Consider the following 70,735-nt stretch of genomic DNA (forward strand, 5'->3'; position numbering starts at 1 on the left):
GAGACGGCTGAGGGTGGCTGTCGCTAACAGCCAGGACCCGTGCCTCTCCTCACCTTCAGCCATTGCGGCGGCGGGTGAAAACCATCAGCCGCGAGCTTCTAAAAGCTGGGCGGACATGATGGAGGAGGAGTACCCGTCCATGCCTCCCCTGTTTGAGGGCCTCACGGACAGCGGGAAACTCGACGAAACGGAGGGTGACGCTAACTACGACCTCCTCGAACTAGAGGACATGGAGGAGGAGGAGGATGACTCGACCTTCCCGGGTCAACACTCCAGGCCACCGAGCGGGGCAGAAGTCACCTCCCCGGGGGACAGTGACCTGTACGATGTGTGCAGGCGGGCGGCTTTAAAGCTGAACATCCCCTGGCCGGCAGCTCAGGATGCAGGAGGAGCAGAACGGGACCTGTATGACGGTAAAAGGCTTCCACCTGCTGTACCATCAGCAAAGCAGCTTTTACCAGCCGTTCCTGCTTGCATCAGAGAAATGAGCCATTTCTGGTCCAGCCCTTTTAAGAGCAAGCTTCCCACCAAGGGCTTCTCTAAGCTGGAGATACAGGGTATGGGTGAACTGGGGCTGGCCGAACCCCCAGCAGTGGAGCCTTCAGTGGCTTACCACCTCCACCCTAATCGCAGATCGGTTTCAGCATCTTCTAACATCTCGCTCCCAGGTAAAATGGATCACCTCACTGCCTCCATTTACCAGAGGATGTATAAGTATGCTGGTCAGTCAGTGTGCTCGCTTAACGCGGTTACACTGCTGTCTGCATACCAAGGCGAAATCCTGGAGGAGATGGGGCGTCAACTGGACTCGGGGACACCTAACCCCAGTCTGTGGGATGAGATTTGTGTTGTGAACGATCTCATTTTACGCTCTTCTAGAGGTGCAGTCCAAGGTTGCGGCCGTGTCATGGGTCTGGCTGTCTCAGGGGAAAGAGGCCTATGGTTAAACCTATCAGGCCTGAGTGATTCCCAGAAGGCTGAGATCATGGACGCAACTTATGACCCGACAAAAGGTCTATTTGGCCCCTCCTTGGAGAAAATGAGGGAGACAAGTACCCTCAGAAAACAGGAGGGAGAGGCTTTTAACCTTTGTTTGCCTCGCAAGCCCAGCCAAACTCCCCCACAGGGCCCCAGACCTGGTTTTGCTGCTGCTGCTGCAGTGAGAGGGCGGCAAAGTGTAGCCAGGACTTCAAGGAGACCTTCTACACAACCTGCCCAGCAGAGCAAATTGGAGAACCCAAGACCATGGGGGAAGCACTCTTTTGCAGCGGCTGCTGCAAAAAATCGTCCATCCCACCCCGGGGACAGCAAGAAGAAGCGGGCCACCTAACCCCTCTGTCGACAACCTCCCCTCTGAAGAGAAGGTTTCCAGGCACTGCCCAGGGTTTAGATGCTCCTGTAGTTCCCAGTTCACCAGGAGTCATGTTAAGTTCTCCTTCTCATGTTCAGGGAGAAGACATTTTGGGGCAGATGACACAGTGTCACCAAGCACTTCAGCAGTGTCATCCAACATTCCACAGCGTTTTATCAGTGTCACCAAGCACTCAGCTGTGCCCCGTTGCACAATGTTTTGTTCCGGGGGAATCAGAGAAAATAAACAAAGCTTTTCTGCAGCCAGGCATGTCGCCGAGGGCAGAAAGCCCCCCACAAAAAAAGAGAAAATTTCAAATAACTCTCTGCCACTCTCCTCTGCGCCCTGCAGAGGGAGCTTGCGCTCTTCACAAGAGAGCCGAGCTCAGCAGTGCAGAGGGGATTACGTCACTCAGCAGCGACGCCGTCCCTCTCTCTGCTCGGGCAGATCAATGGCGCGCATGCGCAGTCTCTCCATGGGTTTTGAATACAATTTCCAAGGGGTACAGACTACAGTTTGCCGTGAGACCTCCGAGGTTCAACGGAGTGCTCTCTTCGGTTGCCACCGGGGATTCGGCTCACGTCCTGAAGGACAAAATCGCCTCCCTGTTAGACAAAAAAGCGATAAGATTAGTACGGGACGAGGAGGTTCGTCAGGGCTTCTACTCGCGCTATTTTCTCATTCCAAAGAAAGACGGCGTATCACTACGCCCCATACTGGACCTGCGTGTGTTAAACAGACATTTTCGCAGGTATACATTCAGGAATGCTAACGCACAAAGCACTGTGCCGCTCCATCCGTCCAGAGGATTGGTTTGTAACCATCGACCTGGCGGACGCATATTTTCACATTTCCATTTACCCCCCACACCGAAAGTTTCTCAGGTTTGCTTATCAAGGCACAGCCTACGAGTTTCAAACCATCCCGTTCGGGCTGTCATTAGCCCCGAGGGTGTTCAGCAAGTGTGTGGAGGCGGCGCTGTCCCCGCTGAGGACGCGCGGGATCAGAATATTTTCGTACATAGACGATTATCTCATTTGCTCTCGATCAAGCGAGCAGGCAGTGAGCGACTCTCGGGTGGTGATGAACCACATCATCAACCTCGGGTTCAGAATAAACCGAGTGAAAAGCCGCCTGATTCCCGTGCAATGCACGGAGTATTTGGGTCTCTCTTATCGTGTCACACTATCAGAGGGGAGGATCCTGTCATTCACTCAGTGCATGACGCGTTTTCAGTTGGGAAACGTCGTTTCGTTCAGACTGTGCCTGCGGCTCCTCGGTCTTATGGCGTCCGTGATTTCGGTTGTCCATCTGGGGCTTCTGATGATGAGGGACTTTCAACGGTGGGTCGCGTCTCTGCGACTCTGTCCCCGCCGTCATCTGTGCCGCAGGGTGGAAGTAACACAGGCGTGTGTGGCGGCTCTTCAGCCGTGGAGAGACCCGGCGGCTCTCGCGTCGGGCATGCCGCTGGGGACGGTAGCGTCCAGGGTTACCATGACAACCGATGCGTCCATGACCGGTTGGAGTGCAACTATGATGGGCCGAACGGTGAATGGCGTATGGTCGCCGAAAATGGCACGGCTTCACATCAACATGCTGGAACTGCACGCAGTGTTCCTCGCGTTGAAACATTTCATGCCCTATGTGATGGGTCGCCACGTCTTGGTAAAGACCGACAACTCCACTGTGGTGGCTTATATCAACCGTCAGGGCGGGACCAGGTCCCTGCAGTTACACAGACTGGCCAGGGACATAATTATGTGGAGCAGCACCAGAGTTCTGTCGGTCCGTGCGACGCACGTACCGGGGATTTTGAACAGAGGGGCCGATCTTTTATCCAGAGGGAACCCTCTGTATGGAGAATGGAAGCTGCATCCTCAAGTGGTGGAGCAGATCTGGCGGAGATACGGACGGGCTGCCGTAGATCTCTTCGCCTCATGGGAAAACGCTCATTGCCCGCTGTTTTTCTCCCTGTCAGACCCAGACGCTCCACTGGGCGTGGACGCGCTGGCTCACCCATGGCCAGACGTGTTGCTTTATGCTTTCCCTCCTCTCAGCCTGATATCCTCAACTCTAGTCAGAGTGAGGGAACAGGGCCTGTCTTTGATTCTGGTGGCCCCATGGTGGCCATCGAAGCCCTGGGTGGCAGAGATAATCCAAGTTCTGTCAGCCGAACCATGGCCCCTCCCCATTCGCAGGGACCTGCTGTCTCAGGCGCGAGGGGAGATTTATCATCCACACCCAGATCACCTAACTCTCTGGGCTTGGCCCGTGAAAGGTGGAATTTAAATGCAACAGGCCTCCCCCCGGAGGTCATCGACACCATACAGAATGCTAGGGCTTCTTCTACTCGCTCTCTTTACAGTAGTAAATGGCGGGTTTTTGAGGAATGGTGTGAGAAGAAACAGGCCATTCCTTTTCAGTGTTCAGTGGTGGATGTGCTCTGCTTTCTGCAGAGCTTGTTGGAAAAGGGCAAGGCTTTTTCAACAATTAAGGTTTATTTAGCTGCAATTTCTGCTTGTCACGTGGGGTTTGGTAATAAACCTGTCGGGCAGCACCCCTGTGTCGTTTCATGAGAGGGGCACGACGTAAGTTGCCAGTTTCTAAGCCTTTGGTGCCATTATGGGATCTCACTCTTGTGCTGGATGCCCTTTGTCATCATCCCTTTGAACCTTTGGAGGGTGTTGGCCTAAAGTTCCTTTCATTGAAAACTGCTCTGCTCTTAGCGTTGGCCACGGCTAAGAGGGTGAGTGAGTTGCATGCACTTTCAGTCATTCCGGCCTGTTTACAGTGGGCACCCGGGCTGTCTAAGGTGTGCTTGAGACCCAACCCTGCATTTGTGCCAAAGGTGTTGGAGTCGTCATACAGGTGTTCGATGGTGGAACTGATGGCATTCTATCCACCCCCATTCTCTTCAGCAGAAGCTTCATTGCTTATGTCCAGTGAGAGCTTTAAGAGCTTATGTGGACAGGACAGCCTGTTTTAGAAGAGCTGACCATCTGTTTGTGTCCTGGGCTACCGCTCATAAGGGCAAACCTGTTTCCCGCCAAAGGTTAGCACACTGGATTGTGGATGCTATATCTCTGGCATATAGATGCGCAGGATCAGAGCCACCTAAAGGAGTGAAGGCCCATTCTACCAGGAGCATGGCCACCTCTTGGGCTTTGTTCCGTGGTGTGTCGGTTCAGGACATCTGTGCTGCGGCCAGTTGGGCTACACCGCACACGTTTGTAAGGTTTTACAGGATGGATGTGGCCCAGCCATCGCTAGCGCACTCAGTGCTTGGAGTAGGGACGTCAGAGTCCACCTGAGGCCTGGAATGTGATTCCTATCATGTTTGGCTTCGGGGTCAGCATGCAATCCGGGAGTGGGCCATATCTCCCATAGTGAAACACCGAGCGAAGTTAGAAAAAGAACGTCGGGTTACTTAACGTAATCCCTGGTTCTTTGATAACAGAGTGAGGTGTTTCACCAACACGTCCCTTCTTGCATGGTCACGGAAAGAAACCTGCCTAGAATGAGTTGAGGCGGGTAGGTTGGCCGTGATATAGTTGGTGGGTGGAGCCACGGTCACGGCTCAACCTGTCTGTCACAGACAGACGTGATGTCATTGGAGCTTCCGTAGTTGGTCACGCCAAGGCGATTCCCATAGTGAAACACCTCACTCTGTTATCAAAGAACCAGGGATTACGTTAAGTAACCCGACGTTTGATGGTCTATTTTTGAAATGCTGTTTTAGCTTTACACCAGATGGAACAGAACCAAATCCCTTTATAAAGACCCGCTTTTGTCTCATAAGTCCACAGGTTATTTTCCAAAAAGTCCAATGAATCCTCGTCTTTTTTTGGTCAGAAGTGGTTATTTTCTTGGAACTCTTCAAGGGAGAACTTGAAGAGAACTATAAAATATTCCTGATTTTGCCCAGTTTCTCTCTTTCTTATTTTTAAATCATGAGCTCTGGAGTTAACTGAGCCAGTGAGGCTAAGAGTTTTAAATTGACAATAGAATTTCAAATTCTCCTTCTCACATTTACAGTCCTCAATAATCAAGCTCCATCATATATCAGAGCTCTGATTACCCCATGTGTTCCTAACAGAGCACTTCACTTTCATACTGCAGGTCTGCTGATGGTTTCTAGAGTCTCTACAAGTAGAATGAGAGGCAGATCCTTTAGTCATCAGGCTCCTCTCCTGTGGAACCAACTCCCAAGTTTGGTGAGGCAGACACCGTGTCTTTTTTCAAAACCAGGCTTAAAACTTTATTCTTTGACAAAGCTTATAGTTAGAGTGGCTCACGTTACCCTGAGCTATCTCTATAGTTATGCTGCTATAGGCTTGGGCTGCTGGAGGACATAAAGATCCATTTCACTCACTCTGCTGTGTTCTCCTACTGTTGTCCAGTTCTGTGTTATTTGTTGTTATTTCAACTCTTAACTTTAAGTTCTGTCTTTTATTTCTCGTCATAGTAGGTACACCTGGTCTGGCGTTGTTAGTTGTGACATCATCCAGGGGGGCAGATCATCTGCCATTACCCTTCTAACATAAAATAGATTCCCGGAACACTGTTTGCTTCTACAACCTTTTTTGTGTCTGTTCTGTCTTCTCCAACTCCCAGTTGGTCGAGGCAGATGGTCATTCACACTGAGCCTGGTTCTGCCGGAGGTTTTTCCTCCCTGTTAAAGGGTAGTTTTCCTCTCCACTGTCACTTCATGCTTGCTCAGTATAAGGCATTTCTGCAAAGCCATGGACAATGCAGACGACTGTCACCTGTGGCTCTACGCTCTTTCAGGTGGAGTGAATGCTGCTTGCAAAGACTCAATGCAATCTGCTGGGTTTCCTTAGATAGGAAACCTTTTGACCAATCTGTTTGGATGATTTGACTGATTTGACTTTGTAAAGTGCCTTGAGATGACGTGTTGTGAATTGGTGATATATAAATAAAATCTAACTGAGTAGACGTTCTGTGTTCTTCTTGCACCTGACACGGGGCATTTGTTTTGGGGGGTGGTGGCCTAGTGGTTAGACCAGCGCGCTTGCACTCCAAGAAAGTTGCAAGTACCCAGTTCAATCCTCACAGACTGTTACTGTTGATCTCTGAGCAAGACCCCAGATTGCTCCCCGGCACTGCGATAGCTGCCCACTGTTCCCTAAGGAATGGCTTAAATGAAGAAGACAAATTTCATTGCAATGTACAATTGCAATGACATATATTTCTTCTTCCTGGACACATTGATGAGCTCCTTGAGTAATTTTGATAGGCCCGGCAACCCTTGGAATGTTCACCAATGGTACATGCCTGTATTCTTTCGTAGTTTGTAGATCACGTATCTCAGTCTGGTTCCTTGGAGTCCCGAAGCCTTTAAAGATATAATGACTTTGTTCCTCATCGGTTCCTGCATTTCGTTACATTGGGGCATGGTGTATTTCCTGTTGTTAGAAAGTTCGTCTTGAAGTGATTTCTTCATTATACAGATGTGAGATGTGTAATCAGAGCAGTCACACAGGACCTAGAGAGTCAGCTTTTAACTTTAAAGCTAGGTTTGGTAATTTTTCCAGAGGTTTCCGCAGGTTTCTTTTTGAATAACTGCGCATGTGCAAGACTATCTTACCTGCTCTTCCGCTCCTTTTTCTTTCACATAAGATTCAAATACAATATATTTATCTTTGTGGTTGTAATGTGACAAAATGTGGAAAAGTTTAAGGGGTGCTAATACACTGGTGAAGATTCTCAGTCATCCAGGTCATGGTCATTCCAAAAAAGTAAAAAACAAAACAACTGGAATTGTTTTCCGAAGTTTGAAGACGTTTCGCTTCCTATCCAGGAAGCTTTCTCAATTCAAAAAGTCTGGAGTAATGTGGAGTATCAAGTTTTATACTACTGCCCAACAAAGTTCTTGTAATGGCTTAGATAACATGCAAATTCAACAGAAACAGGTCCACCCCTTATTAATGGGAAGTCCTGAAAGTCATTAAGCCAGCAGATTGAACCGAAACTGGTCCAGTGGCAGACTTCAAAAAGTCTGGCACTGGAAACAACAAGTCCTGTTGTTTTGTTTTTTACTTTGTTGTGGTGCTAATACACTGTATGTGATTAAATGGTCCACGGTTTTTAAAATTGGTGCATTTAAAAATCAACAGATCATTGATCAATCAAAAGCATTTTCACTTAAGCAGCCATTTTTCTTCTATTGCAATTTATGTATATTCTTTGGCAAAGAAAAAAACAACTTTGCTTCCACTTTCACAATGTTTAGTCGTTTTTTAAAGATTAGAAAGCGGAGAAGTAGACTTCACGCCTCCATACAGATTCTTCCTCAAAAAGACCAAGAGTTTCCTCCAGGCATCCTCCTGAGCCCGAGAGTGTTCCAGGGTCTGTCCTCCCCACAAAGCCATCACTGCAAACAAAAATTGCAGCCATTAGTACACTGGCAGGGTCACTTTGAATAGAGTTGGAGAATAAGCGTTGAAGCCTGAAGGCAAACCTACACATCTGACGTGACTTCACATCTCTAAAAAGACTCGATCGTGCATGTGGCGTATACGGCGGTTCGATCAGGTGACCTGCGTTTGGGTACGACAGCAGAGTCAGTAGATGGCTGTTCCCTGCTCGCTCCATCATCTCCTTTATCTGGAAAACAGAACATTTGAAGCTGTTCAAAATGCTTTATGCCAAGGCAATGTATGTTTCATAGTTTGATATATTTACATCAGTTAGTTGCAAATTGTGACGATGTTTCCAAAACATTATGTTATAACAATGTTATAGATAGAACTGTTTGAAAGTGTATTTATATTCTTCGAACTTTAATCCAAAACAAGATTTAAAAAAAAAAAACAATCGGACCTCTGTTCTGAAGCTGAAGATGATTCGCTTGCCATCCAGGTAGCTTTCTCAATTCAAAATGTATGGAATAGTGTAGAGTTCCAAACTTTATAGACCTGCCGGAAATGCCTAGTTAGAGCTTGGATTTGCATGTAGATTTACCTGGAACTGATCTCCCCAACAATGGAGAGCTGTCAGGCTCATCGTTTGCCTGGTTCACAGGAGAAATGTTGTGGTCACATACATGGAGGTGTGAATTGGGGTGAAACTTGCCAGGAATCAAACCCATCGCTGTGTTTTAAGTTTTTGAAAGTTGAAACCTGAGCCCTCCTCCTCTGTTCAAAGTTGTATTTTCTCGCTTTACATAAATGGCTTCCTTCACCTCTCTCTCAATCTCTATCTATTCTCTGTCCAAAATGTAAACATTTTAGTCCTCAAAAGAGTGTTTTTTATCCTTAAGGTGCAGGTGGACGGCTGAGTCTTGTCCTGAGGAGGAAGTTCTCCTGAGTCATGCGTCTGTGGAGAGGTTGTTTTGTTTCTCCAATATAAAGATCAGAACATTCCTCATTGCTCTGAACTGCATACACCATCTAAGGTTTGGGGATTTTATCCTTAGGATGGACCAGCCTCTGTCTGAGGATTCTGTTGGGTTTGAAATGTACTGGGATGTTGTGAAAAAACCCTCCTGAGCTTTTCAGAGACCCCAGCAACATATGCGGTGACAATGTTATTGCGCTTGTCCTTCTCTCCGTTCTGTTTTGCAGCATGTCTTTTGGATTTCCTTGCTAATTTAACAAGAGCCCAGTTAGGGTATCCAAAGGTTTGGAGAGCATCTTTGACGTGTAACTCTTTGAACTTTTCCAAATTTGACCATGTTGTACAACTGTCCTCCCCTAAATCTTTTTAAATCCATCAAATTTGCCAGCTACACCCCCAAAGTGTTTCTATCAGTGAAAATCTAACATGGTCAGTGAACACCTCTAGCCCTGAGGAGTATGCTCAGCAGATAAAAACAACTCTTTTTCCTCACAGGCTCAAACTGCCATTTCAGCTCGTCAGTAACTTTGATCGAAGCACTACAGTATAGAGAGTTCTATTCTCTGTCATTGCAGTACAGCGGAGTATGGGAACGCTACACAGGAAAAACAGGAGGGACCACGCAAAGGGTAACAACGCCACACACCACTGTATGCTGACCGGCTGCAGCAGAGCATGAGGGCTATCAGCGCTGATATAACTCACCCCAGGCATCCACAGTTTGTAACCCTGTCATCTGAGAGGATATACCACACTTTAAAAACACGTACTACATGGCTCAAGAACAGATGATTTCCCAGACCCGTATCCACCCACACTCACGCACACCCTTGTTTAAAGTACACAGTGAAGACAGTGCCTTGACCTCCATAGACTTCCATTCCTTTTCAAGCCTTTCTATGGCCACACCCTAACCCATACCAGCATACACCTAAACCCACCATAAACCTAACTGACACCATAGTGCTACACCTAACCGCTAGCCCAGAAAAAAGTGAGGACCAAGAAAAGGTCCTCACTTTACTAGTAAGATATTCAAAGTCCTCACTTTACTAGTAATATGAGCAAAAAATGTTCTTGCTCAGTTGCAAGTACAAGAACACACACATTACCAGCTAATGTCTGATTAGTGCACTATGGTAATACCTGGTTACTGTGAAAGAATGCTATGCTGCTGAAACAGTATATTTATTTACTGTTAACTGTTTTTATTGTCGGATTTTATCTAAGGTCTTTGAGGAAGCTGGAAATAGTTCTTGTGTGTGACAGCAAAAACATAGCATTCTTCTATGATCACATGCTCATAAATGATAAGGAATCAAAACACTACCTTTGACTACACCTAACAAATAAATGCCAAAGATTGCTTATCAGTTAATTTCTAAAGTCTTAGGGTTTTATTTGGTTTAAATATGAACTTTGTTTCTTTGAAAGCGATTTCAATTATTAATATGACATCTAAAGCTCTGTTATTTTGTTTTCCTATAAAGCAGGTGGAATTACCTTGTGTTTAAATAATGTTAAGAAAATTAATTGCCCTTTGTTGTTTGCTTACAAATGTACTTTAAATCCAACTTTTCATATTTTCATTTGTGAAGATTTGTATCAAATGTAAAGGTCAATGAGTATTAATTTAACAAATTTGGATCAATTTCCTCTTACTGTTATAAAAGTTCTGTTCTGAAACTGCTCTAAAAGTCAAGGTAAATTATCATCTATCTTTTGAAGGCCATCACAAAGTATACTGTGAGGTTTTTAGTTGTTATGTCATAAAACATGGGAAAGTTCATGAGGTATAAATACTTCACTGCATTCAGATAAGGAGCTTTAAGGTTTGGAAACTGACATCCATTGCAGATTCATAGGCGCACCAGTTCTGGTCATCCTCGCCAACAATCAGCATCAGTGGACACTGGAGTTTTCCCACCTGTTCACAAAAAAACCGAGTGGGGAACAACGCCCCCCTGGGGTTAGTCAGATGTACTAAAGGTATAAGCAATGGACTGTACCAAGGCAAGGCAAGGCAAATTTATTTATATAGCACACTTCAGTACAGAGACAATGCAAAGTGCTTTACATTATTAAAACATAGGAAAATAAAACAGAATAAAAGCAAGCAGGAGTAAAATGCAGAAACAAAATAGAACATGGGAGAATAGAAATTAAAAGCAAACAAGTAAAAACAGTTAGACTATAAAGTGAACTAATGATGTTTCAGTTATACAGTTTAATTATAACAGTCGAAGGCAATCCTAAACAAATGTGTTTTTAATCTTGATTTAAAGGAACTTTCCGCACTTTTATAGTTTTCTGGAAGTTTGTTCCAGATAAGTGGAGCATAGGAACTAAATGCTGCTTCTCCGTGTTTGGTTCTGGTTCTAGGTATAAAGAGTAGGCTGGAGCCAGAAGACCTTAGTGTTCTGGAGGGTTGATACACTGATAACAAGTCTGTGATGTATTTAGCTGCTAAGCCATTCAGGGATTTACAGACTAACAGAAGTATTTTAAAGTCTATTCTCTGAGATACAGGGAGCCAGTGGAAGGACTTTAGAACTGGGGTGATGTGCTCTACTTTCTCAGTCTTAGTGAGGACGCGCTACATCCTGTTCCGAAGATTCAGCGTCTAGGATCGGGGGGATTGCTCCATATGAGCAGGATAACTCGAAAAAGGATTTACATGACCTGCTGCCCACTGCCATTCTCGGAAGCTGAGCTTGCTTGCTAGCACATCAATAGCGTTAGTTTTGATACTGGCGAAGAATTCAGAAATGTGCATAGACAAAGCAACTTTGAGTAGGTCCAGGATCTCTGAAAGGAGGAGCAGTTTCATGGCCGGAATATCTGTAAGAGATACAAAATCTGGAGCAGACATGTCCTCTCTCTCTATTTAACCCACAGCTGGTCACATCAAGGAGGAAAGGCAGGTGAAGGTCATGATTTCCTGGTCGAGTAAAAGACTAGATGTTTGAAGAAACGTTGGGTACAAAATACAGTAAGTGCGGCCTACTTTTTGTGTATCCAGCGAGTGTCTTTGGTCGAAATAAGACTAGCCGCTTGAACCTGGATAGTCCTTAGCTTCTGCAGGAAAGAATCTGAAGAATCAAGAAGAGTAAGTGTTCCCAATTATGTTGACATTGTGTTTTCCCGCCCAATGCCCTGCTGAGATCAACCAGTCTAGTCTGGTCTAAATAGTTTAGTATTTTGTTGATAAATTCTTGTGTTTTGGAATTGTTCGTGTTTATTCTGTGTACGGTACTTGCCGTTTCAGAATGACAGTTCGCAAATTCACTCCATCTATTGTTCTATGATAGCACACCTCACCAGGCAGGTATTCACAAAACAATAACAGACAAGGACTGAGAACATTTGGCTTTTATTCAGACTTGATGGTTTTGACTAAAATGACCAACTTTGTTGATAACGGTCTTTGGCACTCACTAATCATCATTCATAGCCAAACCAAACCTACTGTTGCACAGCAAACTGATGGAACCATGAATTGTGAGCTCTAGCAGAAACCCCTGTTGGAGAGTGTCTGAACATCTGTGTGTGACCTTTGCCCAAGCTCACTTAGGTAATAGAGAGACACTGATCCAAAGCATACCACGAGTCCATCTCTGAATGGCTAAAAAATTGAGTGGTCTTGTCAAAACTGAAATCTGATCCAGATGCTTTGTCAGGGTTGTTCATGGTGAAAACCGTCCAACGTCACTGCAACAATTCTCCAAAGCAGAGAGGTCAAAATCCCTCCAGTGATGTAAAAGAATCATTACCAATTATCACAAACACTTGATGAACCAGTCATAAAATTTAGGGGGAAAAGTACTTTTCACACAAAGCCAGGTTGGTTTTAATAGATGTTTCCCTTAAATTAAATCATAATTTAAAACTTCTTTTAGTATTTAGAGGTTACCTTTGGTTTTTTTCTCTGTATTTACTGCATTTTAATGTCCCTGTTTTATTTATATTTATTGTTTTACACATTGCAATACTTTACCTTTTCTATAAATGTAAACTGTATTATAAATAAAATGTATTATTATTATTATTATTATTATTATTATTATTATTATTATTATTATCATCATCATCATCATCATTATTGCACTAGTAACTATTAAGTGTTACAAATGAGTAAACAGATATCTATAAGGGGGGAATACTTTTCATGGCATTTGGGAACATTTAATTTCAGAAGCACCAAAGCTGCCGTGCTGATTTGTGGTTGTACTTATGTCATTATCATTATGTCTTGCAACTAAAACCCATTTCCCTTGAGTTTTAGTTGATGCCAAATGGACATTCGGAAAATGCCTCTGTCCACAGGTTGTGATGCAACTGGGCAGATCAGAGATCACTAGAATTTTGGGTTTAATGTTGCTCGGTGCAGTTTGTGCATCAACACAAACTTAATTTGTTAACTAATGGTTATTTTTTTAGAAAAGGGAGAACCAAAACAAATAGTGGACTTAAAACTGAATGTGGGAAAGAACAGATCTGTTGTGGCTTTAGTTACTCACGTCCACTTTGAGGGAGGGGTCTGTGGGGATGGGCAGCAGCAGATTACGCCAGATTGCTTCATTATCTTCAGTAAAGCAAGTTTTCCCACTGTTCCTTTGTTGGACAGAAAAGGTAATAATTAAAAATAAGCTGTTTATTTTTAATAAACAGCTTGGTTGGTTGGGGAAAAAAATAAAAAATAAAAAAAATAATAATAATAAGCTTTGCTAACTAAGAATGCTTATTAAATTATTTCGGATTTCTTTGCTCTCATTAGTTTATGAAAACTAATATCTTTATGTACAAATTGAACCACATACTGGGAAACGATGAACTTACTCGTTGAAGTAGCCCAACGTTTCCTTGAGAAATCCATCCAAGGGTTGCACGTGACTCCCACTGATGGACACTGCACACCTGAGCTGGTGAACACACACACACACACACACACACACACACACACACACACAACTTAAGAGAAACCTAAGTTGCTCAGATACAGAAACAGACAAAAACCTCAGGTCTTTAGAGTGTTGACCAGCTGATACCAGTTTGCTGTGCTAATCTTGCCAACCAGAACCTTTGGAAACTTTCTACCAAGCAACAACAAAAAGACGAAGGTATGCATTCTCAAAATGGCCCATGTTTACTAATGCAAGCAGAAATTCCATTACTGAGTAATTAATAAGACCTAAATCGTAACCTTATGGTAGTGAAATGAGGTGGAAGTGGACCCTGTGTGGAAGTAACTGAACTGAATGGGATGAATGTGGATCAGTTGAATTGCACATTAGAGGATGTGAATTGGACTTGTTTCCAGAGGAGTCTTCTTTGGTGAACCTTTACTAAATCAATCAAATCAAACCTTCATAACTTCAGAATACACAGCTGTTTTCAGGGTGATGCTTGTGCCCAAGGAGAGACCCAACATGGCGATTCTGCTGCTTAGGACCTTGGGATGCTTCTGGAGGAATGTGTAGGCCGCCTGCAAGAGGAAAGCATGTTAGAGCTGATATGAGTTAGGGTGATAATTTAAGAGAAATTTCAAACAATACCAATCAATACTAGGAAAATTGGCCTCAATAACACCATGTGTCCTGGGGCTGTAGTAGGAATGGAAGATAATTCAATAACAATATATAATCGATAAATAGACGCATAACGATGAAAAAAAAGGGTCAATAAAAAGTTCAATAGAATAACAGTTTTCCTTCCTTTTACATTCTAGCCAGGCTAATATTACAGTCAATACATCTTCCCAGCCAATCACAAACACAGACCCAGGAAGGCTCGGTCACCAAGCACCGCCCCTTTCAAAGAGTTCAGAGAGGATGTGTTCTTTTTGTTTTTTTAAACTTGCAGTTTTGGTAAAAAGTTGGTTGAATAAATGGTTGAATTTGAATTCAGTGTTCGTGTGTACTGTATCTATTCATAAGTTGCTAAGCAACAGTATAAAATGGTCAGGGCTGCATATATGTTTTGAATTTGTTGATAATTATCGATATCAGTCAATATGATTTCTATTTTATCAGTATGTTTTTTTCCTATATCGTCCAGACCTACGCTGTACCCTCCAACTTGTGGTGGCTGACGGAAGTAGCAGCTATATTCCACAGATGTTTGTACTTAAAGAAAGTAGCCACTCTGTCTGTCCATCTTTTGTCCTCCAAAAGCGACAGGTCCGGGAGAGTCCCAGGCACCACGCTACCAGTGTCACTCTGCAGTTCATACTAGGGTGTTCCCATTGGGTTCCCATGCCAGAGGGAATACATTAAATTCAGTTTGTCCTCAAGGCGCCAATTTACAAAAAATGTTGACTCAAGGCAGTTTAATTAAAAAAATTCTGACTTATATAGAGCAATATATAGTACAATCCATCAAATCATAAAAGAGTAAATAGACTGAGTAAATAGACAAAACAATGCAGTTGTGTGTTTAACATGTTTTTGAACTATCACGGCATCTAATCCCAGTGGGCTGTGTCCAAAAAAGAAGGCCAGATGCGCCAAGCACCCAAATTAACTATTTTCAAAACAGAGAAGCAGCAGCTCTTCACCCCCATCCTTCAGATGGAGCTCCTCAGCCTTATCTTTCTAACAGATTTGGTTGCACTGTAAGCATGGACATTATTCTCTTGGTTGTCCCACATGCCAATCATTGTGTCACGCTGACGGAACGTCATGATCATTGTTAGTTTCCGCTTTCTGGCTGTGCATGCGCACTTCCAGTGATTATGTATCTGGTTAGCTTCAGTGTTAGCCGTTCATTAGGGGCCTGCCATAGCATTTGCAGGCAATGCAAATGTAATGGCGGCACCTATTGGCGGAACCTATTATTATGTACCTCTAAATGGACTCTTTATTATTAGGGGCCTGCCATAGCATTTGCTTCGCAATGCACTGCCTCCAATGCAAATGCATTGGCGGCACCTATTACTATGCACCTCTAAACACGTCTCTTTATTATTATAGTTTACTTCACGATTAATGCGGCCCGAACCGTAGCGTGTTCCCCACAATACAGGTATCAAAACATCCGGCTCGATCGGGAATGGTGTGCTATTACTTTTGCTGGGGTTTCGAGTTACCATGGCAACATAATTAGCGAAAAACCACCCCAAAACAACCCATAGGAATGAATGGAATTGGGTAGAGAGAAAGCTTTACTGTGTCGTCATACTTTAACCTAAAAACACCATTTAACTTCCAGTTTGTGGATATATTGTTGATCTACTCAGAAGTGAAAACTGGATGTGGATATATTTTATGGCTTTCTTACAGTTACTCCTCAAAGCTCATGTCCAAAAATCAGCCGAATCATCGTTTATAATGGAAGTCTATGGCAGAATTCTCCAACTGTCAGAGTGTGCACTCTAAGAATTTTTAAAGATTTCAAAACTCCAAACAACTTCAGCTTACTCCATCAATTTTCACTCTGCGTAGACAAATTATTCATGAAAACGTAGGTATTTTTGTCTGGATTCAGAAAATATAACCCTCATTGGTGTGGGATTTATAGATTTCTCAAAAATTGCCCCAGAGCTTCAACAAGTCAAAAACCTCCTCGTTCATTTCCTATGGAGCGGTTGTGAAAAATTACATCTAAAAATTCAAAACAACCCATGTTTTCACATCGCCGCTACTCCTAAACCGTTTGACGTACAGGCATGACCCTTTCACACGTTCATGTTCAGAACCTTCTGGCACTTACAAAAAAGGAATTTTGTGGATATCTGTTATGGTTTTGCCACATGAACAATTTGTTCGGGAGTAGTGTTTTAGAAAAATGCTGAAACAGGATCAGACCTCCATTCCCCAAAATTATGCACTTTTTTACATTGTCGACATGCCTACACCGATTTTTGTACAAACATGAAAATAGGCACAGTTGTCCCCCAAAGGCTGCTAATACTCACGGTGAAAGAATTATTTTGATATCTCATATACTTTTATAGCTATAGCGATTTGTTCGGGACAAAACTTCGAGCTTTTTTGCATTTTCGTCAAAATTCCTATAAAATATTTCCTACAAAAACAGATAGTTTGTCTTGTTCCCCTATCCGTTCCGAAATAAACGAAGACAAAATTATGTCTCTAGCCCTTACGGTTGGCGAAATATCAAGTGTTGTTCGGGGCAAAGTTTTGCCATTATATTCCAATTACACAGACTCTGTCTGTCTCTGCACGCAGTAGACAGACAGCAGCAGGTGTCAGCAAGTTTCCATGACAACGGAACCCTGCTGGCTAGACGCTCCTAGGAGGACAGGGACATGCTCCATTGGCTTACCATGGCAACTTTCGACGCCTACTGCAGTGGCTGTGATGAACGTAGGAATCTGAGATTTGCAAAATCACTTCCTGTTAATATTTTTAAATTCATGCGTCTTTTCTGTCACTTTTTGGATTTCACATAGTTTTCCTATTGGGCCTTGGACTCCAACAGGACCTGGCAGGAGGCCCAGACACTACCCACCCGGCCTATACAGCACCACCCACCTGTGGGAAATGGCACTACTCACCATTTTGGTAAAATGTTGAGTTCTGGGCCCAGATTTGTTGAGGCTGTGTTGCTAAAGAAGGGCGATCTGACCCATGATCTTTGCTGACCTTTGGTGACTTTTAGTATTATCTCCCTTTTTGAGACACTTTCCAGTACAGGATTTGAACCAAACTAACAGAGTACCATCACCCTGTGATACTGAACACAACCATGTTAGCGGCTAACGGTTAGCATGTTCAATTCAATTCAATTCAATTTTATTTATATAGCACCAAATCATGAAACATGTCATCTCAAGGCACTTTACAAAATCAAGTTCAATCATATTATACAGATTGGGTCAGATTATACAGATTGGTCTAACCGGAAGTAGCCCTAGGAAGGTCCTACCAACTTCTGCTTGACAGAGCTCTGATTTCCCCATATGTTCTACTGGTGGTTCCAGTAGTGAGTAGTAGAATGGGAGGCAGATCCTTTAGCTATCAGGCTCCTCTTCTGTGGAACCAACTCCCAGTTTTGATCCGTGAGGCAGACACGGATCAAAACTGGAAGTCTTGTCTACTTTTAAGACTAGGCTGAAAACATTCCTTTTTGACAAAGCTTATAGTTAGAGTGGCTTATGTTACCCTGAGCTACCTCTATGGTTATGCATCTATAGGCTTAGGCTGCTGGAGGACATCTGGTCTGTTCTCCAATTTGCATTGCTTTTTATTTCATCTGTTACCTTTTGTTCTCTGTCATTTCTTTTTCTTCATAGTAGGCGCACCTGGTCTGGCGTTCTCTTAGCTGTGACATCATTCAGGGAAGATAGATCATTCACTATTACCATATAATGTAGAAAAGATTCCTGGATCAAATTGTGCTTCTGTGCTTGTTTGTCTCTCTTATTGTGTCTCTGCTCTGTCTTCTCTAACCCCCAGTCGGTCGAGGCAGATAACTGTTCACACTGAGCCTTGTTCTGGTAGAGGTTTTTCAATTTCACACTTATCTGACATTTTCTCCAATAATCAGACTGTCTTCATTGTACCGCTGTATATAAATCACATTGTGGAGCTTGTATCCTTGATCCCTGCAGTCCTACAGCTGCTCATGCAAACTACTTCAACAAACGTCTGTAAAAGACTGGATCCCTCTCAGGACCTCAGTGAATTCCAGCCTGATACCATGACAGAATACTACCAAGTCCAAGAATGACATTTGCTCAGAACTAAATATTCCACAGTCAGCTGTTAGTGGCATTATAACAAAATGGAAGAGATTGGGAATGACAGCAACTCAGCCAAGAATTGGAAGGTCACATAAAATCACGGAGCAGGGTCAGAGGATGCTGAGGCAGAGTGTACAGAGGTCTCCAAGTTTCTGCTGAGTCAACAGTTACAGACCTCCAAACTTCATGTGGTCTTCAGATTTGGTTTAGAGAAAAATATGGTGTGGGACTGATTTTCAAGATTTACTTTGTTCCCTTTGCCCTCTTTGTTGCCCTCTTTGTTCCTGTGAAAGGAACTATTCAAGAAGGGGAGGTTACTCAAGTTTATATTGTATAAGAGAAGGTAAACAAGCCTTGGCAAAAGATATGTAATTTTCTCTTTATACACTACAAAAACCTGATGATAAAGGGTGGGTAAACTTCTAAGGGCGACTAAAAAGGGGAAAAGGAAAGAAAGTCATTTCAAGGAAGGAGGAAGGAAACATGGATGGAACAACTAGTATTGATATTGATACTAAAGAACATTACATTTAGAACTGTGCAATGTCAGCACAAAATCACTGTGTGCAATATCATAATTTCAAAGGACCACTTGGGTGCAATATTTTTTAGGACACATTTTAAATGTCATTTATGCCAACTCCACAAGTGAATAACAAATTTGGACTTTTGGGTGGACTTTCCCTGCCTTTGAAGCAAACACTGGGTGTACATTTTTAGTGGCTGGGATACTTAATTCAAACACAACAATGGCGACACTGCCAAAACAAAATCAAACAAAGAAAATGTGGATTAATCATAATCAGTTTTCTAATGACACAATGCAGCAATGGTATCACAATTACATGTTTTCTGATATTTGGTAACCTAATCTAATTAGCTAAAAGATCTTCTAATGGATTACCAGCAGTTCATTTTTGAATCTTGTCTAGAGCTAAAGCATGTTGGCTGCTGCTACATTAATGTGTAGCAAACAGCTATAAACTCACGCTATAAACCTGAAATGATGCAATCACATTTCCTGACCTTAAAATATTATCAGAAAGGAGAGGGGGTTGCCCTTGATCTTAATCCCTACTTTAAGAGTGTAAACACTTTTTGTCTCAGATGGTTTCACTGACACAATCAGTGAGCTCCTACACATTGAGCGACATCAACTTTTACCACAAGTCACAGAGCCTGGTGGTAAAAGTTGATGTAAGTAAAGGTGATTAACCCTATGGTGTACTTTTAAAGACCTGTACAAGACCTTTATGACAAACTCAAACATAGGACCTTGTTAAGCAATCAGGCGTTTCATGTTGACTACCACCCTGCTGCTCAATCACTATCCTGTCCTCATAGGCCTATCATGTCATCAGAAACTCTACCGATTTTTTTAGAATAACTTAAGCTCATGTAATAAATCTCACATTAATGGGATACTAAGTAAAGTTGCTTTGGTTTATATTTGCAATTTTTCCTGGACTCCCCTTTTGAGTCTTTCGTTTCTTGCAATGAAGCGAAAATTGAGCTGATAGTAATAAAGGAGCCGTTGTGCTGCTCCCTATGAATTTGGGCCTTCACTTTTATCAAACAAATAGCTGTCGAGTTTACTTAGTGACAACAATCAGAGGTGTCAGGTTTCATAAAATGAGGGTGAGACACACACATCTTCCTGACTTCACAGGTACTCACGCCATCAATGACATTTCTCACGCAGAAAAGTAACAAAGCCCATATGGGCTGAGGGTGATTCGTTCACTGCACTTTCCATCCAGGCCTAGTCTAATCAGCTCTGCCTTGTGCGGAGCTGCCTTGGCTTTTTGTTACTGCTCCTGTTGCTCCGACACAGCGCGCCGAAATGTGCCCACCGCGACAACATTGGACGTAGAGCAGTGCCTGGATGAACTCGCCCTGTTGTAAGTCTCATGCCGAACCTTGCATGTAACTTGCCACCTCTGCCACAATGTTCCGACTAAGAAAGACCCTAAAACCCACATAGCCTTATCTTAATACTTTTGCTGACTCCACACATCCAGCTATAGTCTTAATTAATTAACTTTTTTTCCTGCTGAAAATGTTTTTATATGTTGCAGGTAACTAATCCAACTTGTTAATTTTGTGTTCTGAAGTGACTTATTAACTAGACTTGCTATATATTTTAGTTAACTAAAATTTACAGGGAAGCTTGTTCTTCTCGATAAGGTCTTGATGCTCAATTCCATTTTTTTTTTGTTGAAATCAAATTTTTCTGCGGTGGCCATTCATCGTACTGGTAAATGCAGCAGTCGTCAGACTTCTGTCTGAACTGTTCAAGACCGCAAAGTGACCCGCATGCGCAGGGAAGGAGATGTCACACAGCAGTGGACAGTTTACAAAAGTAATGGTTGTTGTTTCTAGAAGTGTTCAATAAAGGTTTGTAAAAAAAAAAAAAAAAATCCCTCGAAAAAAAATAAAAAATGCGCACACTGGCCAGCATCTCTCCTTGTTATTATTAGAAAGTAGCCTCGTGAGACCATCCTGATCTCGCGAGCTTTCAAGGTTTCACTCGCAGATCGGTCTGGCTACTTTCCGTTTATAGAAAATTTGGAGCCGTTCACCAAACGAACGTCCGATCAGCGTTGGCTTTGAGGACAGTTGAGGTGTGACGCAATGAGAAGCGCGACAGTTCAGTCTAAAGAACATGGCGGCTTCAGCCGATGAAACTAGCGTTAGCGTGGCTATCAAGCAAGTTTTATCCGAATTACAGAGTATTTCTTTGCTGAGCTAACGAGCCTTTACCTGCAGCAGCAAGAGTAGCTTGGCTTGTGGTTGTGTTTTCGTTGTCGCTCTGTTACGACTGACGACGAATCTGATTGGTTTATTTGGCCCGTCTATTACCAACATAGGCCAATCAGCTAACCAGTATTTTCGCCCCTTCCCAAAATTACTTCAACGGAAGGTTTCCAGATGGATATGCGGAGCAAATCTATCTGGCGGAGTCAGGTAAATTAGAAAGCTGTTGAGCAATGTGAGTCGACAGTATTAAGGCCACATCATAGCAAGATGAAGGTAAGAAGAAATCAGCACAGCTATTAACAATGGTGTTTTATGGAGCGCTAACTGCTACTACCGTGGATGTGTGCTGAAGACAGGAGAGTGATGTGAAAGATGGATAAAATGTGACATGACCATTCAGACAGCGGACACTTTGAAAAATATTTGATTTGTATCCGAATTAGTACCATGTATGGAAGTGGCACAAATCCGATTTTTTTGAGGGTAAAAAGATTGGAATTGGGCTGTTCACATTGCCCTAAAATAGATTGATATGGGGCGCATATGGGAAAAAAGATTGGATAAGGGCCGCATTTTCCTGCAGTGTTAACGTAGCCTTAAATGACTTAGTTACACCTCGGTGCAATGTATACTGAATGGTGTTTAAACTGCTCTCCCATACACAAACCACTGTCTGGGGATATCTGCCTATCTCAGACAGAGCAGGAACTGCAGCAGCCAACACAGTCTAACTTTTACACTGAACGGCATTGTTCACTCTGCTGTTGAATACCGACTAGAGATAGTCGGACTCACCTCGACGCACCGCTCTGGCTCCGGAACCAGTCTCCTTGAGAGGGGCATGACATTCTTCCACTCTGGAGTTGCCCATGGTGAGAGGCGCCGAGCTGGGGTTGGCATACTTGTTGCCCCCCATCTCGGTGCCTGCACGTTGGGGTTTTCCCCGGTGAACGAGAGGGTGGCCTCCCTCCGCATTCGTGTGGGGGGACGGGTTCTGACTGTTGTTTGCGCTTATGCGCCAAACAGCAGTTCAGATTACCCACCCTTTTTGGAGTCCTTGGAGGGGGTACTGGAGAGTGCCCCTCCTGGGGACTCCCTTGTTTTGCTGGGGGACTTCAACGCTCACGTGGGCAATGACAGTGGGACCTGGAGGGGCGTGGTTGGGAGGAATGGCCCACCTGATCTGAACTCGAGTGGTGTTTTGTTGTTGGACTTCTGTGCTCGTCATGGATTGTCCATCACAAACACCATGTTCAAGCATAAGGGTGTCCATATGTGCTCTTGGCACCAGGACACCCTAGGTCGCAGTTCAATGATCGACTTTGTTGTCGTTTCATCTGATCTGCGGCCGTATGTCTTGGACACTCGGGTGAAGAGAGGGGCGGAGCTCTCCACCGACCACTACCTGGTGGTGAGTTGGCTCTGATGGCGGGGGAGGAAGCTGGTCCGACCGGGCAGGCCCAAACGTACTGTGAGGGTTTGCTGGAAACGTCTGGCGGAGTCCCCTGTGAGGCGGAGCTTTAACTCCCACCTCCGGGAGAACTTTAAACACGTCCCGAGGGAGGCGGGGGACATTGAGTCTGAATGGACCATGTTCCGCGCCTCTATTGTTGAGGCGGCTAGTCGGAGCTGTGGGCGCAAGGTTGTCGGTGCATGTCGCGGCGGCAACCCTCGAACCCGCTGGTGGACACCAGTGGTGAGGGAAGCCGTCAAGCTGAAGAAGGAGTCCTATCGGGCTTTTTTGGCCTGTGGGACTCCGGAAGCAGCTGATGTGTACCAGCAGTCGAAGCGGCAGGCGGCTCGGCTGGTCGCCGAGGCAAAAACTCGGGCGTGGGAAGAGTTCGGAGAGGCCATGGACAAAAGACTTCCGTACGGCTTCGAAGCGATTCTGGTCCACTATCCGGCGTCTCAGGAGGGGGAAGCAGTGCAGTACCAACACTGTTTACAGTGGGGGTGGTGTGCTGCTGACCTCGACTCGGGACGTTGTATTCCGCCCACCGAAACACTTCGAAGACCTCCTTAATCCCAACAACACGTCTTCCATTGCGGAAGCAGAGCCTGAGGACTCTGGGTCAGGTTCTCCCATCTCTGGTGCTGAGGTTGCCGAGGTTGTTAAAAAGCTCCTCGGTGGCAAGGCCCCGGGGGTGGATGAGATTCGCCCGGAGTACCTTAAGGCTCTGGATGTTGTGGGGCTGTGTTGGTTAACGCGGCTCTGCAACATTGCGTGGACATCGGGGGCAGTTCCCCTGGATTGGCAGACTGGGGTGGTGGTCCCCCTATTTAAAAAGGGGGACCGGAGAGTATGTTCCAACTACAGGGGAATCACACTCTTAAGCCTCCCTGGTAAGGTCTATTCAGGGGTTCTGGAAAGGAGGGTCCGTCGGATAGTCGAATCTCGGATTCAGGAAGAGCAGTGTGGTTTTCGTCCTGGCCGTGGAACACTGGACCAGCTCTATACCCTCAGCAGGATTCTGGAGGGGGCATGGGAGTTTGCCCAACCAGTCTACATGTGCTTTGTGGATCTGGAGAAGGCATTTGACCGTGTCTCCCGAGGGATCCTGTGGGGGGTACTCCGGGAGTATGGAGTACCGGGCCCTTTAATAAGGGCTGTCAGGTCTCTGTACGACCGGTGTCAGAGTCTGGTCCGCATTGCCGGCAGTAAGTCGGACTCGTTTCCAGTGAGAGTTGGACTCCGCCAAGGCTGCCCTTTGTCACCGATTCTGTTCATAACTTTTATGGACAGAATTTCTAGGCGCAGCCAAGGTGTTGAGGGGATCCGTTTTGGTGGCCTTAGGATTGCGTCTCTGCTATTCGCAGATGACGTGGTCCTATTGGCTTCATCAGGGCGTGATCTACAGCTCTCACTGGAGCGGTTCACAGCCGAGTGCGAAGCGGCCGGGATGAAAATCAGTGCCTCCAAATCCGAGACCATGGTCTTGAACCGGAAATGGGTAGAGTGCCTTCTCCAGGTTGGGGAGGATGTGCTGCCCCTAGTGGAGGAGTTCAAGTATCTTGGGGTCTTGTTCACGAATGAGGGGAGGATGGAGCGGGAGATCGACAGGCGGATTGGTGCAGCGTCTGCTGTGAAGCGGGCGCTGTACCGATCCGTTGTGGTGAAGAGAGAGCTGAGCCAAAAGGCGAAGCTCTCGATTTACCGGTCGATCTACGTTCCTACCCTCATCTATGGTCACGAGCTTTGGGTCGTGACCGAAAGAACGAGATCCCGGATACAAGCGGCTGAAATGAGTTTTCTCCGTAGTGTGTCTGGGCTCTCCCTTAAAGATAGGGTGAGGAGCCATCATCCGGGGAGGACTCAGAGTAGAGCCGCTGCTCCTCCACGTCGAGAGGAGCCAGTTGAGGTGGCTCGGGCATCTGATCAGGATGCCTCCTGGACGCCTCCCTGGTGAGGTGTTCCGGGCACATCCTACCGGGAGGAGGCCCAGGGGAAGACCCAGGACACGCTGGAGGGACTATGTCTCCCGGCTGGCCTGGGAGCGCCTTGGGATTCCTCCTGAGGAGCTGGCCCAAGTGGCTGGGGAGAGGGACGTCTGGGCCTCCCTACTGAAGCTGCTACCCCCGCGACCCGACCCCGGATAAGCGGAAGAAGACGGACGGATAGACGGCATTGTTATGAGGGAAAAGCTGCCAGGGAAGCTCCAAATCCATTAAAACAAACTAACGTGCATGGCCTATAATGCACCTTACTTCCCTGTTCTACATATAAAACTAGGCAGTGATTTTTAAAAATAGGCTGCACAGCTCACTGGGGATCTCATGCTAAGCATATGAATCTGGAGTCCAGTCAAGAATTCTGATACAAAACATTTGAAAATTCCTTGATAGGGACTTCAAGCTGATTTAGTCATTATTCAAATCTTAAAAACTTCCCTTTCCTGTGATGTAATGTTCAACACTCTGCTGTTGAATACCGGATTCCCAGATGATACTCAGTGTGTGTTGCTGTTAGTGTGAAATCTGCATTTTTCCTTTAGATTTACCTCAAAGTAGTCCTGCTCCACCATCTTCCCTGTTTCCATAGTGTATTTACATGTCAGGTAATCAAGTGCCATTGCAGCAATCCCATGTGAGGCCAGCAAAGCTGCACGGTACTCCACCAACTGTCCTCCGCCACCCCACAGGTCCAGAAGACCAGGAAAAGGTCCAGGTCCTTCAAACAAGTCATATCAGTAAAAACAATTCAGTGGAAATATTTGCTAGTTAGGAACAGAACTGTTTTTCATAAAGAAAACTTTACTGCCAGCTGTTTCAAGGTTTTGCCAGGCAACACTGCCAAATGGGCCTTATTTTACTTCTGTACTATATCGTAGTAGATCAATGAATGATTGCTTGAAACAAGCAGTAAGGGAATGAGAGGGGCTTTAGGAAAAAATTTGTATGAATGATATGTCAATTTTGTTCAAAACATATTCTGTGTTTGTACGTTGTGTGAAAACTGTCTGCTGCTGACTGTTGTGTTAAAAAAATAAATAGAAATGTTTGGTCACTTCCTTACATGGCTTGGAGTGAACAGCAAACAAGAATTCTCAGGGGTTTCTTTTTGTCACTCTTCCATGAAGGTCAGATTTGAGGACCACATGACTAATAGCTGCTATGTCCTCAGACTGTCCAACCTGAGCTGAGGATCAATGCAGCTCCTCCAGAGTTGCTATCTTGGCTACTTCTCTGATAAATAGGTATGGGGTACCGAAACCCGGTATCTAAACGGCCCTGGGGCCCATCGGACAGTCCTCGTCGACCAACACGCTTAAGACTTATCAGTCCTCTTAACGGTATTTTTAAGATCACACTCAGTTTTTGAGGCAGACTCCAACCCACACATCATTGTTTTGCTCTCTCGTGTTCACCTAGCTTACTTTGATCAACACTGACTGTTGCCAACTATTTAGCAACTTTTCAGACCTCTCTCGTGACTTTTTATTTAAAAGTGACAGGCAATGGATGGTCTTGTTTGAGACTTCGGCAACTAATAAAAGCACCAATCATTCTGGGTTTACTGTTTCTTCAGCAAACTGTGAGTGCAGCTTCATGAGACCGACTTGTCTATTTCCCCATTGAAAATGAGTCACGCTTCCACTACATTCCACAGCGGAATGTAAATATATTATAAACATAATTTAATTCATTTCATTTCATTCTTTGGGTAATGGTACCTACTTACTTACTTAAATAGATCCCTCCCTGCAACCAATTCATAGGCAGCCTCTTTCATTTATTCACCTCATTCTCTGTGGAAGCTTCTGCTATCTTTTGGTTAAAATTGAAACACTTATAAATGTAGTTTGGATTCAGGTAAAACATTATTTAATACTTGAAAATTATTTTATAGAGTTCTTTTTTGCTTTGAGCATATTCAGTGTTTTTAATAATTTTCTGTCTTGTCAGTGTTATACCTCTCTCCTACAACACACTTTTTATTCAAGGTAGTGTTTTAGCCTTTTGTTTATACAAAAAGTTATTTATATAATGTTTATATTGCTCTGTTTCTATAAAAAAAATATTTTGTTTGCTTTTGTTCCAATTGTTTAAATAATAATCCAGTCATTATTATTTGTTTTTACCCTTTTGTTTGATTAAAATATAAGTATTGATAATGGTATCGATAAAATACCAGATCGATAAAGAGTATCGTTAAGAGGAGTAGTATTGATAAATTCTTAATGACACTCATCCCTACTGATTAATGCCCTCGTTCAGCCTGTTGGTGTAGGTGGACCTCCATGTGTTGCTTTGTTCCTTAGTCTTCTGAGGCTATTGGTCATCTAATGTTCTCTAACAGACCTCTGAAGCCAGAAGCAGAACAGCTGCAGTTGTACGGAGGCTATTTTACACCGAGCTGGACTATGGATTAGATGACATCTGAAGCCAACTAACAGCACTGGAACGTATTTAGCAGTATGAGAATATACACATATACAGTACAGACGGCATACCGTTAGGGTTAGGGTCCCATTCTATCTTAATGAAGAAATGTTCACGGCTGCATTTATAAAACCTTCAACATGTATGAAAACTTTTTTAACCACTCTGTTGCCTCTAAACCAACTGGACAGGTTTGTCTTACCTGAAGGCAGGAACAGGGTTGCAGTGAGTCCATCCTCTGTGACTGCGATCCTTCGGACACCAGGCGCCATGTACCAGCGCTCCACCTCTGTGCCGGCCAGTGGCACCTGATCCCCAAAACCCTCTGTCAGGTGACCCTTGTAAACAGAGATTGTGATCACCATGGGGGCCTGGACGTTTTTCTTTCTCATCCTGTAGATAAAAGGAGAGGCGCTGTTGTGATACTGGTAGTGAAATCTGGACTGAAAGGCAACAGATGCATAACTGGCTAACCTAAGACCCGGTTTGCTGCCTGGAACTGGTTTGAGGCTCCATAACAAACCCATGGCTTCAACCCCTGAATATGTCCCACCCACACTGCAATCTTCTGAAACTGTAAAGGAGAGGCAAAAAATTGAAGCACTGGCAGCATGTCTCGTTACATGGCTGAGTATTGCTACGTCTGGAGTAAGATCCACAAACCGTTTATAACCCCGCTGGCATCAGAAGTGTAGTGGGCGAACGCATGCCAGCTGTGTCCATCTTCGCACTGGTGGGAGGCGTGGATGGTCAATGGGCAACTAGGGACGGTGTTCTGGACCAGCACAACAAACTTCTCATCCACAAGTCCTCTGGAGGGCTGGACCGACAGCGCCACACAACACGGCTTCTCTTCCATCTTTAACTGCTAACAACAGGATTAAAAACAGAAGCTGTGAATGTGATGTATATGTGAATTCATTTTTATTTTATCTTACTTCCTTTTCTGTTTTGTCTTCCTGTTACCCGTTTTTCTATTACATAAAGTCTTAGTTTTAGGGTTCTGTACCTGTGGCATATTTTAAAGAATCAGGGGCCTCATTGCGTATGCACAAATTGGGATCTGAAACTTGTGCACGTTACTTCCCACGGTGGGATCTATAAAAAAGAAAAAAATGAAATGAAAATTAAATTGGTGAGGCAGAGAGTGAAGTGGTGAATTGCAGCCAGACTGACTCCTCTCAGACGTTCAATTTCATGTCACATGAAATTCAACATGTCACACTTTTAAATCCTTCCTTTCTCCTTTTAAATAACTCAGCTGTGCCTATATAAAGTTGAACTGCCATGCTTTGCTCTGAATTCCTCGTTATTGTTGCCCCGCAGCTCCTCTTTTAACTCTGTTTTGAGTTTCGTCTGAAAGCAACTCGTTTTGGTGCTGTCTCTTTAAAGGAGGCACCTCACACCCCACCCTCCTCCAGGTCACACAGCGTCTTCGTAGACCAACAAGCTTCAGTCTTATCGGTCCTCTTAACTGTATTTTTAAGGTCTTATTAAATTTTTCAGGGAGACTCCAAACCAAACAACATTGTTTTGCCGATCTTCTCCATCTAAAGAATCGCAATTTTTCAGACTGCTCTAGTGACTTTTTTTATTCAAAAGGGACAAGCAATGGATCTAGTGATTTGTTTTCCTGTTGTTTCTGTGACGTTCCTGGCACTGGAGCTGATCTAATTACTACTCAGCACACCTGTTCAGCCTCCACCCGGCCTGCTATCAACCCTCAATGGTTTCACCTGGTCTCTCCTCCATATAAACCCCGCTCTAACCAGCTTCTAGTGCTAGAATGTCTCAAACCTACGGTAAGAGCCTTCCAGCAGTTGTTTATGTTACAAACATGCCTGTATGCCTTTCTGTTGCCCAACTCTTTGTGCCCAAGCTTGCCTGATCCCAGTCTGTTCATGTCTACCTGCTTTACCTCATCAGGACTTCCCTCCGTCTACTCTGCTCGTCGCAGCTTGACCTGCCTGTTTTCCTGGAATTATGTCGGTTTCTGTTTGCCTGCCCCCATCTGTGAATAAACCCCTTTCAAGCATTTGCTCCATGTTTCGGCTGAATATCGGGTTCTGGTCAAGCAAAATCATTACAGTTTCAGACTTTGGCAACTAGTAAAAGCACCGATCTTTCTGGGTTTTTACTGTCTCTACAGCAAACCGTGAGGGCAGCTGTAAGCCCCCTGCTTATGAGTTCTGACAGGCGATCAGACTCCGTGTGGTGAAGTCAGGTGAGACCGACTCGTCTGTTTCCTCATTGAGTTACGCATCAGCAAAGTTCCCACTAGATTCTTTAATAGGTAATAGGATTTATTATTATTTTTTTCTCTCTTGAGATTGCAACACTTATAGATCCCTCCCTGTAACTGATTCCCATGCAGGCTCTAATTTATTCACCTCATCCACTGTGGGTGCCTCTGCTATATTTTGGATAATATAATAACAATGTAGTTTGGATTCAGGTACAATATTTAATGCTTGAAATAATCTTATAGAGGATATATATATATATATATATATATATATATATATATATATATATATATATATATATATATATATATATATATATATATATATATATATATATATATAATTTTTTTTTCTGTCTTGTCAGTGTTCTCTCCTACGGCATACTTTTTATTCAAGATAGTGTTTTAGCCTTTTCTACATAACAATTTGTATTGCTCTATTTTTATAACATTTTCTTTTTTTGTTCCAAATGTTTAAAAAAAATAAATAAACCAGTCAACATTTGTTTTTAGTTTTTTTTTACCCCTTTGATTAAAAAATAAGTATTGATAATACGGATAAAATCAATGCATATTGTTAAGAGTAGTAGTGTCGACAAATCCTTAACGACACCCATCCCTACTGCTTGGGGACGGTGTAATGAACTGCAACTGAACATTTTGACATATCCACTTGAAGCTTCGGCATCCTTCACCTAGCATTACTTCACTGTCTGCGTCGCCAGTTTTCCCTGTCTCCAAAATGAGTGTACGCATGGGTCAGAGTTGCTGCGAGGACCGCACATTTTCCTATCAAATCTATTTTTTTATAGATCCCAACTTTTGAATGGAAAGTGACACACGAGATTCAGGCCCCATTTTGTGTGAACACACGCTTTATAAATGAAACCCATGGCCTGTTGCCTAACCTGTTACATGATGCAACAGGGTAGTTGTTGCTCCCTTCTGGCTGTACCACCAACTGTTTGAGCACAGGTAGTTTCTTATGCCCATTTTCTCTAGGGATAACTCCATTTTCTTTTTAGGTGTGCATGGGCTTTTCCTTCTACAGACCTATTATTACTTCACCTGAGACACTTTGCACCGATGTCGGCACAACCAACCTTCTCAACCAGTCCGAAGCAGTAGTGGGATTTGGTTTCGCCTGCAAAGCTCACAGTGACAAAGTCCCCAGCAGACGGATCCTTGTCTAATCAACATCATGGACATCTGAACTCTCATAGTCAGTGGTGTTTTTAAGTATATAGCATTGTCACTTTCTTATGAGCAACTGTACACAACCATTCATGGCCAGTATGACTGGAAAAGTGATACAAGTTTGGTCCATTTACCATTTTTTTATATAACTGTTATATAAACTGTCTGAGCAGTTATATACTACTTAAATGTGTTTACCTGTCATGCTCTGTACTTTGCATGATGATAGAAATGGCTTTAAAATATGTGTGGTGAGATTTTTCTTCTATGGTTATCTAGAAACAGGGGGTGGCACAAATCACACATCTCCCCAAATGGTAAGGAAACAGTGTTTGTTCCATAATTTTCAGGCTCAGGGGTGAACTTCTCAACTGAACGTGTCTCAGATGTGCCTAAAGCGGGCAGTAATTCTGACCAAAGGCAGCTGCGATATACTAAAGGACAGAGTAGGTAGGAGAGAATGAGCAACAGATGGTTGAAGAAGCATGGCTTCCTAAGATGCTTCACAGCAGAAGCTCCCAGTAAAGTGGAGCCACGTTAGAAAGGAAGCTCACTGACCTTGTCTGAAAGATGAATTCTCGCGGTATTTGTGCGTTCACAAAAACACGAGATAACGCGATAATGTGTAGAACTAGAGTGCTAAACATGACCAATCTGACTGGCCAGTTTAGAAGCTCACCGCAGCAGCTGCAGACCTTCGTAGCGTTGTGGTCTTCGGCTTCCTTCGTGAGTTTGTGTCTCTACTTTGTCTCCGGCAGGGTCTATACCTCCCCGCCAACACCCTAAGGCTCTAAAGTCCAAACCTGAGAAACATTAGTTTTCCGGCTGCAGCCTTCAGTCTCCTCCCACAGACGCGGCGCCATTCATGGACACTAGATGGCGCAAGAAGCAAGGATTAAAAATCACTCTGTATGGGACGGGGATCAAAACCACTTCAATTGAGGTGCAGTTTGTCGCACAAAACAATAGATCTCCAGGTATTTTAGGCTCCAGAAGAACAGAAATAGATATATAGATAAACTTTATTCCGGACACATAGTCCACTAAATACATAAATAAACTAATTAAATAGATAAGAATAAATACCCTTCATTGTCCCTCAGTGGGGAACGTGAGAGACAAATGAAAGCATGCAGTCGCAAAGTAAAGTACAAATCTAAAATCAAAAAGAAGACTCTTGCAAGTAAGGGCAAATTTGCAAACAAGAAAGAAAATACTGTACAGTTATTGTTAAAAACCGGCATAATCCAAACATTAAAGAACTGTGCAACTGAGTTGGGTGAGTTTAAGAAATGTGCAAAACCTGTACGAATATTTATGCACAAAAAACAGAATATTTACAAGACTGAAAAGGTGCAGAACAGCATGAGGCGCAAACACTTATTTGTTGGATTTATTATGGAGATTTATTATTGTTTTAATTAGTTTTACAATATAAAATCTGAAAAGTGTGGCATGCATTTTTATTTGGCCCCTGTGAGCCTATCCTTCATAATCAATATTTCAATTAACCATATACAAAGTTCTTTACAACATTCGAAATGTGACCAAAATCCCCAACAGCAAAATTAAAACAGACAAACAGATAAACAAAATCCATGTTGAATGTGGCAAATCTGCAATTAGACTCAGTCACTTAAACAATATCAGAGGGACTTTAATCTCAAAAATAAAAATTTTCTTTTTTTAATATTATGAGTTTAGTTTCATATCCCTTTGGCTTCATTCTCTTGACTTTATTCTCATAAAGAATAGAAATAATTATAAGAATCTAACCTGGCCCTATTACTCCAGGACTAAGATAATTCTGCAAACTGTGACTATTCTGGAAATGTTCCCCCTTAATTGTCATAATATGATGTTCTTCTCATAATATTACCACTTTTGTCTTTTTTTTTTTTTTTTTTTACTTTTTTCTCCTATGACTTTTTTCTCATATTAGTAATTTTATTTCTTTTATACTCCCCCAAAAAGTCTGTTGCTAATCTGTGTCTATACCAGATCTTAAAAGGGTCACACAGTTTTAGGAAATAATGAAGACCACAATGTTTAGATTTAACCAATTGATTTTTATATTCATAACACATACACATATATATTTCTCTCTCTCTCTCTCTCTCTCTCTCTCTCTCTCTCTCTCTCTCTCTCTCTCTCTCTCTCTCTCTCTCTCTCTCTCTCTCTCTCTCATTCATATATATATATATATATATATATATATATATATATATATATATATATATATATACGTTGACATACAAACCTGCGCCCAATGAAGTGTCTACGTATATAATGTCTATGTGATCACCCACTGCTTGCACCTTGCCCTTGGTAATTCATCAGCTGGACAGACTGTCCACTGTCTATCTATGATCGGTTATTGGCTTTCCAGCAATTACATAATTTTAAACACCAAAAAAAAAAAAACAGAGACAATGATTATAGCGCCATCCTGCTCTTTATTCTATAATCAGTCAGGTTTGTTACATTTTGTCCTATTCCGAAGTCCAGCATCTGAGATCTTGGTGTAATTTTTAATTCTTCTCTGGGCCTTCACTCACATGTGAAATCTCTGTCTCGCTCCTGTTTTTTTTATTTATTATTATTATTATTTAAACAACATTTCTAAACTGTGACATGTGGTCTCCTCAGCCGAATTTGAAAAACTAATTCAGGTATTTGTATCATCATGCTTAGATTATTGTAATGCTCTATTTACTGGGTTGGATAAATCTTCACTCTCAAGCCTCCAAACCATATAAAATGCTGCAGCCAGGCTTTTGACTTCTTCCAGAAAGCAAGATCACATCACCCATATTTTATATTCCTTACACTAGCTACCAATAATGTTCAGGTTTCACTTTAAAATTCTTACAGTAACACAGGAGCGCTAAACAACCAGGCTTCAGATTACTTATGTATTCTTACAAATTATGCTTGTTCCCTTCTTTTAGAAGCTCAGATTCTGTTAGTTGTGCCACGGACCAGATTAAAAACAAAAAGGGACTCTTTTAAGAAGCAGTTAAAACCTTATTTTTCAAAGAGGCCTTGAATGTTGATTTTATTGTCATTTTATCTTATTTTATCTTATTTTAATTGTTGTTTTATTGGTTTTCTGTACAGCATTTTGTGATTATGTGTGAAAGGTGCGTAATAAATACACTTTACTTACTAAAGTGCATTGATTTAATGCCTTCTCATGCTTACAAAACACACGAGAATCCATCTTGTACCGCTTCCGCCTCAACCGTTTCGGGTACCAAACCAAAAACAGTTATGGTCAGCCACATTATGGTTTAAGGCGGGACGTACCAGCTGTGACGAAAGCAAGAGCTGGCGAGCCCACAATGGAACCGAGTGAACATGACAGTGCGGGAGGATGCACATATAGCTGCTACTATCAACCGTGTTTTGTCAGAATCCAAAATTTCATCTTTGAAAGTAGAACAGCAACAAGTGCCTTGACTAGTTTACCTTGTTGTGGTTTCTCATGACGGCTGCTGCTTACATTTTCATTTGATACCGTGATTGGCTAAAAAGCAACATTTGGTAGGAAGTCTCTAGGTGTCGCTTCGCCCAATCAGCTCAGAGAGTTCTGCTGCATGTCCCTCCTTTCCCTGTCCAGATTAGATGGAAGCAGTCCCAGATTAATAATGTGCAGAACGGAGAGTGCTACACCTTATCAATCTGGTTGGACAGGTTATATCCCTTTGGCCAGCGGCTGCTTTGTTACCCCGATGTCACTGTGTATTGGAGAAGAGACGAAACATTTCAAGAAAGAATAACCCATCCAGAGAACCTCCTCAATGTTTTTTTCTGATTTGGGCTTAAAGGTTCTCCAACAGGGTCTGTACCTCCACACCAGGACTCTCCATGCAGCTCCTACTCAGCCTCTCCTATTGCTAATGTTTTGTTATTGTTGGCCACCAGATCGCACCAAGAGCGAACATCAAAACCTACTTTATTCAGTAACTCCAGTTAATTCAAGTACGAAGAACAGCAGAAATGTTCTCCTCTGCCTCTTAGGTTTTTTTTTAAATCACCAATATCATTGCTGACTTAAAAAGTAGACTTTCTCCCTTTTATTTTTCACTGCAAGCAATTCACACACAAGAGAACCAGATGGAGAGGACTTTCCTCACTCCTCATACCATCATAAGTCCAAACAGATTTATAATTATATCAGATGTAATGTACAAGCTGGAAAACAGAATCCCAAATCCAGGAGTGTATAAAGTAAACAGTGTGGTAGATATAGACCAAAATCAATATTTTCTTACAGATGATGATTCTAATTGGGAAAAAAAGAAGGTGACCATAAAGGGAACTCAACAGAAAAGGTTTGATGTTATCAAAAATTAACTAAGTGGGTAATAAGATGCATTTCCAACAGTTGAAAAAGGAGAAAGTTAATATTGACAAGGCGGCTTCTCGATCTTCCTGTCTTATTCACTAAGGCCCGCCTCACCCGGTTCGTAGATTTGGCAGCAAAGGAAGAAACCAATTATGAGAGACAAAACATTTGGAATATACATAAATGAATTACAATATTCTCCCACTTGAAATTACAAATTTACCCCCCCCCCCCCACACACACACACACACACACACCCAGAATATCATAAACCTTCCCGAAGGCTACCCCCAATAAAACCACCTGTGACTCTTGCCTGGTATTCCACAAGAAGGCTGGGTAAATTTATAGCTTTGAGTGACCCTGCAGACTCCATCTTATGTAGACTACAGACCACAAAGTTTACAGTAGTAATTATAACTTAGGTAACTCTTACTACTAATTAATACAAAAAGTGATTATATATTTCCGTAACAATATGTAATGTGCATACATTTCTTTTGCACATCTAGGAAGGAAGGGATTTTTCTGGAAGCCGGTGTAGTTTTGACTCATTTAACCCAAGGTTCAGTTAAAATGCTCCTTAAATTTACAATGGGCTCCAAAAGTATTCATGGTCTTTTTCACATTTTATCATGTTCCAACCGCAGAGTGCAATGTGGCAAGTTGGGATTCCAGCAATAGTCTAACACGGACCAATTTCATGTGGAAAGAAAAAGCACAAGGTTCCCTTTTATTTTTTAGAAAATAAAAATCTAAAAGTCATCTGTTTGTTGTCAGCTTCCTTTTACTTTGACACCCATTAATAAACTTCATTGCAAACACTACCTATAGAAGTCCCAGTCAGTGAAAAGAGTCCAGCTGTTAGGAGCAGAATCTGACTATAAAGCTGCTGCTCTGTTTCTTGGGAGGAGAGCAGTAATCAGAGAAGCAGCCAAAGGGTCCATGGTACCTCTGGGGGAGCTGCAGAGAGCAGGGAGAATCTTTTGGGATGACAACTGGTAAGTGTTTACTTTAATATTTACTTACAAATCTAGTCTGTATGGAAGAGGGGGGAGAAATGTAATTTTTTAACAGAAAGCCATAACAAATGGTATTTGCAGTGTGCGACAAGCCATGTAGGTACACAAAACAGAGGAACGTGCTCTTCTCAGGTAATTGTCAGGCTACATAAATAACTCATATCTGCTGTGAAACATGGATGTGGAAGCATCATGCTGTGGATATGCTTTTCCTTAGTAGGAGCAGAGAAATTGGTCAGAGTTCATGGGAAAAGGATGAATCTAAATCCAGGACAATCCTGGAAGAAAAACCTGTTAGTGGCAGCAGAAGATGTTCACCTTCCAGCAGGACAGCCATCCTAAACATCCAGCCAGAGCTGCAATGGAATGGTTTAGATCAAAACATATCCATGAGTTAGAATTTCCCCAGGAAAAGTCCGGCCAACTTGACTTTGTTTGAGCTATTTTGTACAGAAGGCTGCGCAGGAATATCAGTATATGGATATCCAAAGTTGATAGACATACCCCTAAACAACTGCAGCTGATTGCAGCAACAAGTGGTTCTACTGCATTGAGAAAAGTATTGAATCAGAAAGGGCTGAAAACACATCTAAGCCATGCATTTCAAAATTTTGATCGTAAGATATCTGAAAACCGTTTTTTCCACTTCACAATTCTTTACTTCTTTATGTTGGTCCATCCAATAAATTCATAGTGCAATAGACCAAAGTTTATGGTTTTTAACTTGGCAAAATGTCCTGTTTTCCTCACGCCTGGTTATTGTACTCTACATGTGAGATGTTTGTACCTGACTTGGCTGATTCATCATGTAGTGATGGATGATGTGTTTCCCTCTTCCAGTCTGGAAACCCAACAATTTCAGTACTACATTAAACAGCTTTAGCAAGTTTTTGAAAAAGAAGACTTCCTAAACTGATGTCAGCAAATAAAACAAATGCACTGTTCTTTTTGATCATTAACAGAAATCATACATAGGTCCCTGCAAATATAGAAGCCCATATCAAAATAAAAAAGTCTAACTTTACTTTGTGATAGCCTAATTAAAGTCAGTGTTGGGTCATGTGAGCGTCTGGCAATCGGAGCAGGAAAGTCCACACAGACCCACTTCTAGGGAAACCTTTCATCTGTCGCCTGGGCTTCCAGTTTTTACTTTCAATTCTGTATTCTAGAGTCATGCTTCTGTTGAGTGTGAACGCAGAATCCCCCTTTACCACAGCTGTAAACAGTGAACCTTTGCTGTTGGCAAAATGTCCAGGCAGGGAGGACCATTGTCCTGAGTTTAGGTTGTAACAGTCCATCAGGCATCGAAGAAAGTCATCAGAAGGGCCATTTCTCATCACGTAGATGTTGTCTCTGTGGCCGATGATGCAGTGGCCGTAGCTCTGGCGCCGGATCAGCACGGTAACAAGGAGCCACTCGTCTTTCCCTGAGATGTACTCGTAGATCTCTGAGGTCTCCATTGGCCTCCATAAACACACAAATATCCTGCCCATGGTCTTGGTGCAAGCCGCCCCCGCAGCAGGCCGAGGTAAGTGGGCAGCAAATGTCCACTTCCCGCTCTCAACATCATATTTCTCCACAGATGACATCGCAGTTCGCTCATATTCTCCTCCTATAGCATAAAGGAAACCATCTACACCAACAAGGCTCAAATTATAGCGCAGTTGTGCTGGATGAGCAATCCTGGTCCAGCTGTTTTCTTCAACATTGTAGCAGAAGCAAGCCTCAACAGCTTGCTTGTGAACTCCATGAACGCCGCCAATGATGTAGAGTTTGTTGTCTAACACGGTCACGCCGGCCATGGAGGTGCTGGCCTCTAGTGGAAGATCTGTCAGGATTTTCCAGCTGTTTCTAGTTTCATCGAGGTAACAGACTGTCCTGGAGGCAGAATGTATGCTGTTATCCACGCCACAGGTCACGTGGGCCCCTACCGCTACAAAAACACTGGGTGGCAAAGACTCTATGTAAGAGGTCAACTCTGATGGTAAGGTCTTCTGAATCTCAGCCTCCAGGTCGCTGTACATGTCTCGAATGAAGAGTGCAGCAGCATGGTAAAGTTCAATCAGGCCGAATGTTGCTGCAGTGTGGTACAGTAGCAAACAGTTGTCAGTGTCAATAAGGTCAATAAGATACTTTGTGAGTGGAGTCACCTGCAGGAAAGCCGCACATTCAATAGCCTCCACAATGTCGTCTTCACCCAAAGCTGGTAGCTCGCCCCGCAGGACGGCCAAGGCAATGAAGAAGCCTCGGGCGCCTGGACACTGCAGGTGGATTTGGTCTTGGTTACACTCCTTCATTCCAGAGCGGTACAGGGCTCGGAAGTAGTCGCAATTCTGGACAAGGAACATCCTCTCTTCTGAAAAGTGTGTGTCTCCAATCACTATGGTTAACTTGGCTGAAAGGAAACCAGACGTAGAACATAGCTGATACCTCTCACTGTCTGCATCTCCACAGTGGCTGTTCTCCTCGGATACACTGCTGTTTGCTGACATCACCGTTCAGTCAGGAGAGCTTCAGCATTTTCAAAAATCTGGAAACGAGAGAGAGGTTGCAGGTCCAGAAGCTGGCTGGCTCTGAAGAGAGGTTCCTCCTTTCTCACAGCTTTCAAAATAGAAACAGCTAAGTTTAGATGAGGGCAAATGTTTGGAGTCAGTTTCAGGCTGCTGACTTCATGGAAACAAAGAACAGTTGTTCTGATGGTTTCAGTTGCAAAACCTTGTGTTATTTTTCTATTAACTGTTCAATTAAAAAAAAGTGTGTACCCTCTAACAGATTTGTGCTGTTTTGGCTCTTTTTCAATCTTAAATGTTCCAGATCATCAAACAAATGTTAACGTCAGACAACAAGTAATCTGAGGAAATACAAAAAATAAGGATTTTTTTAAATAAAGGAAAAAGCTATCCACACCAACATAGCAAAGAAAGAATATTAATTTTTGTCTCTAGTTGGACAAATAAATTAAACATTGAATACAATCTTCGGGCAAGAGATATAACAGAGCAATGTCACCTTGGGGATATTTCAGACATTAGCTTCAACAAAATTGGAGTCTCCCCATGAAATCTGGGCCTAAGCAGGAAAACTCGCTTTGATTCCAGAACAGCTGATTTTGTTAGAAATTGCTGCAATAATGGCGCTGTGAGGATATTTCTATTAACACATTTTTTGAAAACGAAATTCAGAAACCATACCATGAAGTTCAGAAAGGAGGGAACTATTTCATATGAATTTATAGGTGACAATATAATACCAACTGAAAAAAATGACTTTCTAATTTTTTGAAGTGACAGTAGATCATGTTAAAAAATTGTTGCAAGTATAAACCCTCTGGTACTAACATTGTTTAAATCAAATTGTTAAAGTCTGTAGTAGATTTCATCTCACTGCCTGTTTCTGACATGATCAATACAAGTTTAAGGAAAAGCATCTTTCCATCACAATAGCCATGTTTACATGGACAAAAATAATCGGAATAAAGGGCCGATTGGAATAAAAAAAAGTGTCATGTAAGCAAGCCATTCGGAATATTGTGACCAGATTAAGCTCAATCGGAATGAAATTGTATTCTGAATGAGAGGGGTGGTTTATGCCAATTCATAATCCGATCAACATGCATATAAACTGTTCTCAGGCTCAAGTTATTCCGAATGTGGTAAACTGACCCGAGTGTCAGCTGAATTACTGGATCTCCTGATTTTGTGGGTTTGTTACCGCTATGGCTATATATGCAGATGACACCACATTGTTTGCATCTGCATAGACAGCATGTCAGTTGAATTCTAAATCAGGATTCTAATCCAGTCATACAATGGACAGGATTCAACAAATTAATTATTATTACTGAAAAGCTGAATGCATGATAGTTTGTTGAAAACATTTCCATCCAATTGATGCCTATGTTAAACCCAACTTTAGGAAATAAAGCAATTAAACAAGTACAACAAGCAAAGTTGTTGTTGTAATAGTGGACTCTAAACTATCGGGGACCAATCAAGAAGTATAGGCAAGGCAAGGCAAGGCAAATTTATTTATATAGCACAATTCAGTACAAGGACAATGCAAAGTGCTTTACATGATTAAAATATAGCAAAATAAAACAGAATAAAAGCAAGTAGGAATAAAATGTAGATAGAAAATAGAACCAAAAAGTGGTGATTCAGTTAACTAGAACAGTTGAAGGCAATCCTAAACATTTAATCTTGATTTAAAGGAACTCAGGCTTTCCGCACCTTTACAATTTTCTGGAAGTTTGTTCCAGATAAGTGGAGAATAGGAACTAAATGCTGCTTCTCCTTGTTTAGTTCTGGTTCTAGGTATGCAGAGTAGGCTGGAGCCAGAATACCTGAGTGGTCTGGAGGGTTGATACACTGATAACAAGTCTGTGATGTATTTAGGTGCTAAACCATTTAGGGATTTATAGACTAACAGAAGTATTTTAAAGTCTATTCTCTGAGATACAGGGAGCCAGTGTAAGGACTTTAGAACTGGGGTGATGTGCTCTACTTTCTTAGTCTTAGTGAGGACGCTGGCAGCAGCGTTCTGGATCAGCTGCAGCTGTCTGATCCACTTTTTAGGCAGACCTGTAAAAACACCGTTGCAGTAATCTATTCGACTAAAAATAAACGCATGGATTAGCTTTTCCAGGTCATGCTGAGACATTAGTCCTTTAATCCTAGAAATGTTCTTCAGGTAATAGAAAGCCGAGCTTGTAACTGTCTTTAGATGCTTTTGGAGGTTCAGGTTTGAGTCCATCACTACTCCCAGATTTCGGGCCTGATTAGTGGTTTTTCGCTGAAGCGACTGAAGCTGTGTGCTAACTTTTGATCTGTCCTCTCCTCAGTATTAAAAATTGTAGTAAATGTATTCACTAGTGGATGACCAAGCAACAAGTTCAATCACTTGTCCTTGTCATGATCTTGGCACTAGTGCTGGTCTGATTTACCATGTGACATACCTGTGCATCTCCGCCCCGTTCTCATCAGCCACCTGCTCCTCTGACTAAATAACCAGCTCTCTGACCAGACACTAGTGCCAGATTATTACGAGCCACCGGTGAGTTTAATCTAGCGTTCTGTATCCTGCCTGCCTGCCTGCGTATTTCTGACCTGTTTGATTCTCTGAGCCTGCTTAACCCCTGTTGGACCTGATTGTTGTGTTCCCTGGATTTTCTGACCTGCTTCTGTGCCCTGACTCTGCCCCCGGATCCTGTTTTGGATTTTCCCTGAATCTCTGATCACCCAGCTCGGACCCTGGATCTGCTCTCGGACTTCGGACTCTGGTTATTCCCCCTGACCATCCTGTCTCTCTCTGTCATCACGGTTCTGACCCGGTGCCTGTTTTTTGACCACCAATTACCTGCCAGTCCCAGGAGTAAAATCATTAAAGTTTCCCTGATCAAACTTTGGGCTTCACCAGTGACATTCCCCACTAACAGGAGCCTGCACTCACCATCCCTGCTTGCTTCCAGATTGTGAAAAGGTTAGTGACCGAAGTTCCAGTGACTGTTACATCCCTCAAAGCCTTGTTCTGGTCACTAACCTGTCGTCTTCACTTCCAGTGGTTCCTGTCCGAGATGCTGGTGATTCATCCTTGACCTTCAGCAGTTTACGTCTCAAACTGTTTTTTAAGCTATCTGATCTTGTCTGGCTGAATTCTTGGTCCTCTATTTCTGGTCATTACACTCCTTTCTAATTTAGATTATGCATCAGTTGTAAGCAGTGTTGCCAAGTCTGTGCATATAAACGACTTTGGGCATGTTTGTTTTCTGAAGTCGCTGGCAAATTCAGTAAATGGTGGGTTGCATTTTTTATAAATGTTTTGCTTGTTTTGTTAAACATAAGTGAGACTAATTTACACAAGTTAGAAGTTGGTCAAATTAAGGCGGTGCTAATTGTTTTGGGTTGAAACTAATGTAACGTCAATGCATCATAGTTTGGCTTGGTTAATGATCAATGCAGATGGAAGTATTTTCTAGTAACATTAACATTACAAAAATACTTAGTTACTTAGTACTTATAGTATTTGTTGCAAAACTAATTAAATACAGAGAGCTTTTTTTACAGAGCATTACCTGGATTTTTGATATCAGAGAATAATAAAATATGATTTCAAAATAAGTTAAAACTTTTTCTGTTTACACAAGAATGAATTCTGAGCAGTATTACCTACTTGTTAGCAGCAATTATGATTTTTAATATTATTACATTAATTTCTCAGGTTCTGTTGTGAGTAACATGATTTTCTAAAGTATATTTTAGGACTGCAACTACCAATTTAGTCTATCCTAGTAGATCAATTATAAAATTGTGAATAATTGGGTTTCAGTTGGGACCTTAGGTTTTAAAGAAAATTTTATATAAATTGTATAATTCATTAAAAATCATTATGTGAGCTGTTTTAACAGATTTCTGATACAAATATATATTTTGATTAGTAAATTATAAGTTATTCAGCAGTTGATGATGATTGGTTGTTGCAGTTTTATACATATATGAGGGAAGACTAAATACTGAGCAATAATTTGATAACTGGAAAGATTCTGCTAATTTGAAGAAAACCAGCAAATATAGTGGCGTTGATGGTGATGATTTAAAGTTTCAAATGTTTTTATGTATCTTATCTATAAAAGAGAGAGAGAGAGAGAGAGAGAGAGAGAGATTATATTAAATAATATTTGTAATGGAAATGAAAAGAGACTCCGGGAAGAATAGCTCATATATCCAGTCAGGAAATGGAGAGGCTTTCAATTAAATTAAATCAAACATTTTTCTTCATATTCTGCAGAATAATGTGTGTGACCTATCTATAAATCCTGTCACCACTCTGAGGCTGAAGCAGAAAGTCTAACATCATTTAATCTAATATATATCACTCTGAATTATAGGACCTTTACTTTGTCTGCCATTGTGAAATCTATTTTTAAGGTGAGGCTGCACGAGATATATCTCAGTGATACACAAACGTTTTTATGGAAATGGAAGAATTGCATTCAATGTAAGTGTCAGGACTCAGCTGGTAGAGCCGCACAGTTTCTGCCGGTTCTGCCTTCTCTGCTTTGTTCCGCAGGTGTTTGCAGATGACAGGTGTGGGGGGGGGGTGGGGGGGGGGGGGGCGCACACACCTGCAGCTGGTTCAGCAGCGTCGGTCCACACTATAAGGAGGATGTCAGAGTGTTACTCCGTTGTGGTATGCCTAGGCCACTGATCTGTCTCCTGAGCTTCATACCCATGAGTTTTGCAATCCCTGTTTTTGGATCTAACCTTTTGTCTCCTGTTTTTCTCCGGTTTTTCGTGTTTTTGGAACCTTTCACCTGTGTGACTCTGTGCCTCGAAGACCAGACTCCTGACCACCCGCTCAGATCTTGCTCTGGCGATCTTCCCCCTCAAACTCCCTTGGTAATACCAAGCCGGTGGTATACCAGAAAAAGGTTATATCCTCAGACATTGGGATACTCAACTCAAACCTGAGTATAAAGCCACTCTGTTTTACATAGCATACTTCACACACTACATTACATTATGTTAGTTTATCACTTAAATCGTGTCAACGCTTTATCACTTGAACTTTATTAATAAATCTTTTTCCCTTCTTGTCAACCCTTCTTTCCATCAGTGTTCCTATTTTCCTCCACTCATTTAAACTCCTTTCTGACTTCTTATCTTCTCCCTCTCTCCTCTTGTATCAATCTTACATTATTCTAAAACAGACATTATATAATTAAAATCAGTTCCAAAAACATTAGAATGTACAACATGAAAACTTCCAATTATTGTTATTTTTATTATTATCTCATCTGATTAAATACTAAACATGCTTATTACTACAATATTTGGAGCTACAAGCAAAAACAACACAAATGGACATTAAACAGGTGGTTATCTCTGACTCCATCATTCTCAGATCATGTAGATCTTGTCTCATTCAGTTCTCCTGTTACTGACTAATTTTTTCATGAGGAACTTTCATATATCCAAACTGAGTAGTAGAAAAGCTTGACCTAAGCCTGGAAATCTATGCTCATAAATCCTAACCAAAAATCAGCAAAACAACTTGTAATAACTCTACTTATAACTAACTATCTGAAATATAAACTAAAGGTCACCAATCAGTTCTAAAACATCTTTAGATGAACCCTTGTTGATCCCTGGAGAACCAGCTTACCAGATTAGCGCCTTACAAAGAGTTTTCAATCATTCTGTAACATTTTATTCGAGTATCTTTTACTCATGTGAGCAGCAACTTGTGGTCTTGTCTTAGTTTTTATTGATTATTTTTTAACCTGGACACAAACCAAACATTCATCACAGGATCAGCCCGATCCAAATAAAATGAATCGATTAACACACTTACTATAACACAGACCAGCTCCCCATAAGTTACCGCAGGTTGTGAAAAACGAACTCCCACTTTAATGGTTTTAATGGCAGCTGACATCCAAAAGGATCATTACCGCCATCTAGTGGTGTGCTCTATTCCTCATCTTTATATTATCAGCAGCGCAACCAGCTACCGTAATAGCTGTTTCTGCGTGCAACAGCTCTACCGTAATAACAGTCTACACGCAACTTTTTCCCCCTCGGTAAAATCGGAGACATTTCCAGGGACAGGTGGTCCAAAACGGGAACAGTCTCCGGAAATCAGGGATGTCTGGTCACCCTATCCTGGAGGCCTCCCTGGTGAGGTGTTCCAGACACGTCCCACCGGGAGGAGACTATATTTCTCGGCTGGCCTGGGAACGCCTACCTACTGAAGCTGCTACCCCCGTGACCCGACCCCGGATAAGCGGAAGACGATGGATGGATGGATGGATGGATGGATGGATGGATGGATGGATGGATGGATGGATGGATGGATGGATGGATGGATGGATGGATGGATGGATGGATGGATGGATGGATGGATGGATGGATGGATGGATGGGCGTTGATAGCGCTTGGGACAAAAGAATATTTGTACAGATTGCACCTTTTTGATGACAACCTGCACCACGTCCTGAGGGAAGTAGAACAAACTCCTTTAAAAGAGGATGGTCTCTGTTGGTTAGGATGGTTTTTGGCCTTTTTCATAATCTGTTTGATTAAAATGTCAGACAGGGAGCACCCTCAGCCCCAACCTTAAAAAGAGAGTCTGAACAGTTCCATGTGCAGGATGTGTGGTCTGCTGCCCTCCACTAGTGTATCTAACGTAACTTAGACAGTGAGCTAAACACGTATGGTTCCAGCTGAAGACCATGTTGATATTGTCAAACTGTTAACATACAAAGGAAAAAACATAAATGCTTTGCATACATAACTTAAAATAATAACATGACACATACACAGCATTTTAACAACAAAACAACATTGGCAATGACCTAGCATTTAATAGCTAACAGCATTAATTCACTCCTACAGCAAATACAACGAAAAATACTGCACAAAGAACCCTAAAAAGAACGGAAAACATAATATAACACTTACTGTGACAAGCCAATTTACAGATTATGATTTTCCAAGGGTCCAAATGAAGAAATGAGGGGAGAGGTGGATCAACATGTTTACACTTATAGAGCTGGATTAAAAATGGCTGCTAGTCACTTAGCTTACTACTATTAGCCACTAAAAGGCACTGTTATACACTAATTTTATACAAAACAAATGCTATTTAAATGGCAAGAGTGACCTCTGTTGGCCAAGAGGAAGTACTTCGCTTATAATGAGGGCCAGAATATGTGGGGTTTACAGAGATGTTAGCTGTACTGTTCCTCTCCCTAGAGCTGTACCTGGTTGGAGGGAAAGTCAGACCCAGTGATCCTGTCTGCAGATTGTTATGGAAATATATAATCTGTTGTTGTGTTAATCATGTATTTTTATTAAAGCAGTAAGAGTTACCCACATTTTAAATAATATAGTTAAACTGTGTGGCCTGGAGTCCAAATTGGAAGGAGCTTACAGGCTCACTCAAGGCTATAAATTCACCCAACTTTCTTGTATGATACCAGACAAGTAAGATTCACAGGAGGTTTTATGGGGGGTAGCCTTGAGGAAGGTTTATGGTAAAAGCTTTTTTATTGTTCATAATGTTTATCTCAGTAAACTCAAAACATCTGGCGAAAATGTATCAAGAAGTCAGCACCTTGGCTGACACTGGAATTTTGATCTGTTTTGCTTGTGAGAACACAAGTACATAGTGAATGAGTGTGTGTAGCCCCCATCCCCCTCCCCCCATCATTCAGTCACGAACACAGTGAAGGGGCCCAGTGAGAGGGCCAGCCTATGAATTGATGTGCCCCTGGGCGGGTTCTTCTGACACCGCTTGCAGCCGACACGGTAGAGTGGACTCCGAGCTTTACTAAAATGGGGTTTTAGGATAACGTGGTAAGTGTGTGTCTCCACTTGGAATTCCAATTGTAATAAATATGTGTATATTCTAAGTGTTTTGTCTCTGATAATTGTTTTCTTCCTTTGCTGCCAAATCTACGAACCAGGTGAGGTGGGTTTTAGTGAATGAGACAGGAAGAGCGAGAGGCCGCTTCATCAAGATCTAATTGTTCCTTGCAGTTTTGGACCTTTTCTTTTTTAATCATGCAGCCATACTTCACAGTGATTGATGTTTACAGAAAAGGCTCTCTCAGATGAGCTCTTTTATCATGGTTTCTGAAAACAATTTCAATCCCCTCACTTACTGAGGTATTCCTACTCCTCCACCACCTCTATTTCTTCTCCCAGTATGTAATTTTGATTGTCTTATTCCTATTTCTCCTGAAATCTACAATTATCTGCTTGGTGTAATCCACATTCAGAATGAGATGATTGTTTTCACACCATGCCATAAAGCTGTCCACCAGCTCCATGTACTCAGCTTCCTGTCTATCGCTGATATATCCAACGACTCCAAACTCATCTGAACATTTTTGCAGATGACAGGGGTCTGTCTTGTATTGGAAATCTGAGGTGTAAAGAGTGAAATGAATGGTGAGAGTACAGTCCCCTGTGATGCTCCTGTGCTGCTGACTACCTGGTTAGACACATGACCCTTCAGTCTCACAAACTGTGGTCTGTTTGTCAGGTAGTCTCTGATCCAGGTGATTGTTGACACCTCCACCTTCTGGAGTCTTCTGGAGTTTTTTGACAAATAAATCAGACTGAATTGTGTTAAATGTTCTGGAGAATTCAAAGAACATGATCCTCACAGTGCTGTCTGCCGTGTCTAAATTACAGTGGGTTTGTTGAAGCAGGTGTATGATAGCATCTTCAACTGCAACTCCATGGTGATAGCAAACTGCAGGGGGTCCTGATGGCTGCTTGTTTGCTTACTCAGGTGAGCCAGCAGGAGTCTATCTAGGACCTTCATGATGTGGGATGTCAGGCCAACAGGTCTAAAGTCATTGAAGATGGCTGGGTGAGTTTTTGTCTGTACCGGAAAGATGCAGGAGGTCAACAACACTGGAATCTTCTCCTTGGTCAGGCCAACGTTGAAGAGGAGCTGTAGAATCCCAGAGAGCTGCTCTGCATAGGCCTGAAGGACTCTGAGGCAGACACCATCTGGACCAGCAGCCTTATACCGGTTCTGTCTCTCCAGCTGCCTCTTCACATGACTTCTAGCGACAGAAAAATGGAAGAGGGATGCAAAGGGAGAAGCACACTTTTTTCTGCTGAGAGCAAACATGCAGAAGGGTTAATGGCTGAGGCAGAAGATAAAACATCTCAAGTGTAACCAAGAAGCTTTGTGTCAAAGGGAGGGTGTGATGACTGTTTGGGTGTCGGCAGGAGTGGAGGATGCTGAGCTTGTTCCTTAACCGAACCTGTTTAAGAAAGCGTTCAGTTCATCATCTCTGTTCAGACTTCCATCTACTCGATTCTCTTTCTGCTTGAAGCCTGTGATCTTCTTCATCCCTGACCAAACATCTCTCATATTGTTCTGCTGGAGCTTGCTCTCCTGCTTCTTCCTGTACATCTCTTATGTTAACTTTAAGTGACATGTAGAATAACAATGATGTGGAATAATGATACATATCATATCACAACACATAATCTGTTTTTATCATCTATTATTTAAAAAAGGAATTGTGCTAGTAGGTCAAAATTCTTCTGACATACTCAGAATTTGTTAAAAAATCCAAATAATTATGCTGCAGTATTAACATAATGATAGTCTGTGACTTTAAATTCTAATTAAAAAAAATACTTCAAACACTCAAGATAAATATTGATGATGTTGGTGTCTTTTCCATTTATTCTTTCTTTCATTTTGTATTGAATGGATATCATCAAATAGTGTGCATTATATTGTTCAGCTTTTAGTCATCTTTGGCACATTTCACGTTCGCTAGGGAAAAATGGGTTAAGACCCAATTTTCTTCTTTTGGTTGTGAAAATGAAATATTACACTTTTATTGAAAAAGTGTAGAACCAATCAGTGACAACAATTTCTATCCATCCATCCATCCATTTTCCAAACCGCTTATCCCTCATGGGGTCGCGGGGGTTGCTGGTGCCTATCTCCAGCGTTCACTGGGCGAGAGGCAGGGTACACCCTGGACAGGTCCAATAATTTCTAGTGTTTTGTATTTTGTATTTAAAAAAAGAAATAATTTTTTGTCACGATTTTTCAGTAAAGCTTTTTTCCCTTTTAATTCAGTCATTCTGCTCGTTAGACATGATCAAGCAAATAGTGATTTCTACTGCTGTGCGTGCTGCTATGCTGTGTAGTGCATAGTCCTCTCTGTCCGATCTTCCAACTTGAAGGTGGCGCCATCTTGTGGACACCATTCATGAATAAGAAAATAAAAAAATATAAGGTTAAATTAACAAAATAGCGTCTATTTTCCCGTTTTATTGTGCTCATCCACAACATTTATATTGTTTTTATTAATTTAAAGACAATCGGATTGTGATTTTCACACAGGCGCATCTGGGGCTACTAGCAGAGGGGTCCTTCAGTCGTCAACAGAAGGGAGGAACAAGACGTGGACGTGAGGTAAAATGTGTTAAAGCGTTTTTAAATATTTAAACGGAGGTGGGGATTTTACATCTTAAACCTTGTAAGGGGTGGCCTATATCTGCTCTGGGCTGCATGAATACAAAAAGGAAAAACCGAGCGATGTTCGGCTGAAACTTCGGACAAACATGATTTTTTGTCTGCCACAAACTCATTATCCCCGTTTTATCTCTGTTGTTGGTTTAGATTTCTTAATCCTAATTGAAGAAAATCTGAATCTGAGAAATCTAGTAATATAATAATTAGTAATTCAGAAATATGATGCATGCAATATGACAGTGTGCTGAAAGGGTTTACAGATTTCTTCTGCTGTTGCTTTATTGTCACTCATCACATCATCCATCACGTTACTATGAGACAAATATAGCCCCAGTATTTCCAACAAGCCGTTTTCAAGTGATGATTTCATTTATTAAGAGAAAAGAGCTTTCCAAACCAAGTGGAATTACCAATCTTATTTTTTTCCCTGAAATCTGTCTGCAGAGCCACTTTCCAGACATCATAGCTTGATCAGTAGAATCAGAAATAATTTCATCAAGAGTCCCCAGCGTACTAAAGTGAGTCCAAAGTCACATCAACTACTCATTCATCTCTGAGTAGTTAAAAAATCAAAACAATTGGATTCAATACGGCAGGTTTTGGACCAGGGACACAAGTTACAGGACACCAGCCCTCGAGGACCGGAGTTTGACACCCCTGTTCTATGTTCCTTGTAGCCATCCTCCTACCTTAGTGGTCCTGATCAAACATCTGCTGCTGTGCCTCTGGCTACAGCTCCAGGATGGGTCGCTCCTCCAAAGACAAGCGGGATATTTACTACCGCCTGGCCAAAGAAGAGGGCTGGAGAGCGAGGAGCGCCTTTAAGCTGCTGCAGCTCGACAATGAGTTCAACTTGTTTTCAGGTGAGACCCATGGGACACCAGATGTGTGTTTAGAGAAAACATATAACAAAATAAAGACAGGCCTTTGCAGAAGTATTCATACCCCTTGAGCTGTTTCACTGTCCAACAGTAAACATCAGTCAATTTTATTTAAATTTGATGACATTTCAAAACATTTAGAATAGAACAGAAATATCCTTTATTAAACTTCAGCGGAGAAGTTCAGGAACACCAGCAGCAAAGTGACAAGCACACAAAAAGTAGTGCGTGATTGAGAAGTGAAGGGAAAAGCAATTTTACTAATAAGAATCTGGAAAATCAAGGGGACTTTTGTGTTGTGCCGCCCTTTATCTTCTTATTTCTTATTTCCTTTAGAACCAACCTAATTAGTCAACAGTTTCCAGCTGTGTGCGGCAGAATCTGACCATAAACACAGCTGTTCTGTTTCTGGAGGCTTTCTGTTATTTATTATATGGTATAAAGCAACAAAAAAAAGTATTCAATTCACATGGGTTCCAGCACATAAAGGAATTTTGGGTAATGAAAAAGTAGATAAATTAGCTAAAGAAGCAGTTATGGCAAGAGAAATTGAATATGATGTTCCGCTAAGTAGGAAAGAAATAAAAGTAATTATTAAAGATAAAATAAATAATATATGGCAGGAGAGATGGAATTTAGAAGAAAAAGGAAGACATTTATATAAAATACAGAAAGATATTATCATAAGATATAATAGTATAATGAATAGAAGAGAGGAAATATGGATAAACAGGTTGAGGATAGGGCATACTAGTTTAAATACTGGTTTAAAAATAATAGGGAAACATCCAACAGGTAATTGTTCTTATTGTGGAGAAATCAAAGAAGTAGAACATGTTTTGATTTATTGTAGAAAATATATAAAAGAGAGGAAAGAACTGGGAAGGGTATTGGGGAGTTCAGTAAAGATGGCTGATTTATTAGGAAAGCATCAATCAGATAAGATAATTAAAGCACTTATTAAATATTTAAAAGATACAGAATTAGCTGGGAGGATTTAGTGTGTATGTGTGTGAGTATGTAAGTATAGATATAATTTAGTTTCATTAAGATATAAAGATATATAGGAAAATATATTTCTAAATTACATCTCCGTCCAGTTGATGGCGGTAATGCACACAGGATGTAAACTGCCAGAAAACACAATAGAAGAAGAAAAAGAAGGTTTGTTAGAGAACAACCAGCATCATGAAGACCAAGGAAAGCAACGGGCAGGTCAGGGAAAATGTTCTGGTTCAGTTTAAAGTAGGGTTAGGTTCTAAAACAATCTCCCAAGCTTTGGACATCTCCCAGAGCTCTGATCAGTTGACCGTCTGGACATGGAGAGGGGATGGACCAACTGCAGACCTACCAAGGCATGGACGTCCTGCTAAACTGTGTTATCATGAACACACACTATCCCTAGGTAAAGCATGGTGTTGGCAGCATCATATGGTGTGGTTGGTTTTCTTCTGGGAACCTTGCCTCCCCTGCAGGGAGCCTGATTTGTGTGTCTAAAGGAACAGACAGCTAATTTGGAACTGTTTGTCAGTGACTGCTGCTCTTCTTTCAGGTGTGAACCGGGCCGTAGATCTGTGTGCAGCGCCGGGTAGCTGGAGTCAGGTTCTCAGTCGCAAGCTCAGGTCTGCCTTCTTCTGTGTCGTACATCTTTATAGAACATTAAATCATGTAAAACCAGCAACAAACAAGTGAAGGTGATGTTTATTCTACCAGGATTGTGACATATGTTTTTTTTTTTTTCGATGCAGAGGCAGGGAAGAGAGGGGTGAGAAGGCTGGAGGGGGTGAGGAGGTGAAGATTGTTGCAGTGGACCTGCAGGCCATGGCTCCTCTGCCAGGGGTCACTCAGATTCAGGGGGACATCACTAAGGTGCTGAACGAGTCCACAAAGAATAATCAGATCATTTCACGTTTGCTTTTCTTTTGTGCTCCTCCAAGCATCTGTTCCACTTCCTGCTTCAGACGTTTGGGGCTCAGCACCATTGCGGATCTGAGGCTTCTTTGTTTCTACCAGGGGAGACAATAATCCTAAAACTCTTAATACCCTCCCCCTGGCTGAACTTAAACAAGGCAACGGTCTCCTGACCTGACTCATGGCCTATGTCCTTCCAGGTGTCCACGGCTCAGGAGATAATCCGCCACTTTGAGGGGCAGCCGGCCGACCTGGTGGTGTGCGACGGAGCTCCAGATGGTGAGGCCCCCCATCGTCCTGCCGGTCTTTGCTTAACTTGTAGTCTCAACTGTCTCCTTCTTATTTTCTGTCTTTGTTTCCATAGTAACTGGTCTCCATGATGTGGATGAGTACATCCAAGCTCAGCTCCTACTGGCTGTGAGTACAGAAGTGTTTACCTTCCAGGTGCTTGATGGTGTCACGCTGACAGCTGTGTGTCTTTCAGGCTCTGAACATCACAACTCACGTCCTGAAACCTGGAGGAACGTTTGTAGCCAAGGTCGGCTCGCTTCCTGAGATTTCCTATCCCAACACTGTACTTACCGCCTTGATTCCCAGAAAAGCTGAGACGCTTTTCTAAAGGGAGCAGCTGCACCTCTTGTTGTTTTTATTTATTTTATCTTTAAGTTCAATAACAATAGAACTACATTTTAAGTGTGAGTTTTTATTGTTGTAGTTCTTAAGATGATCTTGTTCTTAGGACCTTTTTGTTTTTTTTTTTACTCTGTTTTGTCTCAGGCTTGCTTAACCAGAACTGGGTCATCAACCAAATCTGCAATTCAGTGTAGTATATTTATATATTGGCAATTCAAAACGCATCTCATCTCACTTTACAAATTCAGTTCTGTCAAATCATCCTGACAGATTGATTAAAGGTTTTCTATCCAAGGAAACCCAGCAGATTGCATTGAGTCATTGATTTTGCAGCATTCCCTCACGCCAAGCATGTAGCAACAGGGGAGAGGAGAACTCCTCTTTAACAAGAAGAAACCTCCAGCAGAATCAGAACCAGGCGGAACGGCCATCTGCCACTTCTTAAATCCACACTGACTGGGGGTTTAGGAAGACAGAGCATACACAAAAAACAACAAATAAGCAGTGATCCTGGAATACTTTATATGTTGGAGAAAAGTAAAAGGTTGATGGATGTAATATCTCCTTAGTGTTTTTATCTAGGAAACGGCTAAACAAATAAGCTCTGAGCCAGTCTGGAGGATGAAAAAGCGCACAGACATTCACAGTGAAAGATATGTCTGGCAGAGACACCAGAATCAAGACTAAACACTAAACTCCCTCTCAGGGCAGTGACAACAGCTAAAAAGAACACCAGGTCAGATGTAACTACTATGGAGAGAAAAAAATAAGAAAACACTTAAAATTTTAAAGATCAAATAACAACAAATAATGTAAAATTGAAGAGCAGTAGGAGAATGTAGCAGAGTAAGGAAAGTGGTCAGAATGTCCTCCAGCAGCCTAAGCCTATAGCAGCATAACTGTAGAGGTAGCTCAGGGTAACATGAGCCACTCTAACTATAAACTTTGTCAAAAAAGAAAGTTTTAAGATTGGTCTTAAAAGTAGACAGGGTGTCTGCCTCACGGACCAAAACTGGGAGTTGGTTCCACAGGAGAGGAGCCTGATAGCTAAAGGATCTGCCTCCCATTCTACTTTTAGAGACTCTAGGAACCACCAGCAGACCTGCAGTCTGAGAGTGAAGTGCTCTGTTAGGAACATACGGGGTAATCAGAGCTCTGATATATGATGGAGCTTGATTATTAAGGGCTTTATACGTTAGAAATTCTATTCTTGATTTAACAGGAAGCCAATGAAGGGAATCTAAAATCCCTCTTGTTGATTTTCATCAGAACTCTTGCTGCAGCATTTTGGATCAGCTGAAGGCTTTGAACTGCATTTTGTGGACTTCCTGATACTACAGAGTTGTAATTTAGTGCAAAACCAACAGCAATTTTGGGACGAGTCATGCCAACAGTAGCTCAGCCCTATATGAGCTCAGAGTAAACAGTGATTCCTCCAGAGCCTGAGTGATGTGTCTGCCTTGTTTCAGATCTTCAGAGGTAAAGATGTAACTCTGCTGTACTCTCAGCTGAGGATCTTCTTCAGCAGTGTGACCTGCGCCAAGCCTCGCAGCAGCAGGAACTCAAGCATCGGTGAGCCGTCACCTGTAGGGACTGGATCATGCAGACCCAGCAGCAGAACACCTTTCATATTTTTTGAGGGAATATTGAGGCTGTAGGCTGCTTAAATCCTGTATTTGATAAATATTGTTAAAGGATTTTTGAGGGGGTTGTTTCATCTCCAGACAATACAACAGTGTCTGCTATGCAGCTATTATGTCCAGTCATTCTCTCACACAGAAATCTGAATTTCAGCCTATAAGAGAAATGGTTGGCCAGCTGGTTCTATAAAACTTATTAGTGGGTGAACCTTAAGTCTGAAAACAGGGGCGTCGTATAGGGGGGAAAAGTTGGGACAAAAAGAAAATGTTATATGTACGTATAAACTTTGGAATTATTTATTTTTTGTCATGGGGGACCAACATTTTGTGGTGGCGCCCCTGCCTCTGTTCTGTTCTGTTTTCTTCTTAATTTTTCACCAATTTTGCATATTTTCCTGACTGATGAAAAGTGTTTTGCTGTGTTTTGTCTGTGCAGAGGCCTTCGTGGTGTGTCAGAATTATTCTCCTCCTGAGGGTTATGTGCCAAACATGTCCAACCCTCTGCTGGACCACTCCTATGGTAATTAGAAACAGTGGGAGGAATTGAAATGCTTGACTTTGGGTATGGTTCTGTGGGTTTTCTGCATCAAAAGATCCTTGTGTCCGTTCAGGACCGTCAATATGTGAAGTGAAATCTGTAGGAATCCCAGACAGCTTCCCTTAAAGTGTTCTGTTACATCTGTTTGAAGCTCAGTGTCGGTGATCAGGGAAGGGTCTAAATCTAGAACATTTCAGATAGACTCGATAGTTCAGCAATTTTATGATGCTTGCGACCACCTGCCCTCAGCCTGTTTTCTGGTCTCTGTCCTTCAGATGTGGACTTCAACCAGCTGGAAGGACCAAACCGTGTCATTGTTCCCTTCCTAGCATGTGGTGACCTCAGCGCCTTTGATTCGGACAGAACTTACCCGCTACAGGTGAGGAACTTCCTTATGTCAAACAAAAAAACAAGCCGGAAACCACCACAGCCGCTTCTAATCATCACAAATGCACGTATTTAACTGGTCTTTATACACACCGGGACTTTTCCCGCTCGCACAATAGTTGTTGGGGATGTTGGTGGGGGGGGGGTTGCGCCCCGCTCTTGATGAGCAGTGCGATAACCAGAAAAAGGCGTTGTCTTGGAAAAAAAGCGAAGCAAGATATTTCATGTTCTTTTTTTTTTCTTAATAAACATCCATTCTCAATTTTCTGCATGAAACATATTTCCAAATAATTATTTTATCTCTTCCAAACTTTATATATTCACATATAATGTCTGTACGCTGAAAGCATGTGAGACAAAAAACTGTGGGGTGCACAGACTGGGCCAATAAAGGGGATTCTGATCCGTCTAATCTAATGTATGTCATTCCTCTTGTTCTCTCTCCACTTTGTGCAGCTTGATACTGGTAAAGAGTACCAGTACGTCCCCCCCACACAGCCGCCTATACGCCCTCCCTATGAGCAGGCCTGCCACCTTCGCAAACACAACTTACTGTCCAGAGAGGACGCTCCTTCCATCGGACCCGCCCAAAGCCAAGAAGAACCGGAACCATCAGCCAAGTCCTCATGACCCTTAACTCCTGCTTAGTGGGAAAAGCCCTTTAACATGTGTTAAATCACAGGCTGCTAAATTCTACTCGTTTTCCATTCAGAATGATGTGTTTTTAATTATTTGACTGGGTTTGATTTGACATCTGAAAAATAAAGGCTATCTTAATAATGATGCTGGTTTTAATGTTGAACCTTTTTATTCATCACTAACCTTTTTTAAAGGAAAACATGGTAGATGTTAAAGTAAAATCTACTCTTGAGCTTTAAATCTTTTTTGAGTGTTGAAAGCTATAGAGCGCAAATTCATAGTGAAGGTTATCTGAAGGCATGTAACAATGTTCGCATTGATCCATCTATTGTCTATGCCCGTTTATCCATGCAGAGGTGTTGGTGCCTGTCTCCAGCAGTCAGCGAATGAGAGGCAATGTTGACCCTGGACAGGTCTCTGGTTTATTGAAGGACAACATTGAGACACACTCAAGCCTAATGGTTATTAAGAGCGACCAGTTAAACTGGCTGGGTGAATGTGGCTCTAGTGTAAACTTTGAGTGGTCAGTGTAACTCGAAAAATGTCATATTTGTCCAATCTATTTACAATTCAGTTTGTACTTTCATCCATTTCTCTAGCCTTGCCAATTTAAAAACAACGAGCACTGGCCAGGTATCTGCAGTCATAATCTGTCCAAGGATCAGTGAGAAAGTAGCAGGGTAAACTGGACCAGGTCTCCCTCCTGTGGAGAGGAGCTTAGGGTGAATTTGAGTTCTACCTGCCAAGATTCTAAAGGACAGGATAGAAATACAAATAAGGTTCTTTGATTTCTTTACCTGTATCTCACCCAGTGTTGAAGGATTTTTATTGTTTTACGTTGGAGGTGGCCAATTTATTAGGTACACCTGCTTAATTACTTAGAAACTCAAAACAAGAAATCAGCTAATTATCCAGCAGCAACGCAAAGCAATTCCGTTTCAATATGTGGGGTAGACCTCGTAGTTCAACGGGAGCATCAAAATGGGGAAGACAGGATTTAAGTGACTGAAGGTGCCAGGTGGGCTGGACAGAGTATTATGGAACCTGCTGCTCTACTGGGATTTCCCCACACAAACGTCTCTCTGGTTTACAGAGAATAGTCTCAAAAAGAGAAACCATGCAATGAGCAGCAAGAGAAAGTCAGTCCTCGGACCAGACTGTTGATGTCTGGTCAGAGGAGAATGAGCAGACTGGTAAAAGGCAACAGTCGCTCCAGTAACCACTGTTTCCAACCAAGGTTTGCAGGATACCACATCTGAACACACAAGACACCAAACCTTGAAGCTGATAAGATAGATGTGTCCCAGATGGACTACAGCAGCAGAAAACCACGCCACGTACATCTGTCAGCTAAGAGCAGGAAACGGAGGCTGCAGTTCACATGGACTCATTAAAGCGGGACAATATCAGAATCCAGAATCGTTGCCTGGTGAGTCGTACAGTTTCAACATTTAGATGGCAGGGTCAGAATTTGGAGTCCATGGAAACTGCTTTGTTGAACATTTCTTGTGATCTGTTGATGACTCCTGACTCTAGAGAGTGCACTGTTTTGATTTTAATGGATCTTCTGCATTCAACACTGGATTGTGACAAATGGTGAAATACAATGAAAGACTGCCGTTTTTGGTCTTGTTTTAAAAGGGTTTGAATCCTATCTTGCTGAGAGGTATTTTACTGTTTTTATGAAAAACTTATTTTCAGAAACAGATATTTTGTCCTGTGGCATTCCTATTGTATCGCTACTCTTTAGGTGAAATTCTTAAAGGCTTTAAAAATGCAGGTTATCATGAATGTTGTTCACATTCAACTGTACTGCTCCTTTAATATGTCAGATTTTTGCAAACTGCATGAACTCAGCGAGTTTTGTCAGAAATCAAAGCGTGGCTTTTTATGAACTATCTGCAGATTAACGACAAGAAGACAGAAACCCTGATCATTGCTCCCAATGAAAACATTCTGGTTTATATCAAGCCCAGGACTTGAAATGATTATCCATACTTATGTTTAATCTCGGCTGGACAACTTCAACGGTCTTTTTACCTTTTCAAACAAAGGCATCTGAAGTATCTTCAGACTGTGCAAAATGCAGCGGCGATGCTTTTAACTGGGACTAACAAGAGAGACCGCGGAACCCCTGTTCTAGTCTCATTGCACTGGCTCACTGTTCACTTTAGAATCTAGTTTAAGATTTTGGTTTTAACATTTAGAGCACTCCATGACCAAGCCCCTAAATATACCCTGGACTTATTGGTGCCCCGTCCTCTTCCCAGCCTCCTAGATCATCTAACCAGATGGTTCCCCGGACTCTCAGGCGGTGGCTCTGAGACTCTGGGACTCTCTTCCACTCTCTTTTAAAAACACCTCAAGACATTTATTTAGACAGGCTTTTACTTTTACCTGATGAGTTTTTAAAATAGTTTTTTAAATGATTTCATTCTTGTGCAGCACTTTGTGATTTTATCTGTATAAGGTGCTCTATAAATAAGAATTACTTGCCAACATGAAAATCTGGATCTTGTTGGGGGGAGGGTCATTTAAAAGAGGGGGTGAATATTTGTCCACAGGACAAAACAGCAACCAGCTGCATCATGGGAGACAGACTGACACAGACTGACAGGCACTTGCTTCAACGCAGGCCATGAGGCTCACATGTCAACGAGACAGCTCGGTTTGGCCACGCAAAGCTAGGCTCCGCCCGCTTGCCAGCATTTCAGCAACAGCTTTTTTCAGGGCCGGCCCTGGTTTCTCCGGCCCTGCTCAGGAGCAGGGTCTAACCAAGTGGATTTGAGCGAAGTTTTGAGCGAACACGCTGCTTTTCAATGATTGGCCAAGAAGTGAGGAGAAATGGGAAGGTTTTTGTCAGAGGAGTGTCATTAATATTAAAGACCGCTATGAACAGAGTTGGTCAAACGTGAATATAATTCAAACTATGAACCACACTTGAAGGAAAAAAAGAAAAGATATAGGACACTTCAGCTTTCTATCACCGGATTTACAGAGTGTTTGGTTAAAAAACGTGTTCATGGTCGCTGATCCATCCATCGTTGGTCTACAGTCTAAACCACTAACCACCTTTTTTTAGAACCAACCATTGTGTTTTTGTTTAACATCATCCATTGTATATAACATGTAGACTAACTCAATAAATAAACTAATGTGTGCATCTCCAAAACCAAGGAAGATGCCCTTCAGCCCTCTATATCAGTGATGAACCAGTATAACGAGCGTCCCTCATTAAATTCCTGGGATCTTACATGGACCGCAAATATTGTTGTCCTGGTCAAAAAAGCACAGCATTAATGGTATTTTCTTCTGACCCAGAAAAAAAAACTAGATTTTTCACAGCAGCTGCTTATATCGTTACAGGAGCTCCTTTGATAGTATTCTCACCTATGGAAGCTGACAAACAGGCTCTACAGTGGTACAGCGCAGCAGCACAGAAAATCTATATGACTAAGCTTCACACATTATGGGGCTTTCATCTGTGAAATGGTCATTAGTGTGCAACTACCATCATTAGAGATTTTTTATGTCCAAGTCATCATCTTTTCATCTTGCTGCCCTCAATAACGTGTCTCCTTAAAGATTTGTCATCCAGATTTTAAAATAGCTTTTATGAATGTGCTACAGAAGAACTGAATTTAGAAACTGGCCTTTGGATGTGCAATATGTCTTTGTGTGTACAATACTAACAGATCCCTTATTTGTTGGAGCTGTTAACCATTATTTATTTGTTTTTGAAACATATTTTGATGCATGTATGTATGTGTATGTGTGTGTGTGTGTGTGTGTGTGTGTGTGTGTGTGTGTGTGTGTACTTGTCCTTGCAGCTGAGTGAGGACATTTTAATTTTATTTTACCAAATTAGGACTTTGGCTTCCAATTGGCTTCCTGTTAAATGAAGAATAGAATTTAAAATTCATGTATAAAGCCCTTAATAATTAACCTCCATAATATATCAGAGACCCGATTGCCCCCTATGTTCCTAACAGCACTTCTTTCTTAGACTGGCTTAAAATGTTTCTTTTTGATAAAGCTTGTAGTTAGAGTGGCTTAGGTTACCCTGAGCTATCTCTGTAGTTATACTGCTATGGACATAGGCTGCTGGAGGACATTAAGCTATATTTCTCTCTCTCTGCTGAGTTCTACTACTATTCTCGTATTTGCATTGTTTGTTATTGTTTTTTTTTTTCATTTTAACTTTACTAACTTTTCTTTTCATAGTAGGTACTCCAGGTCTGGCATTCTGTTAGCTGTGACACCATCCAGGGGGGTAGATCAACCGCTATTACCATATAACATAGAAAGGATTCATCTCCACAGTTGCTTAATGCATGCCCAGTATGACGGATTGCTGTAAAGCCATCGACAATGCAGACAACTGTCCACTGTGGTTCTACGTTCTTTCATGAGGAGTGAATACTACTTGTCAAGACTTGATCTAATCTACTGGGTTTCCTTAGATAAAAAACATTTTAACCAATCTGTCTAGATGATTTGACCGAATTGAGTTTGTAAATTGCCTTGGGATTACATTTGTTGTGAATTGGCACTATAAATAAAATAGAATAGAATTGTAGGACTTTGATTTAAAGTTTTAGTCCTCACATTTTTCAGTGGGTTGGGGTTAGGTTTAGGTAAGGAGTAGGGTTAGGTATGTACCGGTGATGTTTAAGATTAGAGTCAGGGTAAGGCCATAAAAATGGTTGAAAATGGATGGAGGTCAATGGTAGTCAAGGCAAGGTCGTCAGTAGGTGTTTAAAACAAGGATGTGTGTGTGTGCACTTTTTCTTGCAGCTAAATAAGGACTTTTGTCTTTATATTTTACCTCCAAAGTGTGAAGTCTGATGTAAAGTGAGGACCTTTTTTGCCCTCGTTTTTGGGGGGCTAGAGGTTAGGTTTAGGACTAAGGTGTCTACTAGGCTTAGGGTTAGTTTTTTCAACATATTGATTGTTGAAAATGAGCGGAGGGGTTTGGGTCGCTCTGTGTGTGTCACCTCCCCATAACAAAATTAGAGAGTTTTCATTACAGAACTCTGGTCACCTTGTTGAGAGGCCCAAAACTTGACAGTAGACAATTTTGTAGACAATTGGCATTGCAAGCACATTTCTCAAGTTCAACCTAATGCAAATTGGGTTAATGCTTGGGGTTAGGGGTAAGGTGTGAATTGAGTCTAGGTTAAGGTTATGGTATGTACCTTAGGTTTAGGCTTAGGGAATAACATGCAAAAGAAAATGAATGGAAGTCAATGGAAGGTCCACACAATGATATACATTCCAGGGTGTGCGTGTGTGCGCGCGTGCACATGTTGTATTCGCTGATCGAACAATAACTAAACGGAACTAAACTGTAGTGATTATGTAGCGTGCATCACTGTCCATCTTTCAGTTTTTAAATTGTGTTGTATTTTTTATATTTTTCATGGCAATATCTTTTAGATTCTAGAAAAACAATGGAGTGTTTCAATTTGATATCGAAGTTAAACATCATTCACAGTAACCCACTGACTGAATAAATAAAACTCATTGCTCATTTCTTCTGTTCCGTGAGAACCCGAAAAGACTTCCTGGTATACGTATTTACGCGATGACGTAGGCACGTGAAGCCTCACAGCCGCATTGTTGTGGGGGAAGAGAAGCCCAGGCTGGCGCTGAGCTGTGCTACTTCCAACCAACATTTCGCTGTCCAAACGGTCAGAAGCGATCCCCGTACGCACATAGAGCCACACAACCAGTCTCCGTCGCCCTGGATACCAGTCGGTCACTTCCTCTCGGTTCAGCAAGAGCCGTGGCCACCGTTGGATGGAACGGCCTGACTGTGGATTTAACTGCCGCTGTGCTCTGCAGGCCGCGTCGCCATTGCTACCGTCTATATAAACCGAATTCGTGAAAGAACAGAGGTAGGTTCTCCCTGCTTTCTTTACTACAGCTTTAATACTGATCCGTTATACTGCAGGGAAAGTAAAAAAACGATGAAATTCCATTTTACTGTTAAGAAAACAAACGATTTCACTCGGGACAGCCTCCTGTGTTAGTTAGTCGCCATATTTCCTCTCTCTGGCGCTAGCATGGTAACGGTAGCCCGATTTCTGGACGGAGTGTCCTAACGTTTTCCGCCGGCGTGCGGAGAGGCGGCCGGCTGTTTGGAGGGCATTGTCGCGTCGTCCTGACTTGTCTCTCTGAGCCGTGTGTGTCTCGTCACAGAGATGACACGTTCTGGGGCTTTATTTCTGCGTGGTTAAACTGACCGAGAAGACCTGGGGGGGTTGACGCTGGAGCAGGCATTGCTGCTAGCTTCCGTTATTCCGCAACAATCGGCTCGTTGCGGCTTTGGCCGGCGCGCCGCACCCCGCCGGAGGGTCGCTCTCAGGCGGATCTGGGAGGCTGGCTGCTGTCGGTGCCGCGGCTTTCATTCATCCAGTGATCGTTTTGTGTCCGCCCACTGAACTCTGCGGCAGTCAACGGCAAGCTTGTTTATTCCGTAAGTTAAAGGTGTACGAACACGCACACGGGGGCGGTCCATTTAAAGCGGAACTTGCACTTCGGAGCGCTTGTTCGGGTTTCTAGAAGGCCTACTGGGTTGGCCAGGTCGTGTTTCCGTGTTGTATTTTTACCCCGGCTGCACAGGGAGCAGCCGGGGACACGGGAGACAACACACGGTGTCCCCCGCCAGCTCCCTGTCATCCACGGCGCCAGCTTGTTGTCCTTCTCCGCTGGTTACTGACGCTTGTAGGTGTGTGTCATAGCTCTTGGAAATCATGCATGGATTTAATGGAACGGTGCAAAGAAAGAAAACAGTAGTATCTTGTTGAAATCTTTGCAGCCTATGTTTATGATTTGTAGCTAGTTTTGATGTTTTGGTTCCTGATATGAGAATAACACATGGGCGAACTGTCTGGATTCTCCTCGTGAAACGTTTTTTTTTTAAGGTTGACGTTTTTAAAGAGTGAGAACGGGAACTTAGGAAGACAGAACCTGTAATCTGTCTTGTCGATGATTCAGACTTGAAAAGATTGTCTAAAAACTGCCTTTTTGAGATTAGGTTATAGCCACGGATAAAAATGTTAAGGGAATTGTTTGCAGCTGCCCGCTCAGTGCTTCACTCATTCATGTCATGGATTGTTGCAGGAGCAACCACTCTGTGTCCACCATCCAGTACTTTTTCGCTGATCAGTTTACATACGTGGTGCGTTCCATTTGCCTCGGAAACACAAAACCAACAAGTTGCAGATCGCATTGTCTCCACCTTTTTTGCAATGTCTTGTTGGACAGTAGGAAAGAACATGGAGGTTGGACAAAAGCCATAATTAAAGGAACAATAAGTCATAAATGTACTGTGAAACTAACCAAAATCATTCTGATTTGTCACCCGGGGTGAAGTAACGTTCCCTATTAACAATCAAGTTTTTCTCCTTTCAAACCTAGAGACACGATCCGGAACTGCTTCGTTTCGGAGTGTAGCCTGTGTTTACGTCCTGGTTCCTGAGCCAATCAGATGAGAGTTCCCAGGGTTCCCAAAACAGAGAGCAGCAATCGGTGTTTTATTTTGGCAAAAGAGCAGTTGCCTGCTAACATGGAAGCCAGTACGAGAAAAGGACCAGAAATAGAACAGATTACAACATCATAGTCCTGTGGTAGTAAAAATTCAGCTCATTTGAGGAAAAGGCAGACTGTTGCCATTATTATTTATTGCTCCTTTAAATATACAAAAAGAGCCACAGAATGCGTTATAAAGTCTCAGCCTATTGCAAAATCTTTTTTAAGTTGTCTTGAACTGTTCAACTGAACATGAAACATTAAACAGTAGGTGGTGATTCTTCATTGGTGGATTAGCCACTATGGCCACTGTTGTTAAAGCAGAGACGGGGCTCTGGGAAGTGCGCGGTGTTGGGTCATGCAGCTCGAAGGAGAGGCACAACGTGGTGTGTGTGTGTCGAGCTAATAACAGCTAGCATGTTAGCTATTCAGACCAGGAGGTTTTCTCCTGGAGGGGAACTTTGCTCACCGTTTTATGTCGCTGTCAAACATAGATGGATTTAAAATAAACAGACGACACTTCTCCTTTTTTCTCATTGCTAATAATTGTGTGTAACTGTCCGTGTTTGCCTCTGTCACACCTGAATTTCCCCTTTGCAGTACAATAAAAGGAATTCTTAGTCTTTCCAACCTGTAATTTCGACTTTAGGGACCATTCCAGTTAAAATTTTCGACTCAACAGTTTAAAAGTTCCAGCTACCGAGGACAGATAAACGCAGCAGTAGCCCTCATATGACGTCATGTTTCCCGGCGCTCTGTCACTAACCACCATGTTGGTGGGCAGAATCGTTTTAGAAACGCCTGAGAAGGTTTGACTACCAAGGATTGTTTATTTGATTTCCATTTTTGATAAAGCTTGCGATGGTTATTTTATATTGCGTGAGAGGATGTTTGAAGCGTGCAACCGGTTCAGCAAAGCGCCACTTTCATTGCATCCTTAAGAAAATACAAAGGACCACGAGTGCTGAACACTGGCGAGTCTGGCTTTGAAAGGATTAGCTTAGCTACTGTAGCCTGTATCTGAGAGCTTAATAACAAGCTTCAGTCAGTCACCAGAAGCTTGTTATTCACATGGAGCGTTAGAACGTCCGTTACAAAGCTTTTAAAACACTGATTCCATGGGCCATGAGTTCCTCCGTTGTGTAGGCGTTCTTCATGTTCATGAAGTGATTAACTATGTCATAGTAAGGTGTGGGAGGATTGTTTGTGTCGTCTGACATGTTCCTGTTCTCTACCTCGTGCAGGTCGATTCAGACAGCAGGGGTTTTGTGGCTGTCGTTCTCTTGCATATTGGTCATTGGTATCAAAATGCTTTTTGTCTGTCTGGAAGCCATGATGGTCGTGGCTGCCTAGCACTGAGCAGCGCTGCGCTTGCCTCCCAACGTGGCAGTAGATCACTTCCGTTTCAGATGTGCGGGAACTACGTAGTCTGTGTTCTCCTGGAGTTTTCTTTTTTCTGCGCCACAGAAATCAATGTTAAAGTAAATCAATGATCAGAGGAGGATTCTACGTGAGCGGTCTTCATCTGATCAGCTTGGTGATCTGTTTATGTGGATCTTTAATGTGTGTCCAAGGTTTTCATTTCCACTAATTAGTTTATTGTGACTTTCTACGTTGCAAGTGCCCTGTAGAACCTGAGACTGGAGCAGGTGTTCATCTTGCTGCAGACCAACAACCCCAGACACTCAGCCAGTGGAATGGTTTAGAACCAGCTGGTTCGTTTGCTAGAATGGCCTAGTCAAAGTCAACTTCTTCTGTTAGCTTTTCCCTTTAAGGGGTTGCCACAGTCAGTCTTCTGTCTTCATCTATCCCTATCCTCTGCATCTTCTCTCACACCTACTACCTTCATGTCTTCTTTAACTCCATCCATAAATCTCCTCTCTGGTCTTCCTGCCACTGATGTTCTCACTTTCCCTCCTCTGTCCAAAGCGTCTCACTCTGGCCTCGGCTCATCTAACAGCTGTCCCTCTGAACTCGATCCTGATCCTCTCCATCCTCCTCACACCTAAAGAGAACCTCAGCATGTCCAGCTCTGCTGCCTCCAGCTCTCCCTCCTTCTCTAAACCAGACAGCATGGCTGAACCAAAGTCCAGACCCTAATCCTGCTGAATCTGTGCCATAGTTACACTGTTAAGAACTGCTTGGATTGCAATAAATATTAGCTGATTAAATAATTACCACGCTTTCAGACTCTTAATGGCAGCAAGTTTTCTGCTGATTTTTGTTTTCAGTGCAACAGAAAATGTCTGAGGGCTTAGAGATGTGGTAGCCATTAAGAAACTGGAACTAAAGCAGCTGAAACAGCAGATGTGGCCGGATGCAATGAAATCATGTTGTTGAAATGGAAATAATGAATTTCATTATTTTTCAATATCAGGACGGATTACGTAATATGTGATCTCTGTTTGCACTAAACCTGAAGCAGAATGACATCAACACCGAGTTGTAAAATCAGGTTATTTCAGTGTCTTGGGGGGGGGGGGGTTATTTCACTTAGCTGCATTAAAATCACAGAATGCAGCTTTATACGAGCAGCCAACTTCTGTCTCTCTTAACCTTTCTTATTTATCCATCTTTCTGTCTCTCTTTTTATGTTTCTGTCTCTATCGTGTAAATTTAGACATGGTTATATTCTGAAGGCTACCTTCCTACTTCTGGATTGAATGAAAATCTCTTTAAAATCTAGATATGCCAGCGTATAGAATAATTTTGAGCGTAACTTTATTCAGTTTTAATTTTATTACATCTGGGATCTGCTTCACGGATTCCATCTAGCAACAAAAATGTGTTTTCCAGGAATAAAGCCACCATGTGTTTTCAGTGATGGCCTCAGGAAGGTGGGTTTTTGTTTCCAGCTAACAGACTTTTGGTGATGTGATAATCAAAGTTAACAGTATTTTTGTAGGACATCTGAAAACGGCCATAGAGCCGTTTACCTGTTGAGAACATGTTGACTCAGCGTTGACGTTTATAATAAATTTAAACAGACGTGGTGATCCTCATATTTGTATCAGGCAAACTTTCTCAGTGTATTGAAGTAATCGGGGCAAAACATGAAATAAACTAATGCGTCCTTTTTCAGTTCTAACACAACAGAAAAAAAATGACAAAGGATGATTTATCCTGTTGGATCTGGCGCTCCCGACACAAGCCATACTAATTCTGTCAGGGATAATTCTGGGTCATTTAAGCGCCCCATCAGAACAGACTCCACCGACGTCTTGACGGCCAGGAGACGCGCGGCGCTCCCGACTCCGTGGGGGTTTTTATTGCAGCCGTCCTCAGCTACTGGGCCCGTTTACAAAACGCAGGAACATTTACCAAGACGGGTAAAAATATGTCTCTGCTCTGAACTCTCTCCTGGCGGGAGTGTGAGTCTACCTGCGTGTGAAAGCAGGTGAGCTGAAAGTGAAGGCGGCTGCTCATGTGGTTGTACTGGGCGCTGCACCGACTCTCCACAGACATTTAAACTTCATAGCTGAGCGCTCTCATTGGCTGCTTGTTGTAACAAATTCCTACAATTCCCAGAGCACACCTGTCACTCTGTGGTGGAGAGGCTGACGCTGCAGAGCAAGTCGCAGCTTCCTTGGAGTCTTCTTCCTGCCGAGTCGTTTATAGTGACGTCACGTACCTGGTTGTTTAAGTTGGCTCTGTGGGTACCTGTCCACAGACTCACGTTATGTGGGAGCCTAGAGACACCCCCCCCCTTGGTGAATGTTAGGAGAAACATTTCTAGAAGGTCATCTGGCCGTAGCGTCATTCACCAACACCCTGTTATCCTGCAGCCCCAGTCTGTGGGACAGCCTGAAAGTTACTCCTCTAGGGGACGTCACTCTGCCAAGAAGAAGGAGCAAAGGTTTCAGTCGCAGCTGGTAAACACCTGAAGCTGCACCTGCAGTGGAATGACGAATGATCGACCCGGAATGGAGCTGAATCCAAACGCATGCCGGACCTGCTTTGTTCCTGAAAGGTTTAGACAATCCTGTAGCGCCTCTCTGTTAATCCATCACCCAGTTAAACACATCCAAGTTTAACTGGCAAATCTGTAAGAATTCTGTAGCAAGGCAGCATATGCCAATAATCAGCTATTTTAAAAGCTTTAGATTAAGAATGTATTCTTTAAAGGCTGCATTATAAGGTGGCATTCAAGCCAAGGTTCTGTTGAGTTTCTCCATACTTCCATATTTTATCCTGAATGTTTGATATTCAGCATGACCTAATTCTCTCCTCTCCTGTGTTTCCAGCATCCTAACTCCTTCACCATGAAGAAAAAATGCAAAAACCGCCGCTCCACCGCGCTGAAGCGGGACTCGTCGCCCATCAAGCCCTCCCCCAACAGGGAGACCCTCACATACGCTCAGGCCCAGCGAATGGTGGAGCTGGAGGTGGACGGCCGAGTGCACCGGCTCAGCATCTACGACAAGCTGGACGTCATCGCCGACGACGACCCGACGGCCCAGGAGATCCTGGAGTGCAACAGCAACAAGGAGAACAACGAGAAGCCCCAGCAGGTCCTGGTCCGCTCCGTGCGCCTCAAGATAAACCAGCAGAAGAAGAGCGCCGCTCTCATGGCTTCGCACGGCGGCGCCGGCACCGGCCTGCTGGAGCCCAAGGTTCGGATGGTCGAGTACAACCTGCCGGTGGTGCCGAAGAGGCCCGCCGCGTATTACAAGTACTCAGAGCGGACAGCAGAGGAGCTGGACGAGGAGGTGGAGTACGACATGGACGAGGAGGACTACGCCTGGCTGGAGATCATTAACGAAAAGAGGAAGAGCGAGGGGATCGGCCAGGTGTCGCACAATCTGTTTGAGTTCCTCATGGACCGCTTTGAGAAGGAGTCCTTCTTAGCTACGCAGGGCCAGAGTGACCTCCAGTCGCTGGTGGACGAGGACGCCGTCTGCTGCATCTGCATGGATGGAGACGGGGCTGATAGCAACGTCATCCTCTTCTGCGACTCCTGCAACATCGCCGTGCACCAGGAGTGCTACGGCGTGCCGTACATCCCCGAGGGCCAGTGGCTGTGCCGCCACTGCCTGCAGCGGCCGTCGCGGCCTGCCGAGTGCCTCTTCTGCCCCAACCGCGGAGGAGCCCTGAAGAAGACGGACGACGACCGCTGGGGCCACGTGGTCTGCGCCATGTGGGTCCCCGAAGTCGGCTTCTCCGACACGGTGTTCATCGAGCCCATCGACGGCGTCCGCAACATCCCGCCGGCCCGCTGGAAGCTCACCTGTTACCTGTGCAAGGCCAAGGGGGCCGGGGCCTGCATCCAATGCGACAAGATCAACTGCTACACCGCCTTTCACGTCAGCTGCGCCCAGAAGGCCGGCCTCTTCATGAAGATGGAGCCCGTCAAGGAGCTGACCGAGTCGGGCGCCCCCACCTTCTCTGTGAAAAAGACGGCCTACTGCTGCAGCCACACGCCCGAAGGCTGCGACCGCCGGCCGCTCAACGTCTACGACGAGCTCCACCCCAAGAACGGAGCCTGTCACAAGCGGGCGGAGAAGAGGGGGAAGCCCCGCTCCAAAAGCTGGCAGAAGAAAAAGATCAAGAAAGTGGAGTCAGAACCTGAGCTAGAACCAGAAACTCAAGCTAACCCCGGGCCAAGCATCACTGCATCAAGGTAACGGAGCCTTTCTAAGCAAAGCTAATGACTAATCTAATCAGGTAAGTTCTCAGTGGAAGGTATTCTGTAGCTAACCCTCTCTTCCTTTGTGGCCCAGCTTTGACACCATCTTAAACCAGGTAGCAGTTCAGAGGAAGCGGCAGTTTGTGGAGCGGGTGCTGAGCTACTGGGTGCTGAAGAGGCAGTCGAGGAACAACGTGCCTCTGATCCGCCGGCTGCAGGCCAACCCTCAGCCCTCAAAGGCACAGCAGCAGAAGGTCAGGGCTGCCCGGCACACACACACACACACACACACACACACACACACACACACACACACACACACACACACACAGACCGTTAACGTTTGCGTGTCTGCTCGGTTCTGATGCCGACCCTTGTGTGACGCCTTCAGGAGCGCATGGAGACCAACCAGGCGCTGAAGGAGCAGCTGAAGGTGTGGCACCGTCTGCGCCATGACCTGGAGCGAGCTCGGCTGCTGCTGGAGCTCATCAGGAAGAGGGAGAAGCTGAAGAGGGAGGAGGTAGAGTCTCTGCAGCATTCTGTCCTCTTGTTTCATCAGGGATGGAGGGTTAATGCCACGTTGCCTTCCTGTTTTTTTTTTTTTACATTTCCAGTTACAATAGTTTCATATGTCTTACAAGCACACATCTATAAAGTGTGGCGTCTAGTCTTTGGCCCCTTTTACTGGGAATTCCTGTGAATTAAATGTAGTGCAGCCAACTAGCTTCAGATGCCACCATTATGACGCCATTTTGACCCAGTTAATAGTGTTATATCCCACATCTACACACACAGGCGAGTCCTGTTGGTTCATCAGGAGACAGACATAAAAATAACACAGAAAAAAACCTCTGCTCATTCCAAACCAGCCAACATCTGATTTTATTCACGCAGTGATGAGGTCAATGCTCTCACTTGCCCAGTCACTAACACTAAGTTGTTTCTGTGCTCCATGTTTCTAAAACTATTTCCTAACTGGACCCGTGTGACTTTCCTCCACTCCTCTGTCATGCTCCCAGGACTCAAGCTGTAGAACATGTGCAGCCTTCCCTGAGTGAGGGGAAGCTCTGCTAGATCAGTAGTGTTCCACTTAGATCAGATCCACTTCCACCTCACGGTGGAACCGTGTAGTATGGTTCCTCTTGATTTAAAATATTTCTTATTAGTTTAATAGTTAGTATGGTGTGGCAGAGAAGCAGCCAGGCGGCCCTCTGGAGGAGCTGCAGTAATCCATAGCTCAGGTGGGAGTGTCTCTTAGCTGGAGAAATGACACAACTGTGGCCTTGATGAATGAGCAGAAAGGAGAAACCCCCATCAGTCCTGTTTGTCACAAGCCATGATGGGGAGACAGCAAGAAGCCTCGCTCAGAGACCAGAACAGATCCTACACACCATAAAACTACCACTGCTCAGCATCTCCGCTATGAAGCGTGACGGTGGCAGCATCATATGAGGATAAGAAGGATCTGAACTTTGAATGTTTAGATGGCTAAATGTTCCTAGATGTATTTATCTTCCGCACCATTTCCTGTCCACGTCATCTTTTTGCACTAAAAATACATCTGAGTTGTTTGAAACGCTTGTGTGGACATGAAAACCTTTGTCAGGCTGTGCAGCAGCTGCTTTCCTAGCTCATTCTCTTCCTGAGGTCCTGTGTCTCCTCCTTTCAGATGAAGCTCCAGCAGTCGGTGCTGGAGATGCAGCTGACTCCGTTCAACATCCTGCTGCGGGCTGTGCTCAGCCAGCTGCAGGACAAGGACCAGTACAGCATCTTTGCTCAGCCTGTCAGCACTAAGGAGGTTTGTGGCACACAAACTGCATGCAGTAATAAGCAAAGTGTAAAAGGTTCATCTATAGCCTCTGTTGGAAGTGGTCAGTCCTGATCTGTATTTCTTGACATCTGAACTAGGCAGAAACCTTTGAATGTGAGACGTGGCTCTGTTCCCCAGCAGCACACTCGTTTCTGTTTGCCACCTGTTCGGCAAAGTTTTACAACAAACCATTTTAAAAAATCTATGTCAAAGTGACTTTTTTGCTCAAGCCTCGTTGTTTGTGCC

The 70,735-nt window shown here is 43.0% G+C and overlaps 4 protein-coding genes and 1 long non-coding RNA gene across 10 annotated transcripts in view; 3 read left to right on the top strand and 2 right to left on the bottom strand.

Moving 5' to 3' along the window:
• Positions 1 to 7,525: 7,525 nt before the first annotated feature.
• On the bottom strand, positions 7,526 to 31,365 carry LOC105927029 (peroxisomal succinyl-coenzyme A thioesterase). The gene is made up of 12 exons (XM_036145614.1): positions 31,178 to 31,365; positions 28,066 to 28,154; positions 27,720 to 27,924; positions 27,531 to 27,630; positions 27,259 to 27,449; positions 25,175 to 25,344; positions 14,076 to 14,195; positions 13,550 to 13,632; positions 13,231 to 13,324; positions 10,557 to 10,637; positions 7,837 to 7,978; positions 7,526 to 7,745 (listed from the first exon to the last, which is right to left on the bottom strand). The coding sequence occupies exons 2-12, from the start codon at positions 28,072 to 28,074 to the stop codon at positions 7,612 to 7,614; spliced, it is 1,329 nt and encodes a 442-aa protein (XP_036001507.1). The 5' UTR covers positions 28,075 to 28,154; positions 31,178 to 31,365; the 3' UTR covers positions 7,526 to 7,611.
• Positions 28,258 to 30,745, top strand: LOC110368606. Of its 2 annotated transcripts, XR_004932343.1 has the most exons (3): positions 28,258 to 29,069; positions 29,206 to 29,280; positions 30,327 to 30,745. It is a non-coding gene; the product is annotated as an uncharacterized LOC110368606 (long non-coding RNA). The 2 variants fall into 2 exon arrangements; XR_004932342.1 differs by having other exon boundaries at positions 28,258 to 29,280.
• Positions 31,366 to 35,922: 4,557 nt separating the features above from the next.
• On the bottom strand, positions 35,923 to 38,560 carry LOC105927028 (kelch repeat and BTB domain-containing protein 13). The gene has a single exon (XM_021317088.2). It carries the CDS (start codon positions 38,361 to 38,363, stop codon positions 36,918 to 36,920), a length of 1,446 nt encoding a protein of 481 aa, XP_021172763.2. The 5' UTR covers positions 38,364 to 38,560; the 3' UTR covers positions 35,923 to 36,917.
• Positions 38,561 to 48,750: 10,190 nt separating this feature from the next.
• Positions 48,751 to 55,661, top strand: ftsj1 (FtsJ RNA 2'-O-methyltransferase 1). 2 transcript variants are annotated; one of them, XM_012863637.3, is made up of 11 exons: positions 48,751 to 48,828; positions 49,624 to 49,751; positions 51,322 to 51,391; positions 51,518 to 51,638; positions 51,881 to 51,959; positions 52,045 to 52,097; positions 52,165 to 52,218; positions 53,783 to 53,885; positions 54,390 to 54,473; positions 54,767 to 54,870; positions 55,335 to 55,661. In XM_012863637.3, exons 2-11 carry the CDS (start codon positions 49,631 to 49,633, stop codon positions 55,506 to 55,508), a joined length of 963 nt encoding a protein of 320 aa, XP_012719091.2. In that variant the 5' UTR covers positions 48,751 to 48,828; positions 49,624 to 49,630; the 3' UTR covers positions 55,509 to 55,661. The 2 variants fall into 2 exon arrangements, with proteins under 2 accessions (XP_012719091.2, XP_021172765.2); XM_021317090.2 differs by lacking the exon at positions 48,751 to 48,828 and adding an exon at positions 49,318 to 49,406.
• Positions 55,662 to 61,114: 5,453 nt separating this feature from the next.
• Positions 61,115 to 70,735, top strand: part of LOC105927047 (bromodomain-containing protein 1) — an 18,412-nt gene continuing 8,791 nt past the window's right edge. For 3 of the 4 annotated variants that reach the window (XM_036145670.1, XM_036145675.1, XM_036145677.1), the window contains exons 1-5: positions 61,116 to 61,417; positions 67,298 to 68,673; positions 68,774 to 68,933; positions 69,071 to 69,199; positions 70,349 to 70,477. In XM_036145670.1, coding sequence (XP_036001563.1) covers positions 67,316 to 68,673; positions 68,774 to 68,933; positions 69,071 to 69,199; positions 70,349 to 70,477 — 1,776 coding nt within the window. In that variant the 5' untranslated portion in view covers positions 61,116 to 61,417; positions 67,298 to 67,315. Of the gene's footprint in view, positions 61,418 to 67,297; positions 68,674 to 68,773; positions 68,934 to 69,070; positions 69,200 to 70,348; positions 70,478 to 70,735 lie in introns of all 4 variants that reach the window. The other variant, XM_036145680.1, reaches the window with a different exon arrangement.

Source organism: Fundulus heteroclitus, chromosome 2 (assembly GCF_011125445.2).
Source record: "Fundulus heteroclitus isolate FHET01 chromosome 2, MU-UCD_Fhet_4.1, whole genome shotgun sequence".
In the NCBI taxonomy this organism is placed as follows: Eukaryota; Metazoa; Chordata; class Actinopteri; order Cyprinodontiformes; family Fundulidae; genus Fundulus; species Fundulus heteroclitus.

Bases quoted from the DNA above. Each gene is read 5' to 3' on its own strand.
- LOC105927028 (XM_021317088.2), bottom strand. From the start codon at position 38,363: ATGTCAGCAAACAGCAGTGTATCCGAGGAGAACAGCCACTGTGGAGAT.
- LOC105927029 (XM_036145614.1), bottom strand. The intron at 14,196-25,174 runs GTAAATCTAAAG...TTCCTCTTGCAG, and splicing joins TGGAGCAGGACTACTTTGAG to GCGGCCTACACATTCCTCCA. The intron at 7,979-10,556 runs GTCAGTTTCCAA...TCTGTTTTCCAG, and splicing joins CCTATGAATCTGCAATGGAT to ATAAAGGAGATGATGGAGCG.
- ftsj1 (XM_012863637.3), top strand. From the start codon at position 49,631: ATGGGTCGCTCCTCCAAAGACAAGCGGGATATTTACTACCGCCTGGCC. The intron at 51,960-52,044 runs GTGAGGCCCCCC...TTGTTTCCATAG, and splicing joins GTGCGACGGAGCTCCAGATG to TAACTGGTCTCCATGATGTG. The intron at 54,474-54,766 runs GTAATTAGAAAC...TCTGTCCTTCAG, and splicing joins TCTGCTGGACCACTCCTATG to ATGTGGACTTCAACCAGCTG.